We start from the raw sequence: 72,089 nt of genomic DNA, 5'->3' as shown, positions 1-72,089 counted from the left end.
CGACAAGTGATCAGAGCATGCAGAGTATGTGCAGAGTGCAAGCCAAACTTTCATCAGCCAGAGAAGACTCATCTCATAAAATCCACCCAGCCTTTCGAAAGATTGAATATAGATTTCAAAGGACCTCTACCAAGCACAAATCAGAATAGGTATTTCCTTAACATAGTAGATGAATATTCAAGGTTTCCCTTTGTATTCCCCTGTGCAAATATGGCTGCTTCAACTGTTATTAGTTGTCTTTCACAGTTGTTCTCTATTTTTGGTATGCCAGCTTATATCCATTCAGACAGGGGATCCTCGTTCATGAGTAACGAACTTCAGGAGTTTTTGGCTAGCAAAGGTATTGCCTGCAGCAGAACAACAAGCTACAACCCTCAAGGCAATGGTCAAGTGGAGCGGTTCAATGGTACTATATGGAAGGCAGTTACAATGACATTAAAGTCGCGCAATCTACCTGTTCAACACTGGCAAACTGTCCTACCTGATGCTCTTCACTCTATTAGATCACTGCTGTGCACAGCTACTAATGCAACCCCTCATGAAAGACTCCTCAACTATTCACGTCGTTCCTCTACGGGAGCCTCCGTGCCCACTTGGTTATGTCATCCTGGACCCGTTCTCCTGAAGAGTCACCGTAGGATGAACAAGACGGATCCTTTAGTGGAAGAGGTAGAGCTCCTGCAAGCTAATCCACATTACGCCCACATTCGCTACCAAAATGGTGAAGAGACTACAGTATCTACAAGACATTTAGCCCCAGTTGAAATCCCTATTAGTGTGGAATCTCAAGATACACCAATAGATGTGAAAGATGCTTCGTTTTCTCCTGGAAAGCCCCTTGAGACTACCCCTATGGAAATAGAGGATTCTGCTCCAGCAGTTAGTCAAACCCCTCTGGAAAATATCGAACCTGGTGAAGAGGCTCAAGGGCTACGAAGGTCGGGACGTGTATGTCGCCCACCTAACAGTTTGGGAGATTACTGTCTCTGATATTTTAGAAGGGGGAGATTGTAGTGATACTGGTCCTGTGGAGAGCAGCAGCAGGATAATACTGCACCACCTCTAGGGGCCCTTAACAACAACAACAGTTTGGTGTGTGTCATGGGCACCAACACATGGTGTGTGATTCTCTCCTACTTTATCCATTTATCAGCGATGCAGTTTACATGGTGAGTTTAAATATGTGGCCTGTAGTTATAACTTTTCTCTTGACATATGCAAGACATCACCATCCCTGTAGAAGCCATTATTAGATGTACTAGTCATTATATTTTGTTGTTGCAGAAGTACTATGAAGATTCTATGTTCAATAAAGCCTAGAGATAAGGCCTGTGTTTCTATCACAACACAACTTACCTCATAATTTGTAATATTTTACATTTAAGAATAAAACTAAGTATGCCCGAAATGCCTAGCCATGCTAAGCGTTCTAGTGGTACACTCTGTAATCTCAATTTTACTACATGTAAACCAAACAATAACCAAATTTCTGATATCTGAGTAATTGAAATTTCTCATCGTTGAACTTCATATTGTTTTCTGCAGCCCACTGAAAGATTTGGTTGATGTCCGCCTGGAGCCTTGCAGTGTCTGCAATGGAAGACACTGTCATGCAGATTCGGGTGTCATCTGCAAAGGAAGACACGGTGCTGTGGCTGACATCCTTGTCTATGTCGGATATGAGGATGAGGAACAAGATGGGAGCTAGTACTGTGCCTTGTGGAACAGAGCTTTTCACCGTAGCTGCCTCGGACTTTACTCTGTTGACGACTACTCTCTGTGTTCTGTTAGTGAGGAAATTATAGATCCATCGACCGACTTTTCCTGTTATTCCTTTAGCGCGCATTTTGTGCGCTATTACGCCATGGTCACACTTGTCGAAGGCTTTTGCAAAGTCTGTATATATTACATCTGCATTGTTTTTGTCTTCTAGTACATTTAGGACCTTGTCGTAGTGATCCAGTAGTTGAGACAGACAGGAGCGACCTGTTCTAAACCCATGTTGCCCTGGGTTGTGTAACTGATGGGTTTCTAGATGGGTGGTGATCTTGCTTCTTAGGACCCTTTCAAAGATTTTTATGATATGGGATGTTAGTGCTATTGGTCTGTAGTTCTTTGCTGTTGCTTTACTGCCCCCTTTGTGGAGTGGGGCTATGTCTGTTGTTTTTAGTAACTGAGGGACGACCCCCGTGTCCATGCTCCCTCTCCATAGGATGGAAAAGGCTCGTGATAGGGGCTTCTTGCAGTTCTTGATGAACACAGAGTTCCATGAGTCTGGCCCTGGGGCAGAGTGCATGGGCATGTCATTTATCGCCTGTTCGAAGTCATTTGGCGTCAGGATAACATCGGATAGGCTTGTGTTAATCAAATTTTGTGGCTCTCTCATAAAAAATTCATTTTGATCTTCGACTCTCAGTCTGGTTAGCGGCTTGCTAAAAACTGAGTCATATTGGGACTTGAGTAGCTCACTCATTTCCTTGCTGTCATCTGTGTAGGACCCATCTTGTTTAAGTAGGGGCCCAATACTGGACGTTGTTCTCGATTTTGATTTGGCATAGGAGAAGAAATACTTTGGGTTTCTTTCGATTTCATTTATGGCTTTTAGTTCTTCCCGCGATTCCTGACTCCTAAAGGATTCTTTTAGCTTAAGTTCGATGCTTGCTATTTCTCTGACCAGTGTCTCCCTGCGCATTTCAGATATATTGACCTCTTTTAGCCGCTCTGTTATTCTTTTCCGTCGCCTGTAAAGGGAGCGCCTGTCTCTTTCTATTTTACATCTACTCCTCCTTTTTTCTTAGAGGAATAAGCCTTGTGCATACATCGAGTGCCACCGAGTTAATCTGTTCTAGGCATAAGTTTGGGTCTGTGTTGCTTAGTATATCTTCCCAGCTTATATCGGTTAGGACTTGGTTTACTTGGTTCCACTTTATGTTTTTGTTATTGAAGTTGAATTTGGTGAATGCTCCCTCGTGACTAGTCTCATTTTGTCGGTCTGGGGCTCCACGCATACATGTCTGAACCTCAATTATGTTGTGATCTGAGTATATTGTTTTTGATATGGTGACATTTCTTATCAGATCATCATTGTTAGTGAAGATGAGGTCTAGTGTATTCTCCAGTCTAGTAGGCTCTATTATTTGCTGGTTTAAATTGATTTTTGTGCAGAGATTTAAAAGCTCGTGTGAGTGTGAGTTTTCATCAGAGCTGCCTCCTGGTGTTATTACTGCAACAATATTATTTGCTATATTCCTCCATTTTAGGTGCCTTAAGTTGAAATCCCCCAGGAGCAAGATGTTGGGTGCAGGAGCTGGAAGATTTTCCAGACAGTGGTCAATTTTTAACAGCTGTTCCTGGAATTGCTGGGATGTTGCATCCGGAGGCTTGTAGACTACCACAATGACTAGGTTTTGGTTCTCGACCTTTACTGCTAAAACTTCCACTACGTCATTTGAGGCATTAAGCAGTTCTGTGCAAACAAGTGACTCTGCAATGTACAGGCCAACCCCCCCCTTTTGCCTGTTCACTCTGTCACATCTGTATAAGTTGTAACCTGGGATCCATATTTCGTTGTCCAAGTGATCCTTTATGTGGGTCTCAGTGAAAGCCGCGAACATTGCCTTTGCCTCTGCAAGCAGTCCACGGATGAAAGGTATTTTGTTGTTTGTTGCTGGCTTTAGACCCTGTATATTTGCAAAGAAGAATGTTATCGGACTGGTGGTATTGTTGGTACTGGGGGGGGGATTTTTTTTCCGGCATTAGTATCTGTATCTGTTGGTTTGGAGTGGAGGCCATCGACTGTGGTTCCACTCCAGGAATGACTGGATTTGGTGTACGATTTCTGCCATTTCCTGCCAGTTTTTTTTCCTTTCTGGCACTAAAAAACCTCTCCCTCTTGAGTGGCTGTGGCTACCCAGGTTTTCCCATGGCCTGGATGTTTTGTATCTTTTTGTCCCCTTTAGATGGTATGCCTGGCAATTTAAGTTATAGCACAGTCTTTCCTGTACTGAAGAGGTACACATTTCAGGGTGAAAAAGCTTACAGGAAGGGAGTTTGCATTTTCCTGTTGTCATATGGGCATGACATTTTCTAGGGTGGTCATAGTTGCATGTCCCATCTGTTTTTCCAGATTTCCCATGCCAGCAGATACCAAGTGCATAGTATGTGCACAGGCTTGGTTTCCGTTTGCCTTGGGTTTCTGTGACTGTATTCCCTGTTGGTGCATGTTTCCCTGTCTTATTCCTATCCTCCCTAGCACCAACAATGGAGCTCCCACCAGTTGTTTTTGGTAATTTATCCTCACTATTGCTATTGGAGTCCTCTTGTTTGCTATTTCCTGCGGTATTTCTAGTTTGCAATATTGGTTTTATCTTATCTTTGACTACACTTGTTTCCCTACTATGGCTCCTGTCCTCTATGAGGTCATTTATATGTATTCCTTCTTGCGTATAATTCCCGACTACCTGGACAAAATCTCCAGCTTCACCAGGAGTTACAAAATAGCTTTGTACAAAGCACCTCACCGTAGATGCTACAAGTGTCAGCGTTGGGGTCACATTGCTTGGAAATGCTCATCTAAGTCACACTGGTGTGCAGTGTGTGCCAAGGCCCATCCTTCTCACCAGTGCTATGATATGATCAAGAAACACCAGACCGTTGCATTAGAATGTATCAATTGTAAGACTCCAGGAGTCACAGCTGCTCATGCTGACTGCAGAGCGAAAGCTGCCCACATCGCCAGCCGCAGAGCTCCCGCCTCACCCATCACCCCCCATGATGAGGCAATAGGCCTACCAGATACTTCATGTCTGAATACTGACCCTTGCCTGAACTCAGACAATATGGTTGAGCGAGTCACTCTGGGAGTACATCAACAGAGCACGATCACGTCTGCTATCAACACTAGTAATGCTGCTGGTGTTGACACCATCTGTCTGGCTGAGTCAGCTGTCAGTCAGCCACCTGACTCAGCTGATCGGGACTTCATACTTCCTGATGACGCTAGTCTTGCTGGGGTGGTACACAACATGCAGCTGCGCATAACAGTACTGGAGAAGCAACAATGGTGTTTGAAACAACAACTTGAGCACCACGAGGAAAAACTTACAGAGGTTGCAAATGAGTACATCAACCCACAGATAGTCAGCCATTATGAAAATGAGTGTGGTGATGATGAACAAACTGATGATTGCAGTGGTGTTAATAATCACAAAAACGATGAATCTGATAGTGGTGTTTACAATCACAGTGAAGATGATAAGGGCAGTGAAGACCATCATGATAGTCAACCTGATGAGTGTAATGTATTGATAGATACTGAGTGTGGAGATGACCCGGTTGTTGATAATGGTGTATGTATCACTGGTCATAATGATGAGGGAAGTGATACATGTGATGATAGTGATGAGTGTAATAAAAGCGGAGAGTTGAGTGCGAGGGATAGTGTCACCTTCCATACATTCACAGACAAAGAGCGCAGTGACCTCTGTGTACAAAGACTCCCAAGAGGTCTCACTAATGGAAGTGCACTTAGGAGACTCATGGATAAGGATAATACTGATGATATTGATATTGATTATGTCTGTTTGTTATTTAGTAAGTTTTTTCATTTTGCTGAGAAATTGAAAACTATCCCTGGACTTTTATAATGGAACCAAACTCGTATAAACTATCCATTTTAAGTTGGAATATTGCGTCACTTAGAAAAAGATTTTCTGACCTGCATCATAAAGTAACCACTGAATCCATTGATATTGTGTGTCTACAAGAGTGCAGAGTCCCTGAAAAATCCCAACCCCCTAAATTGCCATCGTTTGTTGCATATAACCTCAAATCTACTAATTCTTGTGTTCTATATATTAAAAAATCACTTCCCCATCAACTTCTTGCACATAAGAAAACAGAGGGGCTACAGTATCACGGTGTTAGGATTTATATTGGGAACTCTGCTCTCAACATATTTAACTTGTACGCTCCTGCTGATAAGTTTAATTACTTGGAGCTCCCAACTTGTGCTCGGTCTGAACCTACTCTCATTATTGGTGATTATAATGCAAGACACAAAAGCATTGGAAACTCTCAGTTTGGTAATCGTAATGGCAATCAACTGTTGTCACTCTTAAACAGTCATGATAATGTGCAAATTGTAGGTGACCTTGAACCCACACATATCTATGGAGGTGTCCTTGATCTGTGTCTTGGCTTCAACATTACTTCTGCCAGCTGTGAGTCTTCCATTGTAACAGATATAGCGTCTGATCATTTCCCAAGGCTAACCTCTCTAGATATTGGTAATACTATTCTCCCTGGTGGGATATTCAAACGGAAACGTCTTAATGTTTCCCCTGATCAACATGATGACTTTGTTGCACATGTGACTGACTGGTATAATTCCTATGAGTGTACCTCTGTCGAGACTTTTAACAATGACCTTGTGAGCAGTATTCAGAACTTCTTAGAGCCGCCTCTGAAACCTCCTACTACTCTAAATCCAAATGACTTCCATAATAATCATAAGTCTTATAAAAATCATACCTATTACAATGATTCTAAACTTCGAACATTGAAACGTACTGCTCGCAGACTAGGCCTAGCCTATAGAAACCATCGTACCCCTGAAATGCTGAGCCTCTTCCAAACTGCCCTTGCTGCTGCCAGAGAGCGTATGACAGAGCTGCGGCAAACAGACTGGGAACAATTTGTCAATGGTCTCAATGCTCACACCCCACTTAGCCGGGCATGGAGGGACATAATTAGAATTAAGGGTAACAGAACTGGGCAGATCGCGCACCCTCATCCCTTGCATAGGGCGAATGAGTTAGTCAGTGCTTGGGCTGCTACATCTAGCTATGACAGTCTTCCCAGTACCACACAGGAGAAATTAATGGACAAATATGATGCAAGGGAGAGACTTGTTTGCTTTATGCTCAGCAAGGCAGATGACTGCAACATTCCTTTCACTAATTATGAACTTGATGCAGCACTAACTAAGGGCAACTCCACGTCGCCTGGTGAGGATGGTATTACTTACAACATACTCAGATTGCTGTGTCGAGTACCAGGTAATCCTTTACTTGAATTATATAACATGAGTTATGTCACTGGGGAGCTCCCTAAATCATGGACCAATAGCCTCATTATTCCCATTCCAAAGCCCAATCAACAAAACTCATTTCGCCCAATATTCCTTACTAGCTGCTTGTGTAAAACATTTGAAAGGATGATTCTTAATCGTCTTATGCACAGAATTAAGGAATTCTTGTCACCCCGGTTGCATGGGCTTCTCCGCTGGATTAAAGGTTACCTGTCCAACAGAAAGTCGTCTGTGTTGTTCCAGGGACATAGAAGTGTAACTAAAGATTTTGAATTAGGAACCCCACAGGGAGGTGTGCTTAGTCCCACCCTTTTCAACATTTTGATTAATGCCTTACTTAATGCCATGCCTAGCCAGCCCCATCATTATATGGTTAGTTTTGCTGATGACATAATGATTCACACCACCGGATTCTCCAACACCCAAAACATTCTTAATCATGTTTTAACCTCGTGTCAGGACCTGGGGTTAATAATCTCAGGGGATAAAACAAAGATACTCAACAGGCGTCCTCCTCGGCAGAGAGGCACAGTTCGTCAGATCCAGTTGCATGATGGGTCTCTTCTAGAATATGTAAGCAGATACAGGTATCTAGGCTTTGAGGTTCCACTACTTGGACCTGTTGTAACGAGACTTTGTCGCCAATACAAAGAAAGGCTGAGAGCACTTAGAGTTGTGGCAGGTTTTCATCCCAGGTATGGTGCTAATGTTAAAATTGTGAAAATGATGTATCTTGCTTATATTAGATCATTGGTTGATTATGCAGCGCCACTACTTGCACTCGTGTCTGACTGGAAGCTTGGAGGGCTGGAAAAACTGCAAAACGAAGCAATGAGGATCATCCTAGGATGCCCTCGTACTGCTAAAATTTTAAATATGCGGAAAGAACTTAATATTCCAAGCATTAGAGATCGTGTTACTGAAAGAAATATCCTTATTGGGGTCAATATGCTTAGGCTAGCCCATTCAAACCCCTGCACAGAAGCCCTCCAAACTTTCCTCAGCACTGGTGAACATCCTTCCAGATGGATCGAAAAAACTGGAACCGACCTCCGCATGAACCAGCTACATGATCTATATCAAGTTGGACAACAGAGACATTTCCCTGCTCCATGGGATATTACCCCATTCCAAACTACCATTCCTCCATTTCCCCCCAAAACTCTTCTTAAATCACAACCAAAGCTTCGTCTTGAAGCCAAACATGATGCCTTAAGCTGTATTGATAACTTAGTCACACAGAACAATCTTTCACAAATTATTTACGTCGATGGTTCTGTTCACCAGTCCACTGGTGCAGCTGGTAGTGCCGCTGTTGTCACACAGAGTGATGGCTCTCATAAAGAAATTGGAGCACGCATCAATAACTGGGCCTCTACCCTTCAAACAGAACTGTTTGCCATACTTCTTGCACTCAAATGTGTCCATGTATCTAAGGTTGACACTTTAATTGTAACTGATTCTCTGTCATCCATAAATGCTCTCAACTCATTAAGTATAAATTGTGGCATGCTTGTGTCAGAAGCCAGACATAGATATGGTAAGATTGTGGACAGTGGAGTCAGAGTGCACATGCTGTGGATTCCATCTCACATTGGTCTTCAGATGCATGATAGAACTGATAAATTGGCTAAGCTGTATGCTTTCAAAGAGGGAGTAGATTACAATCTTGGCTTGTCAGGTAGTAGTTTGAGAACAATAATACGAAAAGAACTTCAGCTGAATTTTATGGACTTAAGGCTCAGGGAGATTGACACCAGTGAGTCCATCTATCATCATTCTATCATGCAGGAGGAGCCACATGTCTATGGTGCATCCAACAAAATAAGCAGACTCTTGGATGTCACTACCGCCCGGCTCCGGCTGGGTTACAAGTATCTGTGGCAGGTTAAATCACCACCACCAGATGTAGACCAAACGAAATGTAAACTTTGCCAGATGGACTATTGTCACACATTGCGTCATTATGTACTGGAGTGTGATAAAATTAATGAATTTAGAAACAACTCACTCAGAAGTGTTCAAGAAATGGCTAAGTATTTTATCCACAGTGGTATATTGCAGACCATTCTGGAGAAATACCCTGACTTTGCTAGCTGTAAATAAAGCATTACCACATGTGTGCATGTGTGTGTGTGTGTGTGTGTGTGTGGGTGTGTGTGTGTGTGTGTGTGTGTGTGTGTGTGTGTGTGTGTGTGTGTGTGTGTGTGTGTGTGCGTGCGTGTGTGTGGGTGTGTGTGAGGGTGTGTGTGCGGGTGTGTGTGAGGGTGTGTGTGTGTGTGTGTGTGTGTGCGTGTGTGGGTGTGTGTGTGCGTGTGTGGGTGTGTGTGTGCGTGTGTGGGTGTGTGTGTGTGTGTGTGGGTGTGTGTGTGTGGGTGTGTGTGAGGGCGTGTGTGTGGGTGTGTGTGAGGGTGTGTGTGTGTGGGTGTTGGTGTGTGGGTGTGTGTGTGTGGGTGTGCGTCCTTGTGTGTATGTATATATTTGTACGCTCGTGTGCACATGTTCGTGCGTGCGCCCTCGTGTGTGTATGTGCGCGCGCGCACTAGTGTGGGTGTATGATCCACTTAATATTTGTATTTATAACTCATTACAATTGTGACCAGGTGTGGACGTATCAGTGGTTCATTACTTTGTAATTTGTTCATGACTGTAACCATGTATAGGAGTGAAGCTGATTCATTACCTCTGTAACTTGCCATGATTAGTGACCAGATCTACCTGGAGTTCATTACCTTTGTAACTAGTTCAGCTATCATAACTTTGGGGTCCAGTCACTGGACCCATTATGTACCTTTGTAATCTTTTGACTACCGCCCACAGGATGGGTATGGGGTGCATAAAGATATTAAACTAAAGTGTGTGTGTGTGTGTGTGTGTGTGTGTGTGTGTGTGTGTGTGTGTGTGTGTGTGTGTGTGTGTGTGTGTGGTGTGTGTGACTCAACAATCAATATTTGCACCAATAACTCATTACAGTTGTGACCGGGTGTGGAAGTGTGAATTGCTCATTACTCTATAATTTGTTCATGATTGTAGCCAAAGTATAAACGTAAGTAACCATTCTACAGAATTCATTACCTTTGTAACTTGTGAGCTCATTACCTTTGTACCTAGTTCAGCTATCAAAACTTTGGGGGCCCAGTCCCTGGACCCATTACGTACCTCTGTAATCTGTAAATACCTTTGTAACTTGTCATGATTGTGACCAGACTTACCTGGAGTTCATTACCTTTGTAAATTGTGAGTTCATTACCTTTGTAAATTGAGTTCATTACCTTTGTAAATTGTGAGTTCATTACCTCTGTAACTTGCTCAGCTATCAAAACTTTGGAGTCCAGTCCCTGGACCAATTATGTACCTCTGTAATCTCTTGACTACCGCCCACAGGATGGGTATGGGGTGCATAATAAACATATTAAACTAAACCAGGACAGCATCTCCAGCTTCACCATTACTGTCTCCCAGGACAGCACCTCCAGCTTCACCATTACTGTCTCCCAGGACAGCACTATCAGTCCCCCATTTACTGACTACCAGGACATCATCTCCAGCCTTACAGTTTCTGACTACATGGCCAGTATCAAGGGCAGTACCATTCAGCCCAGACTTTTTATGTTCCCATCTGTTGTAGAAAGCTTCCAGGTTTTCTATGAAAGCAGCTTTGATGTTGACCTCTTTTAATACCCTTGTGATTTTAGTCCACAGATTTATCTCATTTGGGCATACCCAAAAACACTTCCCTGTTTTAATACTGCTTGTAGCTAGTTCTTGGATATCTGCACAAGGGGCGTGACACCAATTTCCACAAAAATGACAATTTATGCATGTGGAAGCCGGTTTGTTTGACTGACCACAGACTACACACAGCTTCATAATGATTTGAATGGTTGATTTACTGCAATTCTACTAGCAACCTCTTGAATATTCTATTAATAACCTGCCAGGTAGTGCACAACGAAACCGTTTGAAACCAGTCCAGGGTTCGGACCAGTCAAGGGTTCAGACCAGTCTATCTGATCTGATCAATGGGTCATTTATTTAAACCATACTGGTCAGTGACTTGAGCTAACACATGAAGGATCTACTGCAAATTATCTACCCGAATAATATGTGATTTGATTGATACAAAAGTATAACTTGCGTGTTGAAGAGCCGGTGACTGCTGGCAACGCCTACAGTGACGAACGGTCGACCTCAACCCTTGTTTATCAATCGCTGTATCTAGCTTTTCTATTTTTTTTTCCGTCTCCACCACAATAAATGCTATATTATCACTATAGTTGACTGGTGCAAATTTTGGAGGAAGGACACTTTTTCTGGAGTAATAATTGCTTCTCGTTGTGTATATTGCGACCGCTGGTAACTACAGGTTATATGAAATTCACAGTATATGTCTGGTATTTCAAGAAAAAAGAAACTAATGAAAGTCACTCCACTCCACTAAGTACCATTATAATACTGGTTAGTTGCTACTACAACACTGTATTCTGCTATTCACTGGTATCACTAGATTATATGAGAGTACACTAGCAGGCCAGGAAGATTATTAAAAACAGCTGACCTGTGGTAAGTTTCTGGCGACTTCTGGCACCTGCCTCTATAGGCTTATCACTTCATTTACAAATTCACCTGTTTTCAAATGACACTTTAGCCTTTATCATCAATATACTAGGGAGCCACTGTAGTATACACTATACACTATGTATACTCAATGTTTTCAGGGAGACTTTCTTTCCTCTGACACAAAGTTCAATTATTATTTTTTTTTTCCACACGGGACACAGGCCTATGATTCCCCTCTGGCAGTAAACTCTGCTAGGTAGTGCACACTAATTCTCCTTTTTTGACTCAGTATATAATGTTTTCCGCCCAAGATTGGTTCCAGGCGCTAGAGGGATGTATCGTATAGGATTGATGACACAAATTAAAGTTCTAGCACATAAGAGCCACCGTGAAAACACCAGAAAACCCGGAGCACAACGAGGCACGCTGACACTGTCACGCTACCCGCCTCTGGCTCTGGATCTTTCTGCAGCTTCCTACATCTTTCTTTTTCTGTTCTTCTTCTTGAATTTTCTTCTTTCTTTTCTGTGACCCACTCGCATAAGAACGTCCAACATCACGTTCACGAGATGCCATAATAAGGATGTATCACTGTCTGTAATCATGCAAATACAAATTTTTCATTATCAATTATTATTAATTTTTTAATTATTAATTTTTTTTTCTGTCAATTGGGGGGATATGGCCCTTGTAGCCCCCTTTCCTCTGGCTGCGCATCTAAAAATTCAAAACGTTACCAGAAAGGAGTCATATACAGAACTTTTACTATAGATTAGGTTAGTGATTTGGGCTACGAATATTTTACTAATTCATCCTCCTTGATCTCCAATTTACTTAAACAGAAATCATGCTGAGTCCAAGAACAATGCACAATGGTATTTATATTACCATTTTCATAACTAAACTAATCATTATGTTTTGCATGATATATGGCCTACCACCATAGATAAGGACATGATTATTATTATTATTATAATCAAGGGGGAAGCGCTAAACCCGGAGGATTATACAGTGCCTGGGGGGGGATGTGGAAGGCATTCAGGCTTAACTCGGGGAACTGGAGCACAGATCCAATTCCCTAAATCAAGAGCCCCTCACCAACATCAAGGAACCTTCCTTGAGGGGGATAAGGACATGAGAATTAAAGAATGCAGGGACAATTTTCAGTTTCACCCAACCAACGATTTTCTGATGTGGCTTATGTGTTTCTGGGGAAATATGTAGTAAATTAATTGATGTTCTACATCACTTCCGTCGCAACTTGAAAACTAAGCATTTGCGACGGAAGTGATGTAGAACATCAATCAATTGAGATCTGTTATTGAAATGATAGACTTAAAGACAGGACAAAGTGCTTTTAAAACCTACAAACGGAAGTCAGTTTGCGTTTTTAGGTTTTTCTTTATAGTATTTTTACCAAAAATGTGTCTTTACTGGTCCATGCGTCTTTACTGGTCAAGTAACCCTATCAGGTACCTCCCTTAACATTTAGAGGCGAAAACAAACATTTATCCATACACATCAATGTCTATCAACAACACTTCAGTTAATTTGTCACAGTACAAGTCTAGATAACGTGTAATTACTACAGAAAATTGGAGAGGAATCTCCCATACTCACCCATTAGCGGGAAAACACAGCTGTTCTGATGTAAACAAAGGCGTGTTGAGTGTTGCCATCTATGGTTAGGTTTATTTATTTTTATTTTATTTTATTTCATTATTTTTGTTTTGATTAATTTTTAAAAATCAATTTTACTCTCCAAACACTTGAACTTTTTAGGTAGGGACCCCTTTGCACTTGCGCCATGTGCGCAGTCTTGGATGAGCCCCTGAACCCCTTGGACCGTGGGGCCCCCAAATGTGCGGGGCCCTAGGCAAATGCCTCGTTTGCTTATGCGCTAATCCGGCCCTGGATGTTAGTGCTATCGGTCTGTAGTTCTTTGCAATTGCTTTACTGCCACCTTTGTGAAGTGGGGTTATGTCTGTTGTTTTAGTGTGTGTGGGATGACCCTTGTGTCCATGCTCCCTCTCCATAAAATGCTGAAGGCACGCGATAAGGGCTTCTTGCAATTCTTGATGAACACGGAGTTCCACGAGTCTGGGCCTGGGGCAGAGTGCATGGGCATGTCATTAATTGCCTCTTCAAAGTCTTGTGGAGTTAGAATAATATCTGAGATTTTTGGGATGACCAAATTTTGGGTTTCGTTCATAAAGAATTCATTTGGATTGTCGACCCTTAGTCTGGGCAGTGGCTCGCTGAACACTGAGTCATATTGAGACTTTAGTATCTCACTCATCTCTTGGCTATCATCTGTGTATGTCCCATCCTACCTATGCAGGGGCCCAGTACTGGATGTTGTTTTTCCCTTAGATTTGGCATAAGAGAAGAAGTATTTTTTTTTTAATTTCCTTTATGGCTTTTAGTTCTGTGATTCTTGTCTCCTATAAGATTCCTTCAGCTTAAGTTCGATATTTGCAATTTCATTGACTAGTGCCTCCCTTCGTATTTCAGATATATTGGCCCCACTCAGCAGCTCTGTGACTCTTCACCTTCATCTGTATAGGGAATGTGTCTCTCTAGTTTACATCTTCTCTTTCTTTTTTCTTAATGGAATGTGTCTTGAGCAGATCTCAAGAACCACAGAATTCATTTTTTAAGGCAAATGTTCGGATCCGTGTTGTGTAGGATATCTTCCCAGCTTGTTTCATTTAGGACAAGGTTTACTTGATCCCATTGTATGTTTTTTGTTGTTGAAATATGCTGCTATGTATAATAATCTATGTAACTGTATTTGTGTATACCTGAATAAACTTACCTTCGTGACTGCTCACATTTTGCTGGTCCGGAGCCCTGTGCATACATGTACCTCTATTATGTTGTGATCTGACTCTGAGTGTATTGGCTTTGATAGTTATATTACGTATCAGATCATTGTTAGTGAAGATAAGGTCCAGCGTATTTTCTAGTCTTGTAGGCTCTACTATTTGCTGACTTAAGGTGAATTTGGTGGAGAGATTTAATAGTTCGTGTGTGTGAATTTTCAGCTGAGCTGCCTCCCGGGGTGATCTCTCTGCTAAAACAGTGTTTACTATACTCCTCCATTTTAGGTGTCTCAAGTTGAAATCTCCTAATAGTAAGATGTTTGGGGCATGAGTTGGGAGATTTTGAAGTGGTCAATTTTCTTAAGCTGCTCCTGGAATTGCTGGGAAGTTCCGTCTGGAGGCTTATATACCTCCACAATGACAAGGTTTTAGTTTTCAGTCTTTACCGCCAAAACTTCAACTACATCATTTGAGGTGTTTAGTAGTTCTGTGCAAATGCATGACTGACATACAGGCCAACCCCATCTTGTTGCCTGTTAAGTCTGTCGCATTGAAATAGGTTATAACCTGGGATCCACATTTCGTTGTCATAATGATCCTTTATGTGGGTCTCCATGAATGCTGCAAACATTGCATTTGACTCCGTGAGTAGACCCTTGATGTAAGGAATTTTTTTTTTTTTGATGCCTTTAGACCCTGTATGTTTGCAAAGGCAAATGACGTTGTATTGGTGGAATTTATGGGGGTTTTATTTGCTGGCTCTAATATCGGTTGTTCTGGAGTAGAGGCCAATGTCCGTGCCTCTGCTCCAGAAGTGTTTTCAGGTGGTGTAGGTTTGTCATTTCTTATGAAGTCGATGTGTGAGGGCAACGAAAAGCGTGTAACCAAGGAGGAATTGGAATGCTGTGAAGGAAAAGATTGTTGTGAGGGTTGTGAAAAAGAAGGGGCAGAAAGAGGGGTGTCAGTGTCTATCGAGGGTTTCATCTCCGCAATAGTGGACCCTCGGGTAACGATGTCATCAGATAACAAAAAAATCGGATAGCGACACATTTTTGCATCAAAATATTGGCTCGGTTACCAAAAAAAAAACCTGTTAAGGACATTCGTCCTGAACGTGTCCGTGTGGCCTGAGCGGGCCAGGCCACTCCATGTACAGCTAGTGTGCCGTTGTTTACAAGCCAGTGAGGATGATATATTTTGTATTATTACGTTGTTTTTAGGGCTTGTAACTGCTCAATAAGCCACCATGGGCCCAAAGAAAGCTTCTAGTGCCAGCCATGTGGTAAAGAGGGCGAGAAATACTACTGAACTGAAGAAAGAGATCATCGCAAAATACGAAAGTGGAATGTGTGTCTCCGAGTTGGCCAGGTTATATAACAAACCCCATTCAACCATCGCTATCTTAGCCAACAAAAAGGCAATCAAGGAAGCTGTTGCAAAAGGTGCAAGTATGCTTATAAAAAAAAAAGAGATTGCAAATACTCGAAGATGTGGAGAGACTGTTGGTGTGGATCAACGAGAAACAATTATCAGGAGATAGTGTTTCTCAGTTAATGTGTGAAAAGGCAAGACAGTTGCATGATCTAATTAAGAAAATACCTGGAACAAGTGCTGATGTTAGTGAATTTAAGGCCAACCAAGGTTGGTTTGAGAGATTTAAGAATCGTAGTGGCATACACAGTGTGATAAGGCGTGGTGAGGCTGCCAGTTCTGACAAAAAAGTGGCTAAAAAATATGTGCAGGACTTCAAGGGGTACATAAGAGGCTGAACAATTAGAACCCCAACAAGTGTTCAGTTGTTACAAAACAGGCCTGTTTTGGAAGAAAATGCCAAACAGGACCCATATTACTCAGGGGGAAAAGGCACTCCCAGGACGCAAGCCTGGAGATTGCAAAGTGAAGCCTTTACTCGTGTATCACTCAAACTCCCAAAGTGTTCAAGAAAAACAGTATCGTCAAGACTAAATTGTGTTATGTGGAGAGCAAAGAGTAAGGCATGGGTCACTAGAGGCATTTTCCTCGATTGGTTCTATGACATGTTTGGCCTCAGTGTGAAAAAATACCTCCTGGAAAATAAATTGCCACTCCAGTGCCTCCTGTTAATGGACAATGCTCCTGCTCATCCTCAAGACTTGGAAGAGTGAATTGTGGGGAAAGTTTAGTTTTATCAGTCAAGTTATTGCCTCCTAGCACCACTCCTCTCCTCCAGCCCATGGACCCGCAGGTCATTTCAAACTTCAAAAAACTGTACACCAAAGCAATGTTTCATTATTATAATCAAGGGGGAAGCGCTAAACCCGGAGGATTATACAGCGCCTGGGGGGGGATGTGGAAGGCATTCAGGGAACTGGAGCACAGATCCAATTCCCTAAATCAAGAGCCCCTCACCAACATCAAGGAACCTTCCTTGAGGGGAGCAATGTTTCAAAAGTGCTTTGAAGTGACCTCAGACACTGAATTGACCCCAAGAGAGTTCTGGAAAGATCACTTCAGTAACTTCAGTTGCATAAACCTTATAGGTAAGGCTTGGGAAGGAGTGACTTCCAGGATTTTGAACTCTGCTTGGAGAAAATTGTGGCTAGAATGTGTACAAGAGGGATTTTGAAGGGTTTGGGGCTAACCCTGAGGAGCCTATGCCAGTTGTGGAATCTATTGTGGCATTAAGGAAGTCGATAAATTAGACATGTGCAACTCTTGGGTATCTTTATTGAGGAAACGTTTCGTCACAGTGGCTTCATCAGTCCATACAAAGGAGAATCTTGAAGAACAGGAGGAGAATGAGGTAATCAGTCCCTCAACCTTGAGTCGATGTGGTCAGTCCATCAATCTTGAGTTGCAAGTGTCTAATTTATCAACGTGTCGGTTCTGTGAACCATTCATCTACAATCCTGTCAGACACTGCAACTTCTTGGGATCTTAATACTTGGGAATTCTTTGCTTGCCTAACCCTTGGGCACGACCTACTTCCACATTGAACAAATGTGACACCATCTACAACTGCTGCACCTCTCCTGCCTACGGTTTATAAGCTCCTCCTCCGCTCATATGCCGTATTCTATTCAAGATTGATGGACTGACCATATCGACTCAAGGCTGAGGGACTGATTACCTCATTCTCCTCCTGTTCAAGATTCTCCTTTGTATGGACTGATGAAGCCACTGTGTGGCAAAACGTTTCCTCAAAGATACCCAAGAGTTGCACGTGTCTAATTTATCAACGTGTCGGTTCTATGAACCATTCATCTACAATTAAGGAAGTCCATGGGGTTAGTAGTGGCGAGGATGTGGAAGAGTTGGAGGACAACGATGATTATTATTATAAACAAGGGGGAAGCGCTAAACCCAGAGGATTATAGTGCCGGGGGGGGGAGGATGTGGAAGGCATTCAGGCTTAATTCGGGGAACTGGAGCACAGATCCAATTCCCTAAATCAAGAGCCCCTCACCAACATCAAGGAACCTTCCTTGAGGGGACAACGATGATTATTATTATTACAATCAAGGGGGAAGCGCTAAACCCGGAGGATTATACAGCGCCTGGGGGGGTATGTGGAAGGCATTCAGGCTTAATTTGGGGAACTGGAGCACAGATCCAATTCCCTAAATCAAGAGCCCCTCACCAACATCAAGGAACCTTCCTTGAGGGGACAACGATGAAGAGCTAACCACTACAGAGCTGCAAGAGGTTGAGGTGCAACAGCAACAGACCACAGCTCAGATTATAATCAAAAAGAAGCGCTAAGCCACAAGGGATATACAGCAACCACAGCTCAGAAATTTCCTTGAGGAGGAAGAGAAATGGAGGAAGTTGCCTTCGTCTAAGATGGACATTTGTACAATGTGGACAAAGGTGCAAGCATTTATGGATGAACATTACCCTGACAGCTGTTGTAGGCCGTATTGGCAACATGTACAATGACAATAGTGTCCCATTTTAGGGAAATCTTAGGCCAGAAACAGAGCTCTCGGGACAGATTTTTGTTGCAACAGGGGTCCAGTGACAAGCTGGTCCTAGTAGCATTAAAAAACAAAGAAGGGAGGTAACCCCAGAAAAGGACTCGTTACCTAGTCTTTATGGAAGGGGATTCCCCTTCCAAACAACTGTAAATTCCTCTGCCCTCCTCCCATCTCATCACTCATCAATAAGTCCTCAATAAAGGTGTCATTTCAGTATTGTTTATTATGCACGTCTCATTGTTTTCTGTGCAGGGAAGTGTATATTTCCATGGAAAAAAAAAGATTTTGTTTAATACTTTTGGATGTCTGGAATGGATTAATTGGATTTCCATAGTCCTGCAGTGGAAGAGAGGAGACTGGGGAAATGGGGGGGGGGGGGGGAACAGAAGAAGAGTCCACACGATGGGAGTGGTGAACCTCCACCTTTGTGCGAGTGTTAGAAAGGGGGGAGAGAACTAGGCACCAAAGCCAAAAAGGAAAACTGTTGGGGAATTGTAAGCACAGGAGGAATGCAAAGAGACTTGGGCTTATGAAACAGGTTCAACTTTGCAGGTTATAGGCACGAAGAAGATGCAGAGGCCTTGCAGACAAGAAGTAAAGGTAGGAATAGGCAAGGAGGTGGGAGTTTGAGGGTAAAACCACAAAAGAATTAGAGACGGGTGACCCGGAAGACATGACACCGAAGGAGCTGGTAGGTGGGGGACTGCCAAGGTTGGGGGTCTTCTAGCTACTCTAGAATAAGGAACACTAGGAAGATTCCCCTGAAGGCAGAGCCAAGATGGCCATAGGGGAGGGAAAGCCTTGCTTGTGCTAAGACAACTGATTTCTCATTCCTCAAGATATTATAATCAAAAAGCGCTAAGCCACAAGGGCTATACAGCGTCCATCAAGATAGACCTAACATCAATGGGAAAAAGGACGATGCTCATTGCAATCGAGACAAGTGAGGGGGGGGGGGGGGTGAAAGACTGCAAGATGTATCAGCACAATCTGCAGCACCGCAGACTGGGCAAGCTGCCGCAGAGCTCCAGTATTTAGCAGGGCGTCCAAAGCGCCTACAACTTACTCTTGTGGAGTAGGGACCACTAGGCGATGGCCCATGATGTAAACCGAGGACAGAAGGTTAGGTGGGTGATGTTACTGGAAAAGTGCCTCTGCCCGTGAGCGGGCTTGACATGTGTATCCACTTGGAGAATTGGGAGGTCCTGAAGGGCTAATTGCTCCAAAATATCACTGCAAGACAATGGTATGTGGTAAAATCACCGTACCACTGCAAGAATTGAGAGTAGTGCACTTGCAATAAGTATGTTATCAATTGAAGATGGGAAAGACGAGAGTGTTCTGCATTCTAATTGGAACGCTGCGCCCATCACTTCAAGGAATGTAAATGGATACATTTTGGCTGTCGTAAAAGAGCTTTACCAATACTATGGTTGGAAAGATAATCAGTGGGAGATTTCAGTTGTAGGGAAAAAATTTAGTCCACTGCATACTTGTAAACATGGTGCATAATGGAAGTGGGTGTCGCGTAGGTCGTTTTTGGGTAGAATGAGTAGACATCGAAGATGTGTAGGCATAGTACTGCGGGTGGCCTGACCTGAGGTAGGTGGGCGATCTGAAAACCATCGCACCATATTCGGGGAAGCCGGATGCATAGTTAAAGGTATGCAAGAGGCAGAGGCACTAGCAGAAATGGGCAGGTGACAGTGTTACCAGCAGAAGGTACAGGGGTATGGGAAAAGTCTGGAGAATGGTCCAGTAACAAAGCTGGGTCAGAACAGGATGCAGAAACAAAGGGGCTTGGGAGGAGGGGGGTCATCACGGAACGAAGACTCCACGATAGCGTTTTCTTATTTTAAAGAAAAAAAAAAAAAAAAAAAAAAAAAAAAGGGGACAGTCACTAGAGAGCATGAAAGGGCCATTACTAGTCCTCCCTTTCATCTGAGTGGACCTCAAGACTGCTAGCAGTGCTGAACCCATGCCATACCCTACACTTCATGCCAGTAAATCAGCGCTCCAGGATAGCAACCTCGCACCTACCGAGCCACTTCGGCGGACAAGAGGGCAGTCGGAAACCCGCCACAAAGAATACCTTCAGTTGCCACCTCCCAGAACCGACAGGCAGCCTCTGGAGATACACCTGTCATCTGCAGGACACCCCACCCCACCTCTTGGAAATCCAGGAAGGGAGCAGGAAGCCTCCAGATAATCCAAATTCCACGGCAAACCACACCTGAGGAACCCTACAGTGGGATGAACCTCGGCACACTCCCCCCCCCACCTAGAAACCGTAATGCCAGAGGGGAGGACCCCCAGAGGCTACAAATAGGACAGGGAAAAGGGAGGGTTGAGAAGGGGGGGAATGGGAGGATTGGGGGGTAATTAAATTTGGTCTAAGGAAAGAAACCAAAGGGTCTAACTCCTCCAACCAAGAGCCCCCTCCACCCTTTGAAGAGGATCAATCTGCAGACTAATTGCTCAAAGTGAAAGCCTCTGCCACATCAAGAGAACCACTCCTTCCCCCTTCTCCCAAAGAGCAACTAGCCTACCAAATTACCATTGCACCTTGTGTGTGTCATATTTAAAACATTTCCTCAGTGCTATTACTAAACCCTCATGCTTAATTGAGGTTGTTTTCCAAAGAGGATTTTTCTTAAGATTTTATTAGAACATGTATACAGTAAAATTGTCATCTAAAATAAAACTATCTGACCTTTTACAGGTCCCATTCAGATATGGTAAAGATTTTTTTTTTTAATTAGCCCAATAATTACTAATTAGGTTTACCAAATTTAATAATTGTGGCTTGTTTCCATTGAGGTAGTCTTCCTCATGCTGCAGCCCTTGAGTCGGTTAACAGGTCCAGTATATATGCAGGGGAAATGAACCCAAGGCACTTGCAAAGAACTGATTTTACTATATGATGATTAAACATTATGGGTAAATAGAGCTGAACATTAACAAATCTTACAATGATTTGGGATATGAGAGAATCAGTTTCCACTTGAGGATGCGGGAGGGTAGACTATTCCTTGGCACTAAATCTTTTAAAACCCTTATGAAATATATATAATTATTAACTAAGTTAAAATATGCAAGTCTTGCTGTAAAGGAAAGGTAAAGAATAAAAAAATTTATATAAACAAAGCAAATATTAAAATCATACAAATTAAGGACAGTTTCCTATTGCCAACAGCATTCAGGATTTTGGGGCAATAGAAAACATTTTTAAATAGCTTGCCTTATCAGATTTTGTAATACAAAGTATTTACAATAGCTCTGGCTCTGAATCAGATTAGTATCAAGAGAATTTCAAGAAGTAATTGGGATCTGACTCGAAACGTAAATTCGAGAGCCAAGCCTATTACAAATAAGGCACAAAAACCTTACAGCATTCATGAATAAAAAGTTTGGCTGGCATACGTAAATGCAAAAAGCCTTTATAAATTTACGCACCACCTTTACATCGTCATCTGATGTGCTGCCTACAGCAATTTTTGCCGTGACTGCTATAAATTCAGATAGGAGTTTTCCTAGCTTCACTTCAATATCATAGTAGTTATATGGTGGTAAATCCTGTCTGCCCATACCTTTCACTGCTCTTGGTTTATTGTAATCTAGTCTGCATTCTGAGCATGCCTTTGCTATGGGGTGAATTTCATTTTTGCACATCAAACACTTTAGATCCATTTCAAATCTTGGTAAATTCACAAATGTTGGCCAGTCATTCTCACATGCCTCGCATGTGCATGTGAAATGGAATGGCTTCATTATTGCATCCCTCCTGGAATCTCTGTCTGCACTAAGAAAACTATCTCCATAAGATACTGTTAATGATCCGCCAGGAGGGATAAAATGAGTTGCTCTCACAACCTTAGTTTTCCCATAAAAAAATTCAACACAGTTGGGATTGCAGGCATGATTTATGAGACTCAATGGATAAGCTGCATATCCACATGCTTCTATGGAGCTCTTCTGGTGGTCAAGCACATTTTCCTGGAAAAGTAAATTCAGTAACTGAAAAAAGAAGCCACACATTTATTTTGTACCATTTATGCTATAAGAGTAAGAATCACTCGGTAAGAATCACTTAAGATTTTTACTTAAATATTGACCTTTGTACACTGGGGAAGGAAAAACATCTGGACTTCTATCCAAGTGTATTAAACAAAACACTGAAATACTGTGCTGTAGGTACTGATTTAAATCTTACAATCAAAACAATGGGCTTTCTGCATGCACAACTAAATGTCATCCATGTATGTACAAACACTATCAGGCTGAAAAATCGATTATTAACCCTTTCACTGTCGAGACTCCTGATCAAAAACTTGCTCTGTTGAATTTAGAAAAAAATTTAAGAAATGATTCAATCTTTTCCTGAAGGTAATGACACCAAAATTACAAAATTTCACTGAAAACTTACAGAATGACGCTCTCACAAAGTTAGCGGTCTCTGCAATATTTACACAGCGGCGATTTCACCCACTTTGAGCCCTATTTTCGGCCAATTCCATTGTTCTGGTTGACCAAATTGTTCTATCGAATGCGTACAAGAAACCGTCCATTTACCGATTTCAACTATCCAATAAACTGATCAGAAATAGGCAATTTGGCCAATTTCACACACAATTCAAGTAAAGTCAATTTCAAAACAGGGTCTAGAATTAACGATTCAAGCATTCCTAGCACTAGAATAAATGTTCATTAGCCACGTCTCCAGGCCCCTCTTATATTCACACAAAAAACAGATTTACTGTTATGCAGACTACTGCATTATTGTAAAAATGGTATAAACATTAGCACATTTGTAAAAGCACAGACCTACCAGTTGACGTGTATTGGATGCGTGATTCAAACAAGACCAAGAATACTAGAATACAACCATAAATACCACACGAAAATACTGGATATTCGGTGTATTAAACCAAAATCACTAATTATGCACTGCTGGATTTTTTTATGATCTGCACACTGACCACTCAGACCCACTCTCATATGCAAGCCTATCAGCTTCCTTCTGCAAGATTGGAAGCTGCAAGAATTTTGGCATATTATGGCACCAACACTGGCCATAAACCCATAAGTTTGTGAGGCAGTAGGTAAAATGAAAGGGGGTAAGGCAGCCGGGATTGATGGGATAAAGATAGAAATGTTAAAAGCAGGTGGGGATATAGTTTTGGAGAGGTTGGTGCAATTATTTAATAAATGTATGGAAGAGGGTAAGGTACCTAGGGATTGACAGAGCATGCATAGTTCCTTTGTATAAAGGCAAAGGGGACAAAAGAGTGCAAAAATTATAGGGGGATATGTATACCTGGTAAAGTGTATGGTAGAGTTATTATTGAAAGAATTAAGAGTAAGACAGAGAATAGGATAGCAGATGAACAAGGAGACTAGGAAAGGGGGTGTGTGGACCAGGTGTTTACAGTGAAACAAGTGAACAGTATTTAGAGAAGGCTAAAGAGGTCTTTGTGGCATTTATGGATTTGGAAAAGGCATATGACAGGGTGGATAGGGGGACAATGTGGCAGATGTTGCAGGTGTATGGTGTAGGAGGTAGGTTACTGAAAGCAGTGAAGAGTTTTTATGAGGATAGTGAGGCTCAAGTTAGAGTATGTAGGAAAGAGGGAAATTATTTCCCAGTAAAAGTAGGCCTTAGACAAGGATGTGTAATGTCACCGTGGTTGTTTAATATATTTATAGATGGGGTTGTAAGAGAAGTAAATGCGAGGGTCTTGGCAAGATGCGTGGAGTTAAAATATAAAGAATCACACAAAGTGGGAGTTGTCACAGTTGCTCTTTGCTGATGACACTGTGCTCTTGGGAGATTCTGAAGAGAAGTTGCAGAGATTGGTGGATGAATTTGGTAGGGTGTGCAAAAGAAGAAAATTGAAAGTGAATACAGGAAAGAGTAAGGTTATGAGGATAACAAAAAGATTAGGTGATGAAAGATTGGATATCAGATTGGAGGGAGAGAGTATGGAGGAGGTGAATGTATTCAGATATTTGGGAGTGGACATGTCAGCGGATGGGTCTATGAAAGATGAGGTGAATCATAGAATTGATGAGGGGAAAAGGGTGAGTGGTGCACTTAGGAGTCTGTGGAGACAAAGAACTTTGTCCTTGGAGGCAAAGAGGGGAATGTATGAGAGTATAGTTTTACCAACGCTCTTATATGGGTGTGAAGCATGGGTGATTAATGTTGCAGCGAGGAGAAGGCTGGAGGCAGTGGAGATGTCATGTCCGAGGGCAATGTGTGGTGTGAATATAATGCAGAGAATTCGTAATTTGGAAGTTATGAGGTGTGGGATTACCAAAACTGTTGTCCAGAGGGCTGAGGAAGGGTTGTTGAGGTGGTTCGGACATGTAGAGAGAATGGAGCGAAATAGAGTGACTTCAAGAGTGTATCAGTCTATAGTGGAAGGAAGGCGGGGTAGGGGTCGGCCTAGGAAAGGTTGGAGAGAGGGGGTAAAGGAGGTTTTGTGTGCGAGGGGCTTGGACTTCCAGCAGGCATGCGTGAGCATGTTTGATAGGAGTGAATGGAGACAAATGGTTTTTAATACTTGACGTGCTGTTGGAGTGTAAGCAAAGTAACATTTATGAAGGGGTTCAGAGAAACCGGCAGGCCGGACTCGAGTCCTGGAGATGGGAAGTACAGTGTCTGCACTCTGAAGGAGGGGTGTTAATGTTGCAGTTTAAAAACTGTAGTGTAAAGCACCCTTCTGGCAAGACAGTGATGGAGTAAATGATGGTGAAAGTTTCTTTTTCGGGCCACCCTGCCTTGGTGGGAATCGGCCAGTGTGATAAAAAAAATTATTATAATCAAAAAGAAGTGCTAAGCCACAAGGGCTATACAGCGCTGCAGGGTAGGGAAGGAAGAGAGGGTATTGGGCGATAGAAGGGGGGGAGGGATGATCAGTAGGTTACAGAAAACAGCGGGGCAGGGGATAGTGCGGGGGTAGAGGGCAGCAAGAGATCGAGGTAGAAAGGGCTGAAGGTATCATCAGAGTTTGTGAAGAAAGTCAGTTGTCAAAAAGTCAACAAGTGTCCGGATGAAAGGTGGGTCCATCAGCGAGAAGGGAAGGGAAAGAGCAGCGGAGCGAAGACGACGTTGGAGGTATATTCTGTGTGCTCGTCGATAAAGTGGGCTGTCTAATAGAATGTGGCTAACCGATAATGGAACCTGACAATTCTCAGAGGAGCAGGGCGCCTCTCCACGAGATAACCATGAGTAAGATGAATATGGCCAATGCGAAGACAGGAGAGAGTCTCCCAACCTCGACATTGGCGACAAGACGACGGCCAGTAACCTACACTCGGTTTAATAGATTGAAGTTTGTTGCCGAGCATAGTAGACCAATGTTGCCAACGGGTGTGAAGGTGGGAAGATATTGCAGCAAAATAGTCCGTAAATGGAATACCTCTATATGAAACTGGTAGGTCATGTACTGCTGACTGCGCAGCAGTGTCTGCCTGTTCATTGCCCTGTACAGCAACATGACCAGGGACCCAACAAAAAACTATCTTATTTTTTTTTATTATCACACCGGCCGATTCCCACCAAGGCAGGGTGGCCCGAAAAAGAAAAACTTTCACCATCATTCACTCCATCACTGTCTTGCCAGAAGGGTGCTTTACACTACAGTTTTTAAACTGCAACATTAACACCCCTCCTTCAGAGTGCAGGCACTGTACTTCCCATCTCCAGGACTCAAGTCCGGCCTGCCGGTTTCCCTGAATCCCTTCATAAATGTTACTTTGCTCACACTCCAACAGCACGTCAAGTATTAAAAACCATTTGTCTCCATTCACTCCTATCAAACACGCTCACGCATGCCTGCTGGAAGTCCAAGCCCCTCGCACACAAAACCTCCTTTACCCCCTCCCTCCAACCCTTCCTAGGCCGACCCCTACCCCGCCTTCCTTCCACTACAGACTGATACACTCTTGAAGTCATTCTGTTTCGCTCCATTCTCTCTACATGTCCGAACCACCTCAACAACCCTTCCTCAGCCCTCTGGACAACAGTTTTGGTAATCCCGCACCTCCTCCTAACTTCCAAACTACGAATTCTCTGCATTATATTCACACCACACATTGCCCTCAGACATGACATCTCCACTGCCTCCAGCCTTCTCCTCGCTGCAACATTCATCACCCACGCTTCACACCCATATAAGAGCGTTGGTAAAACTATACTCTCATACATTCCCCTCTTTGCCTCCAAGGACAAAGTTCTTTGTCTCCACAGACTCCTAAGTGCACCACTCACTCTTTTTCCCTCATCAATTCTATGATTCACCTCATCTTTCATAGACCCATCCGCTGACACGTCCACTCCCAAATATCTGAATACGTTCACCTCCTCCATACTCTCTCCCTCCAATCTGATATTTAATCTTTCATCACCTAATCTTTTTGTTATCCTCATAACCTTACTCTTTCCTGTATTCACCTTTAATTTTCTTCTTTTGCACACCCTACCAAATTCATCCACCAATCTCTGCAACTTCTCTTCAGAATCTCCCAAGAGCACAGTGTCATCAGCAAAGAGCAGCTGTGACAACTCCCACTTTGTGTGTGATTCTTTATCTTTTAACTCCACGCCTCTTGCCAAGACCCTCGCATTTACTTCTCTTACAACCCCATCTATAAACATATTAAACAACCACGGTGACATCACACATCCTTGTCTAAGGCCTACTTTTACTGGGAAAAAATTTCCCTCTTTCCTACATACTCTAACTTGAGCCTCACTATCCTCGTAAAAACTCTTCACTGCATTCAGTAACCTACCTCCTACACCATACACTTGCAACATCTGCCACATTAAAAATAATCTATGCTTGGTAAAGATGCAGCGTAGCCAAAGTTGGATACGGAGGACTAAGGGGCGAGGTGCATCAAATTTCTGTATAGCCTGTAAAGCACTAAAGGAGTCTGAGACAACCACAAATGATGACATAGGCATAGATGCAATATGGATAAGTGCTGCAACAATGGCATACAATTCAGCAGTAAAGATACTAGCCGAAGATAATAAATTCCCTCGTACGACGCTGTCCGGAAACACTGCTGCGAATCCTACGCCATCAGAAGACTTAGAGCCATCTGTGTACACTGCAATGGCATGAGAAAGTGGAAGTGGTCGAGAAAAAGAGCGGGAAGCTACCGTAGACAGTTGGGCTTTCGAGCAAGGGAGTGAGAAAGAACAGACTCGAACATCTGGAACTTCCCAGGGAGGTAGGGAAAAGTGAGATGCTACATGAACAGAGGTGGTAATTGAAGAGAAGACAAGAGCGAATGTAGGCGAAGGGAGAAGGGGCGGTGAACAAATAAAGAATGTTTACTAATATCGGTGACTATTCTATAAATGGAAGGATTACGGAGATCATGAGAGCGTACATAGTAGCGAAGGCAATGGGCATCACGGCGATCGGATAAGGATGGAACGTTCGCTTCTGCATAGAGGCTCTCAACAGGGAAACAGCGAAAAGCACCAAGGCATAAACGTAATCCTTGGTGATGAATGGGGTTAAGGCTAGAGAGTAGCAGGAGAGGCCGCTGAATAGATCTGGTCACCATAATCGAGTTTCAATAAAATGAGGGTGGACTGTAGGCGAAGGAGAGTTCGACGATTGGCTCCCCATAAAAGATGAGCAAGGGTTTTAAGGTGGTTCAGCCGGCTGTGACAAGTTGCCTTCAGAGAGGTAATGTGAGGTTTCCAGGATAACCTACGGTCAAAGAGGAGGCCTAGAAATTTGACTATCACGTTCAAAGATACGGGAGCCATAGAGGTACAAAGGATGATCGGAGATGACAGAGCATCTAGTGAAAGTAATTTGGAGAGTTTTGGTACTGGAAAATTTAAACCCATGTGTGGTGGCCCAATTGGAAACACGGTCGACCGCATGTTGGAGAGAAACTCACAAGGTGACAGTCAGCGCCTGCACATGCAATAGCGAAGTCATCAACAGCGTGTGGACCAAATATTGGATGGAAGACTAGAGGCCAAATCATTTATAGCAAGGAGAAAAAGTGTTGTGCTCAGAACACATCCCTGGGGGACACCTTCAGCTTGGATAAAGTCCGGGGAGAGCACATTATTAACCCGAACACGGAAACGTCTGCCGGTTAAAAAGTTCTTAAGGAAGGATGGTAGATTGCTTCGAAGGCCTAAGGAGTGGGCTTGGGCCAAAATATTATACTTTCAAGTTGTGTCATATGCCTTCTCAAGGTCGAAAAATATGGCAATAACCGAGTGGTTATTCGCAAAGGCATTACGAACATACGTATCCAAGCGTAGTAAGGGGTCTGGTAGAACGGCCCTTATGAAAGCCATATTGACGAGTGGAGAGACTTGTGTCTCTAAATACCACACTAAACTATTTACCAGGCGTTCCATCACTTTGCAAACTGCACTGATAAGAACAATGGGATGATAGTGGGATTCTTCATGTCCCGTAGTACCCGGTTTGCGGAAAAGGAGAACAATGGCAGATTTCCACAGCTGTGGAAGAACTCCCCGTCACCAAATAAGATTGAAAAGGCGTAATAGGACTGCAAAGGCCGACTGATGTAAATGTTGTAGCATACGAATATGAATGTCGTCGGGCCCAACTGCCGATGATCGGCAAGCTGAGAGTGTTGCCTCCAGTTCCTGGAGTGTAAAAGGCACATTATACTGCACTTCTGAGAGAAAAGTCCAAGGGTGCTAACTCTCTGGCAGACTTTGTGGAAAGAAATGAGGGGCATAGATGGAGCCCCTGAGAAATACGGACCAGATGATTGCCAATTTCATTGGCAACATCTAGTGGGTTTGCTATATTAACACCGGCAACCCTCAAAATAGGAGCCGGGTCAGGAGAATATTTACCACTGGTTTCTTTTTTCCAGACTGCACTCAGAGGAAGCAGAGGTGATGGTGGAGACAATCTCGCCAGCACGTGCGTTTAGTGTCACGGATGACACGGCGAGCAATCACACGCTTCTGTTTAAAATCAAGGAGTCTCTCTGTGGTTTTATTGTACCGGTAACTGCCCCATGCAGCGCGTTTCAAACGTACTGCACGAGCACAAGCAGGAGACCACCAAGGCACGCATTTCTGAGAATGCCTGCCCGAAGTTTGGGGTATAGAATGAGAAGCTGCGGTGAAAACGGAGGACGAGAAGATGTGTAAAAGCTCATCGATGGAGGACGAAGAAGGAACCTCTTTAAAAACAGTTAGGTGTGAGTAAAGGTTCCAATTTGCCCAATTAAATTGCCAGCGTGGGGTGTGAAGAGGTGGCGAATATGAAGGGGAAGTAAAAATGATTGGGAAATGATCACTGTCATGTAAGTCCGGGAGAACAGACCAAGTGAAGTCTAATGCGGCGGAGGAAGAGCAGACTGAGAGATCGATGCAAGAGAGGGTACGAGTCCGAGGATCAAAATGGGTGCTAGTACCTGTATTTAAAACGGAGGGGGTGGGTGGCAAGAAAAGCCTCTAACTGAATTCCATGGGAATCACAGTGAGACCCCCCCCCCCCCAGAGGAAATGGTGGGCATTAAAATCACCAAGTAACAGAATCGGTGGCGGTAATGACGAAACAAGGAAGGCAATATCCGGAATAGATAATGCCCGAGAAGGAGAGAGATATAAAGAACAGAGCGTATACCACCTATGTAAGTGGATACGGGCTGCTGTGTAATGCAGCGAAGTATGAACAAATAGCTGATGGTACGGAATATCAGTGCGTAGAAGGGCACTTTCATTAAAGGTCCCATCAGGAAAAGGATCTGAAGAATACAATAAATTATAGCCTGAGATGGGAGAAATAACAGCAGTGTAATTTTGGTTCCTGTAAGCAAACACCAACAAGGGCAAACTGGGAGAGTAACATCTGAAGTTCACCCCGATTACCCCTGAGGCCGCGTATATTCCACTGTAAATAGGCCATGATTGGCAATGATAAAGATACTTGAAATCCGCAGGTAAGGGTTCCTACGGACTAGAGGGGTTAGAAAAGTCCACATGCGGAGGCAGTGGAAAACGTTCAAGCAGCGAAGGAACGGTGCGCTGTGAAGAAAGGAGTTGCGCAGATGGAGCAGAGGAGAGAGAAAGAGCGGAAGGTGGATCAGTGTCCATTGATGGTTTGGTCTCTGCAATATATTCAGAGATTGCTTCAAGTGTTTCTGAATTCAGAGAAGTCGTATGGGAGACAATATTGGAAATGGTAGGGGGGAGGATGAGTAAAGATTGGAACTGTATTGAACTGTACCAAGGTAGGGGGGGGGGGCGAAAGGGTGGAGGGAACTGGAGAAGCGTGGCAGGGGACAGAAGAGGCAGGAACCTGGGAGGTGGCAGAAGAGGAAGAAACTTGGGAGGGAACAGGGGAGGAAGGTACAGTACAAGGAGGGTGAACCTCTACACTTGTAACTGAGCCAGTGAAAGGGGGAGAACCAGGGACAGACAGGGAGGGTAAAATGAGGAGGTGGAAGATGGGTAGGAGGTGTTAACGGACCTTTTTTTGACTTTTGAGAAGTAGAGGGACGACTGGGAGGAGGTGTCGTACGAGGTCTCGTCGATACTGAGGCTTGTGAGAGAACTCGAAGAAGCGAGATCAGACTGAGGCGTTGAAGTAGGGACGTCTGAGCCGAGGACAGCAAAAGGATTAGATACAGGAGTGACTATGGGAGAGGTAACCACAGAGGTGGGTGTAGAAGATGGGATACCAGAAGTGGGGGGACGTTTTGAAACACGGGAATAAGAAACACGTGGGAGTCTCCCTTGGAGGCGGAGATGAGAAACTGCCATGGCATAAGGGAGACCTTCTGTCTCTGAGGTAACGGATTTCCCGCTCGTTTAAATAGACTTGACAACGGCGAGAGTATGAAGGGTGAGCCTCATGACAGTTAAGGCAAGAGGGAGATCGATTGCAAGACGTATTAGAATGGTCATCGGCACCACAGACTGGGCATTCGGCGATAGATCTGCAATATTTCGCTGGATGGCCAAATCGCCAGCAATTTCTACACTGTTGTGGTGTAGGGATCACCTTTCGAACTTGTAACCGATGTCCTGCTATATAAACTGAGGATGGGAGTTCTCGGCTGTCAAAAGTTAAACGAGCCACATTGCTAGGGTATCGTCTCCGCCCGCGGGCAGGAAGAACGTAAGTGTCTACCTTGAGGATTGGTAGATCTTGGAGTTCCAGCTGTTCAAGAATGTCAGTGCCACATGTCTGGAAATTTTGTTGAACTATGGTATGGGGCAGAATGACTGTACCACTACAAGAATTGAGGGAATGATGTTTTTCAAGAGTGACAGGAACAGTATCGATATAGGAAAGACGAGAGAGCTCATGAGCCTGGGTAGCATTCTGTACGGTAATGATGCGCGTACCGCTCTTAAGAGCATGAAAAGAAATATCTTTACCAACATGGCGTAGGAGTGCCTTGCCAATACTGTGGTCAGAAAGATAGGCAGTAGAGGAAGTCGGTCGTAAAGTGAAGAATTTAGTCCATTGTTCAGTCTGAAAATGAGCGTGGAAAGGTAGTGAAGGACGTGTCGATCGTTTCTGAGAAGAACGAGAAGGTGGAGAAGTATCATCAGCAGGTAATTGTTGTTGGCGTTTAGGCGTGGGACCAGAGTTGGTCCGATGTGGAATGGGTCGGCGATTTGAAAATTGCCGCACCGTAGAGGGAGAGGCCGGAAGCACAGTCAGAGGAGAGCAAAGGTCCGATAAATCAAAGGAGTCAGTCGAGGCCTCAGTACCTGAAGCGGGTGAGGAAACAGCACCGGCAATAGGTACAGAGGCATGAGGAGTGTCTGAAGAGTGGTCCAAAGACAAGGCGGGGTCAGAACGGGGTGCGGTATCAAGAAGGGGCCCTGGGGTAGTAGGTTCATGGACTAGGGCTGCCATGGTTAGGTTACTTTTCTTTTTGTTTTTAAGAAAAAAAAAAAAAATAAAAATAAAAAAGAATAAAAAAAGGGGGGACCGGGGAGGGATAATTCCTAGGAGGAATGAAAGGGCCAGAAATCTCCCTCCGCGCCCAAGAGGACCTCAGCACCGCAAGTAGCGCAGATGCAGCATGGAACCCGTGCCATACCCTACCCATCATGCTAGTAAACTAACAATCCGGGATAGCAACCTCACATCTGCCGAGCTATCTCGGTGGACAAAAGAGAGGGCGGCCGGATATCCGCCACAAAGCATACCTCCTTCGGCCACCACCCCCGGAATCCGAAAGGTGGCTTCCAGAGATACACCCGTCGCCCGAAAGACACCCAAAGCTACTCTGGGATACCGGAGAGGGATCGGGACATCCCCAGGCAATCCAGATTCCACGGCAAACTACGCCACCGCCAAGAACCTCAACGGAATGGGATAGACCCCGGTATCCTTTCCCCTACCTAGGAACTAGCGTGCCTGTGGGAGAAATCCCAAAGGCCAAAAAGAGGAAGGGCAAAAGGGAGGGGTGGGGAGGAGGAGGAGGAAAGGAAAAGGGGAGGATGGGATAGGGGAGGGGAGATTGGGGGGTAATTAGGTTCGGTCTGAGGAAGAAGACCGACAGGTCTAATTCCTCAGACCAAGAGCCTCTTCATCACGCCAAGGAGCCCCCCTTGAAGAGGTTGATGGGCATTAAAATCGCCAAGTAACAGGTGGTATACAGGAACAGTATCAATATGGGAAAAGAGAAAGATCATGAGCTTGGGTAGCATTCTGTACAGTGATGATGCGCGTACCGCTCTTAAGAGCACGAAAAGAAATATCTTTACCAACATGGAGTAGGAGTGCCTTGCCAATACTATGGTCGGAAAGATAGGCAATAGAGGAAGTCTGTTGTCAAGTGAAGAATTAAGTCCATTGTGCATTCTGAAACCAAGCTTGGAAAGGAAGTGCAGGACATGTTGATCTTTTCTGAGAAGGACGAGAAAGTGGAGAAGTATCATCAGCAGGTAATTGTCGTTGGCGTTTAGGAGTGGGACCCAAGTTGGTCCGATGTGGAACGGGCCGGCGATTCGAAAATTGCTGCACCGTAGAGGGAGAGGCCGGAAGCATAGTCAAAGGAGAGCAGAGGTCAGATACATCGAAGGAGTCAGTCGAGGCTCCAGTACCTGGAGCGGGTGAGGAAACAGCACCAGCAAGAGGTACAGAGGCATTAGGAGTGTCCGAAGAGTGGTCCAAAGACGAGGCGGGGTCAGAACTGGGTGCGGTATCAAGAAGGTGACCGGGGGTAGCAGGTTCATGGACTAGGGCTTCCACGGTTAGGCTACTTTTCTTAAGAAAAAAAAATAAAAAAGGGGACTGGGGAGGGATAGTTCCTGGGAGGAATGAGAGGGCCAGAAATCTCCCTCCGCGCCAAAGAGGACCTCAGCACCGCAAGTAGTGCAGATGCAGCATGGAACCTGTGCCTTACCCTACCCATCATGCCAGTAAATCAGCAATCCGGGATAGCAACCTCACAACTGCCGAGCTACCTCGGACAAAAGAGGGCGGCCGGATATCCGCCACAAAGCATACCTCCTTTGGCCACCACCCCCGGAATCCAAAAGGCAGCTTCCAGAGATACACCCGTCGCCCGAAAGATACCCAAAGTCACTCCCCGGGAGACCAGAGACGGATTGGGACATCCCCAGGCGATCCAGATTCCACGGCAAACTACACCACCGCCAAGAACCTCAATGGAATGGGATGGACCCCAGTACCCTTTCCCCTACCCAAGAACTAGCGTGCCTGTGGAAAAAAAAAAAAAGGGTAATAGAGGAAAAGAAAAAGGGGGGATGGGGTAAGGGAGGGGGGATTGGGGGGTAATTAGGTTCGGTCTGAGGAAGGAGACCAACAGGTAATTCCTCAGACCAAGAGCCTCTTCACCACGCCAAGGAGCCCCCCCTTGAAGAGGGGTTAGCCCCAAACCCTTCAAAATCTTTCTTAATTTCCATACTAATTCTCACCCTTTTTATCACAGGGTTGGCACTAGAAGCTTTCTTGGGGTACATGGCGACTTATTTTGCAGGTGCAATCACTAAAAACGCTGTGATAATATGAAATGTTTGGACGAGACTGCTGTGGCTGGTTTGTAAACACTGGCACCCACAGGACAAGCGAGGCGCGCTCAGCGTTGGTAGAGTTTTTTAGTGCTAGTCGAGGCAAAATTTTTGCGTTAAAATGTATTGCTAGTCTGATTTAACATACAATGCCATCGTTTGTCGAGGGTCCACTGTAGTATATTTTTAAATTTGTGTGAAATTGGCCAAATTACCAATTTGTGACCACTACTGTGTAGTTTAAATAATTGATGGGTAGTTTTTTGTGCTCAAATTGACAAAATGGAAGGCTTATTAGCAAAAGCTAATAATTTGGTTGACTGGAACAATGTAATTGACCTAAAGTGGGAAGAAAAAATCACATGCATAAATATTGTAGACACCAAAATCTGCAATAATGTAATTTCATCAAACTGTTATTACCTTCAGAAACAGGTTATATCATTTCAAAAGAATTTTTTTTTTTTTTTTAAATTCTTGGACCCTGTGGACAAGTTTCAGATCAGGGGGTCTGGACCCTCGAAGGATTAACCCCTTCAGTTGCAATTTTAAACCAAAGACTTGGGTCTCCCCCCCCATGCACTGTGTGCTGCAGGATTTCTTTGTACAATTAAGAAAGCAATGTAACAATTTTCCAATGCTAACTTAATGGCCCAGGTTTTGCTATCTCACAATTATTTTTTTTACATTGCTTTGGCAATGTAAAAGGGAACGAGGTTTTCATTAAGATGTGGACATGTACCAACCTATCAGCAGGTTAACCTTGCTATGCCTAATTTGTTAACTTCTCACTCTTCAAATGCTTCAAGTAACCATTACCAGAATGAAGGTTAGAATGTACTACAGTAATTTTTGCTTAGCAAAATAGTAAAGAAAAATATGATCAGCAAATCTAGAGGCATCTGGAAAACTAGTCCCCATCCCATCCCGCCCCCCACCCCCTACTCCTCAATTCTTCACTTTGCATAATACTGCTGCTACTGAATCTACATCCTTCACCCCCCACTACTATCACTACACCTGTCTTTCCCTGCTTCCTACAGTTTTGTCTTTAGGCTGCTCTACATAGTTTTTGGTATCCATTTGTCTCACCCCAGTATAGACTTTACAATGGTACAGGATAGGTCAAATAAGGTTCCTCCCCTTAGTGCAGGTTTTCAGTGAATTCAAGAACATTACCTACAGGCTATGCAAAGGTTTACTGTATACAAACAAATAATTAAATTTACCTCCCAATAATTAATTTCTGCACTGTTACTTTGTAAATTCATCAAGTGATGAATGAGTGTGCTGCCAGTCAAGATGATGTCTTCATGACTTGGAGTAAAGGGATTACCGTGGTCATCAAGGAAGTAATGCCCCTGCTGCAAAAGCTTAGTTAAAATGAAAGCTCTCATGCTGAACTTGAAGTATCCAGTTTCATCCCGCTTCTCTTTGTTGGTAACTAAATGGTACACTGATCTATAATCAGTGGAGTCATAAATTCCATCCTTGTTGAAACCAAGAGTCTCAGGAGGTTGATCTTTCACTTCTTGCTGTAGCAGTGGTATCATCTTTTTGATCTTGATATGAGAAGTTTTTATCATCACCCTACATGGCAAACACATGAATGCCTTGTTTCCCAGCTCATACAGAGTAGGCAAAACTCGGCACTCTTGCCAATGGTTTCCCAGAGTTCGGCATGACTCGCTACAAAAAACAACCTGCAAAACAAAAGTTTACTGAATCTACATTTAAATACTACAAGTTGCAATTTCAATTATGGAATGGTACACGTGCTGTATCCTCCCTCCCCTCTGTTTATAATGGAAAAAAACAAAAAAACACTGAAGGAAACTATACTCTTACCATACTACAAGTTGGGCAGGGTAGGGGTACCAGGCATCTCTCTACACAAACTGTACAATACATTTTTGACATCTCTTGGAATACTACACTGGAATACCCTTCATCAACACATACAATCTCACCTGCAAAAATTTGTTTGTGCAGTTAAATTTTTTTTTTTTTTTTTTTTTTTTTTGTAGATGGAGGAAAAAATAGGACTAGATAAGACTTTGGATTTTTAACACTGGAGGGTTAACCACCCAGGATAACCCAAGAGAGGCAGTGCATCAGAGGAATTTTTTTCCATTGGGGTCCTAAATCTTGTCCCCCAGGATGTGACCCAGTCGACTAACACCCAGGTACCTACTCGCTAGGTGAACAGGACAACAGGTGCAAGGAAGCTCTTTCAATGTTTTCACCCCTGCAGGGAATCGAACCCAGACCCCTCAGCATGTGAAGAGCTTTGCCAGCCAGGCCACAAGGCCTGAAGGGTGTATAAATTTGGAGTGGATGGAAGGAGGGGGAAAGTTCTTTGGAACAGTTGGAAGGGAAGGGGGGGTAACAGGGTTTGAGTGCTAGGGGCTTGGACATCCAACAAGCTTGTGTGAGCATGTTAGAAGCTATTAGTTTGAGACAAAGCAGCTTTTATAATTCGACATACTGTTGTAATGTAAGCAGGTAACATTAATGAAGGGATTTAGGGTAACTGGTTAGCTGAACCAGAGTCATGGAGGTGGGAAATGCACTGCTTGCAGGGATCGGGAGGTTGCAGTTTGAAGGGTTATCTGAATTTATACTAGTGCACTTCTGGCAGGGCAGAAACTGAATAAATGACAGTTTTTTTTCCTCTTAGGCCACCCTACTTTTGTGGAAGGCCAGCAAGTTGAAAATTAAAGTTTACAACTTACACAATTTCTGCAAATTATTAAAACTTCAAAAATATTTCATACTTGACAATAGTGCTATATCTGTTAGTTTAAATGAATTATAAAAAAAAGCACTAAACCTACAAGAGTCATACAGTGTCACCAGGCTGGGAAGGACGCAGTGGTAATGGGTAGCAAGCGGGAGAGGGATGAATATTAGGTCAGAGTGCAGCAGGGCAGTGGATAGTGCAGAGGTAGAGTAGCAAGAGATTGAGGTAGAAAGGGCCACGAGGAATACTAGAGGCATCAGAGTTAGCGCAGTAAATCAGTTGCTGTCAAAAAGTCAGAGTTTGGGTTAAAAGAGGGGTCCATCAGCAAGAAGGGAAGGTAAAGCAAGGGCAGTAGAGCGGTGATGACTGAGGTAAATTCTGCATGCTCGTTGATAGAGTGGGCAGTCCAACAAAAACAAACCGAAACCTGACAATTCTTAAGAGTGGAACAGGGTGCCTCTCCACGAGATACCTGTAAGAATAGTGTGGCTGATGTGAAGAAAGGAGAGAGTAGTCTCCCAACCTCGACACTGATGACAGACTGCCAGAAACCTATACTCTGTTTAATGGAACATAGTTTATTATAGAGCAGATCAGATCAACATTGTTGCGAACAAGTGCAAAGGTGGGTAGCAATCACAGCAAAATAGTCTGAATGGAACACCTATATGAAACTGGGAGGTCGTGTATTGCTGACCACACAGCAGTGTCTGCCTGTTCATTGCCCAGGGACCCAACAAAAAACTGTTTGCTACAGAAATGGTGTAACCAAAGTTGGATACGAAGAACCAGGGGATGACTTTCATCAAATTTTTGTATAGCCTGTAAAGCACTAAGGGAATCTGAAATGATCACAAATGGTGACAAGCATAGAGGCAATATGGATAAGTGCTACAAGAATGGCATATAATTGCAGCCATAAAAACGCTAGCCGGGGATAATAAATGCCCCTTTCACAACGCTGTCCAGAAACTGCTGCAAATCAGATGCAGTCAGAAAACTTGGAACCATTAGTGTACACTGCAATGGCACAAGAATGAGATTTGAATATGAATTAATTAAATAAAAATAAATAAAAATAAAAATAAATAAAAATAAAAATAAATAAAAATAAAAATAAATAAAAATAAAAATAAATAAAAATAAAAATAAATAAAAATAAATAAAAATAAATAAAAATAAAAATAAATAAAAATAAAAATAAATAAAAATAAATAAAAATAAATAAAAATAAATAAAAATAAATAAAAATAAATAAAAATAAATAAAAATAAATAAAAATAAATAAAAATAAATAAATAAATAAAAATAAATAAAAATAAATAAAAATAAACAAAAATAAATAAAAATAAATAAAAATAAATAAAAATAAATAAAAATAAATAAAAATAAATAAAAATAAATAAAAATAAATAAAAATAAATAAAAATAAATAAAAATAAATAAAAATAAATAAAAATAAATAAAAATAAATAAAAATAAATAAAAATAAATAAATAAATAAATAAAAATAAATAAATAAGTAAATAAAAATAAATAAAAATAAATAAAAATAAATAAAAATAAAATATAAAAATAAATAAATAAATAAAGATAAATATATATATATATATATATATATATATATATATATATATATATATATATATATATATATATATATATATATATATATATACATACAGTGGACCCCCGCATAGCGAACGCTTTGTTCGCCAAAATTTTGCCCCGCATAGTGGACAAAAACCCGCTCAGCGACCTTCGTCCGAGACGCGTCCAATGTGCGGCCTCAGCCAGCCTCACATGTGCCTCCCGTCCCATTGTTTACCAGCCAGCCTCCGCGGTAACATTCAAGCATACACTCGGAATATTTCGTATTATTACAGTGTTTTCGGTGCTGTTTCTGGAAAATAAGTGACCATGGGCCCCAAGAAAGCTTCTAGTGCCAACCCTGTGGTAAAAAGGGTGAGAATTAGTATGGAAATTAAGAAAGATTTTGAAGGGTTTGGGGCTAACCCTGAGAAGCCTATGCCAGTTGTGGAATCCATTGTGCCTACTTCAAAAATTAAGGAAATGTGTGCACAGTGGGTTGAACTGCAAACCTTTATGGATGAAAATCACCCTGACAGCTGTTGCAAGCCGTGCTGGTGACTATTTCAATGACAATGTTATGGCCCATTTTAGACAAATCGTAAAGGAACAGGAGGTACAGAGCTCTATGGACAGATTTGTTGTGCGACAGAGGTCCAGTGACTCTGAAGCTGGTCCTAGTGGCATTAAAAGAAGAAGGGAAGTAACCCCGGAAAAGGACTTGCTACCTCAAGTCCTAATGGAAGGGGATTCCCCTTCTAAACACTAACACTCTCTCTCCCCTCCTCCCATCCCATCAATCATCACCAGATCTTCAATAAAAGTAAGTGTCATGTAATTGTGCATGCCTTTTTCAGTTTGTGTGTACTAAAATTAACATTTTTTTGTGGTAAAAAAAAATTTTTTTCATACTTTTGGGTGTCTTGCACGGATTAATTTTATTTCCATTATTTCTTATGGGGAAAATTAATTCGCATAGCGAACATTTCGCATAACGACCAGCCCTCTTGCACGGATTAAGTTCGCTATGCGGGGGTCCACTGTATATATATATATATATATATATATATATATATATATATATATATATATATATATACAAATATATATACATATATATACATATATATATACACTATATATATATATATATATATATATATATATAATATATATAAAATATATATAATATATACAAATATGTATATATATAAATATATATATATATATATAATATATATAATATATATAATATATATATATATATATATATATATATATATATATATATATATATATATATATATATATATATATATATATATATAAAGCAACCGTAGGTAGTTGGGCTTTTGCGCATGGCAGTGGGAAAGAGCAGACATGAACCATCGGAACTTCCCAAAAAATCGGGATGCTACATGAAAAAGTGGTAACTGAAAAGACGAGCGAATGTAGGCGAAGAGAGAAGGGACGGAGTAAACAGGAGCAATGAACAAGAAGAAAGTCAACTAACATCAGTGACAATCCTATATGTGGAAGGATTGCAGAGGTCAGGAGATTGAACATAATAGCAAAGGCAATGAGCATCACTGCGATAGAACAAGGATGGAATATTTGCCTCTGCATAGAGGCTCTCGACTGGCAAAAAGCGAAAAGCACCGAGGCATAATCTTAATCCCTGGTGATGGATGGGATTAAGGCTCGAGTTGTAGAAGAGGCTGCTGAATATATCTGGTTGCCATAGTTTCTGTAAAATTAGGGCTGAATGTAGTTGGAGTTCTACGACCAGCCCTCCCATGAAAGATGAGCTAGGGTTTTAAGGAGGTTCAACTGGCTATGGCAAATTGCCTTCAGAGGTAATGAGAGGTTTCCAGGATAACCTACGGTCAAACAGAAGGCCGAGAAACCTAACCGTATCACATTCTGGGATATGCAAACCATATAGGTACAGTGGATGATCAGGCGACAGAGCGTCGAGTGAAAGTAATTTGGAGAGTTTTAGTAACAAAATTTAAACCCATGAGTGGTGGTTATGTCACTTAGAGATGGGGGGGAAAAAAAAAGGGGGGGGTGGGGGCAGGGACATGGAGGAATAACTCCTAGGAGGCAAAAAAGGGGTTATAAACCCCCCATCTCCACACCCAAGAGGAACCTAGCACAGCAAGTAGTGCAGAGGCAGCATGGAACCTGTGCTGTGCCATACCCTACCCTTCATGCCAGATGTGAGGTTGCAACCTGGGATAGCAACCCCACATCTGCTGAGCCACCTCAGTGGACAAAATAGGGCGGCCGGACACCCACCACCCCCTGGGATCCGACAGGCAGCCTCCAGAGATACACTAGTCTCCCAAAAGATACCCAAAGCCACCCCCCGGGAGACCAGAAAGGGATCGGGACACCTCTAGGTGATTCACATTCCATGGCAAACTACTACACCAAGGACCTCAGTAGAATGGAATGGATCCCGGTACCCTTTCTCCACCTAGGAATTAGTGCCTTTGGGAAGAATCCCAAAGGCTGAAAAAAAGGGAGGGATGGGGAGGAAAGGGAGAAAGGGGGAATGGAGAGGCTGGGATTGGGAAGGGAGGATTGGAGGTAATTAGGTTCAGTTTGAGGAAGGAGACCCAAAGTTCTAATTTCTCAGACCAAGACCCTCTTCACCACACCAAGGAGCCCCCTGGAAGAGGATGCATCGATTATAAAATATTTAAATCTAAAGTTTTTTATCTTCACACATTCCTTACCTGGAACAATGCCTCTATTTGCAGTCAGATGTCGTCCTTGCAAGGGCGTGTAAGCGAGTGTGACAGCACTGCTCACACATGGTATAGCAGAGTTGCACTCTGTTAATTTGGGAGGCATAGGATTTACATAAGCAAATGATGATTGAGAAGTATTTAAAGCCTTTTCTGAAGCACTCAGTTCCTTAATCTTTCCTTCCAAGAAAATTTTCTGACACTTTTCTTTTATTTCTAGTATCTTTACTTTCTGTGATGGCGGTAAACAATCAAGCTCCAAGGCACGATCGATGTCATTAAAACATTTTTCATACTGCTCCATATCAAACAGTAAAACAGACCGAGACATGTAGGCTTGTGCCAAATCTCCGTACACATTACCAAGCACTCTGGTATTGTCTTTATCAAAAGATGAATTTCCTGTCATAATAGCTGGATGTGGGGCAGATACTATAGCTAAATTATACAATTTTAATGCCTTATCTAAATTACCAAGCTTGTGGGCAATGTCTCCCTGTCTACAATACACACAAGATGCATCTTTTGACTTGCTTGAAGGAAGCAAAGCTGGTGTCAGAAACCTATGAGCTTCATCCAGACTCCAAATATAGGAAAACATTTCTTCTGCGGTACGATTTGGTTTCATATAAGCCAGTGCTGCCATGAACTTTCTATTTTTAACCAACTCATTTAAAAAAAGTTTTTCCAAATCTTCATAACTCTGTGCATAATCCATAATGGTGTTTTAAGACTGATGATCACCACTTCCCTGAAATAGGAAAATAAATGCACTACCTTTAAGAAATGTTAATTCTTTATAAATTAAATGGTTAATACATGGCAAGTCAAAGAGGTTAGTCAACAAACTTAAAACTTACCTTCGTAGTTTTCACTATATAACTCGCTATATATAGCCTTCACAGAGTGAAACGTCACTAATAAGGGTTAGTTGTGCGTGATTTTCTACTTGTTGGCCTACTGTTTATCTTTCAAACTTTCTCTAGAATTTACTTTAACCCTTTCAGGGTTGGCAGGCCCTCCCCTAAACTTGTTCTCAGGGTCGGAAATTTTTGGGGGGAGAAAAAAAATTATAATCTTTTTCCGACCATAATGACACCAAAAGTACGAAATTAGAATGGAAAACTCACGGAATTATGCTCTTGCAAGGTTAGCGGTCTCAACGATGTTTACACATTGGCAGCATTGCCCACTGAGCCCTATTTTCAGCCAATTCCAGTGTACCAGTCGGCAAAAATCAACTACTTTGCTAGAACTTCATTTTTTTCTATCAAATGAGTACAAGAAACCACCCATTTATCGATTCCAACTATCCAATAAAGTGGTCAGAAATTGGCAACTTTGCCAATTTCACAAATTTCAAAAGATGCCAATTTCCAAATAGGGCCCAGAATAAACAAGACAGACATTCCCGGCACTAAAATAACTGTTCATTAGTCACTTTCCCAGGCCTTTTACATTTTATTTGCTTTCCACTTTGAATTTTTATCAAAAAAAAAAAAAAAAAAAAAATTATTATGCAGACTACTGCATTAGTGTATAAGTGGTATAAATAATATCAGCGCACTTTTGAAAGAATATTAGACTAGCTAGTTGACGTGTATTGGACACGTGGCACGATTTGTTTACTTTTGAGCTTCTGCAAAAATCGAACATTTCTGCTACTTTGAGCTCAATTTCAAGGTACAGTGGACCCCCGACATTCGATGGCATCGATATTCGATGCATTTTAGTGCAAAAATTTTGCCTCGACATTTGATGGAAAACCCGACATTCCAGACGATTCATACGAGACGTGTCCACGTGTGGCCTGAACTGCCCAGTGTTTACAAGCCAGCCAGTGTGCACGCATCTGAGGATACATTCGGTACATTCCATATCACTGTTTTTGGTGCTTGTTTCTGCAAAATACGTAACCATGGGCCCCAAGAAAGCTTCTAGTGCCAACCCTTTGAGAAAAAAGGTGCTAATGACTATTGAAATGGAGAGAGATAATTGCAAAGTACGAAAGTGGAGTGCGCGCGTGTGAGTGCATGATGATTTGGTAAAGAAATTGCCTGCAACTAGTGATGTAAGTGAAGTTAAGGCCAGCAAAGGTTGGTTGGAAAGATTTAAGAATCGTAGTGGCATAGCATGGTGAGGCTGCCAGTTCAAGTCCTAATGGAAGGGGATTCCCCTTCTAAACACTAACACCATCCACACACTCCCCTCCTCCCATCCCACCAATCATCACCAGATCTTCATTAACCCCTTCAGGGTCCAAGGCCAAAATCTGAAGTGGTGCTCCAGTGTCCCAAGAAATTTTGAGAAGGGGAAAAAAAAAAAAAAAAAAAAAATTACAGAATTAAAGAGTATATTTTTGTGAAGGTAATAAGACAAAAAAAAAGTTTTTTCTGATCAGTACTTACCGAGATACAGCGGTGGGAAGTTGACCCAAAATGACCGGGTGGCGGCAACATCGGTGACTTCCGCAAAATCCCATTTTTTTATTTTATGTTTTTTATACTTTTTCCTAATTTTTTTTTTCTAACAACATTTGTGGCCTGTGAGACCAATATAATGTACATTGTATATGTGTACACTCATTGTATTCAACACAATAACTGCACTAATTTGTTCATTATATTGCTTACAAAACTTGTTTACAAGTTTATTGTAAACAATGAAAATATTAGTGCGGTTGTGTTGAATACAACGGTACCATATAGTACCATATGGTACAATGGTGCCATAGGGTGCAATGGTACCATATGGTACATGGTACAATGGCACATGATACAATGGTACCATATAGTACCATATGGTACAATGGTGCCATAGCATGCAATGGTACCATATGGTACAATGACACCTTATACAATGGTACCATATGGTACAATGGCACATGATACAATGGTGCCATAGGGTGCAATGGTACCATATGGTACATGGTACAATGGCACATGATACAATGGTACCATATAGTACCATATGGTACAATGGTGCCATAGCATGCAATGGTACCATAGGGTACAATGGCATCATATGATAGTGGCACCATATGGTACAATATGGCACAATGGCACATGATACAATGGTACCATATGGTAGAATGGCACCATTTGGTACAATGGTACCATATGATACAATGGTACCATATGATACAATGGTACCATATGGTGCAATGGTACCTTATGGTACCATATGATGCAATGGTACCATATGGTACACTGTACCATACAATACAATGATGCCATATGGTTCATTGTACCATATGGTACTGCTGTATTCAAAACACACTAATATTTTCATTATTATTTTGTTTACAGTTGTTTACAATAAAAATATGCAAAAATGTTGTATATTAGTAATGTTCTATCATATATTTACAAGTGTACAGGAACTTTACGTGTTCCTTGAGGTGGATGACGAAGCACTTTGTCTCAAACTGTGGAGTCACTAGCTAGCTTGGGGTCGCCACTCAGTCTTGGCTGGTGTCTCATGCCACCAACACCTCTTGGCCATACGGTACACGGCATCATATGTTACAGGGTACCATATGGTACATTGTACTATGTGGTAAAGGGTACCATGCAGTACAGGATAATATATGGTGCAGGGTACCATATGGTACAGGGTACCATACAGTACAGGACACCATATGGTACAGATACAGGGATAACTATAGAAATAAGTCACCCTGACTTTTTTGGGTTATCCTAGGATTTTATACGTATGCTATGTATAATTATGCAAATGTATTTCTGTACACCTGAATAAACTTACTCAAGTGCATGTGACATCATAAGTTTATTTAGTTATACACAAATAAAGTTACATAGATCATACTTAGCAGCACATGTTTGGAGAACCTAGGATAACCCAAAAAAGTCAGACATTTATTTCCATTAGGGTCCCTGTACCATATGGCACCATGGTACCACGTGGCACCATGGTACCACATGGCACCATGTATGGAAAATTTTCTAGGGTGTTTATCTGTATGTACCTCAACATTATATACATACAAGTAATCTCATTGGGAGACAACCATATTGTTTACCGTAGTCACCCCGTGTAGACATGTGAGAAAACTTAACCACCTCTGGTCACTACAGGTGGCCCCTTCGACCTCACAATCTTATCCATATCTATCCGAGACCAGTATGGATTGGGTAGCACCCACAAGTACGGTGCTACTAGTTAATTGTGGACTGTATAGATTATATTAGTTTAGCTGAATGAGGGGGGGGGGGTAGGATACACATGGATACATCCATCAAGGAAAAACATTTATACATAATCCCACCACTTACCAGCTGTTCTCCGGTGGTCACTTGATGTAGCTGGATCACTCATAACCTATCTAATTACAACATAACACAACTGGCCAGCATAAGTTTGTTATAACTAGAAGTGTTACTTAACTGTGGGTGATTGATACTCCTTATTTCTTCCATTCACCATCTCATTTTCGATGTCCTGCTACACCGACACGGTTCTCATTCCGGCAGGACGAGGTATCCGTCGGTTTGTCCCGGTTTAGAAATCGTGGATCAATGAGCTTCACTTTCCCCGCCTCGGGAACAACAAGGTCTAACGTGTTCACTCGGAGCAAGGCGACTTATTTCACATCCCGCATTCTCTTAACTCAATGTTATTATCACTGATTACATTACCATTCACAAGACAATTTAACGTCTCATAACTATTATACAAATTAGAGGTCACTCCATTAAGATCTGAGGCCGATGAGCGAGGATTAACACACGGGTATTTCCCCTGGACACAGTCCATAGTGACGCGTCAGTCACCCGGTCCTACTCTTATCACACTTTTTACCACTATTACCGTGGTCCCGTAAATCGCGTTCCCTCACTCTTCACTAGGGACAGTCACGACACTTCCTATTATGAATTGAGGCCCATATCGATCCTTGGGCCCCCGTGAACGCCAGTTTCCTCCTTCCCGGTTTCCTCAGCCTCCTCACCACCTTCAAAACAATCCGCGCCTCTCTCCCCCGCACATCCGCGCATGCGCAAAGGGAACTCTTGTGGTCTACTCTATTTTCAAATACATTTTTGACTCATATCGGCACATTAAACACCTATTAGGCACTATAGTTTCGGAAAATCCAAAAAATTTTCCACACCATGGTACCATGTGGCACCATGGTACCGTATGGCACCATGGTACCGTATGGCACCATGGTACCGTATGGCACCATGGTACCGTATGGCACCATGGTACCGTATGGCACAATGGTACCGTATGGCACAATGGTACCGTATGGCACAATGGTACCGTATGGCACAATGGTACCGTATGGCACAATGGTACCGTATGGCACAATGGTACCGTATGGCACAATGGTACCGTATGGCACAATGGTACCGTATGGCACAATGGTACCGTATGGCACAATGGTACCATATGGCACAATGGTACCATATGGCACAATGGTACCATATGGCACAATGGTACCGTATGGCACAATGGTACCGTATGGCACAATGGTACCGTATGGCACAATGGTACCGTATGGCACAATGGTACCATATGGCACAATGGTACCATATGGTTCAAAACCATAGAATTCGTCTTCAGCTCCACTTCCATCAGTCTTTGAACTAAGTTGTGAAGAGGAGTCAGAATTCCCCCGGAGAGCGAGTGGGGAGTGAGAGCTTCCTTGCCGCCAGGCACTATGAACAAAGCTACTTTGCCGGCGTTCCCACAATGCCATGTGGGCGTCCAGATTTTTTTCTATGGTGTGCACACTGACCACCCAGTTGTAGGCCTACCAGCCTTCTCGAGCTAAATTTGACGGTGCTAGAATTTTGGCGTAGATCTACGGTTTGGACCCTGAACGTAAAGCCGTAGATCTACGGGACGGACCCTGAAAGGGTTAAAGGCAAGTGTCAATTATTCTATTATTGTTATTATTCTATTATTGTTATTATTCTATTATTGTTATTATTCTATTATTGTTATTATTCTATTATTGTTATTATTCTATTATTGTTATTCTATTATTGTTATTCTATTATTGTTATTGTAATTATTCTGTTACATTAAACTTAATATTTCATGGTAAATTTTTTTTTTTCATACTTTTGGGTGTCTTGCACGGATTAATTTGATTTCCATTATTTCTTATGGGGAAAATTAATTCTACTTACGATATTTTCGACATTCGATAGCTCTCAGGAACGGATTAGTATCTAATGTCGAGGGTCCACTGTACTTCTCATTGTGAAACCAATCAATATCATCTCAATCTGTAATATGTCTTCCATTTTATAAAATGAGACCAGGAAAACTAGAATACAACCATAAATAGCATATGAAAATACACTGCAAAGTCACTGTTTTAAAGCGACAGCATGGTCGGTTTTTTTCTCATTATGCACTGTGCTGCAGGATTATTTTTTATACTGTGCACACTGACCACACTCATTCCTTCATATGTAGGCCTACCAGCTTTCTCTCGCTAGATTTGAAGACGCTAGAATTTATGCGTATTAGTACGGCCCCAACCCTGAAAGGGTTAATAAACCACAGTGCCCCATGGCCTGGTGGCAAAAGCTCTCACTTCACACGGTGAGGGTTCGTGTTCGATTCCCGGTGAAGAGGGAGGAAACATTGGACACTTTTTCCCTACACTGGTTGTGTGTTCACCCATCAGTGAAATGGGTACCTGGGTGTTAGACTTGTGTGGGTCACATCCTGGGACAAAACTGACCTATTTTGCCTGAAATGCTCTACAGAACAAGCGGCTTTCTATATAGTAGAATGTCACTGATGTCAGCTATGCCTTTATACCTTGTACTTGTAGTAAATAAAGATATACAGTGGACCCCCGCTTAACGATCACCTCCCAATGCAACCAATTATGTAAGTGTATTTATGTAAGTGCGTTTGTACATGTATGTTTGGGGGTCTGAAATGGACTAATCTTCACAATATTCCTTATGGGAACAAATTCGGTCAGTACTGGCACCTGAACATACTTCTGGAATGAAAAAATATCATTAACCGGGGGTCCACTGTATTATTAGTTTATTACCTAATTAATGGTCAACCTGAACAGATGGTATAGCAGTGAATTTTGCATTCCAGGCAAAAAGTTTTCCATTAGTTGCCCCACTTTCACTTTTGCATTTAAATTCTTCATATACAATAAGAACCATATTTCATATTACAGTGGACCCTCATTTTTCGTGATTAATGCGTTCCAGAGTCTGCTGAAAGTTGAAATTCACTAATGGCAAAACCACTTCCCCCATAAGAAATGTTACTACAATTAATCCATTTCAAACACCCAAAAGCATTAACAAAATTCTTAAAGATCAAATATTAGATTTAAATACAGAAAACAATGAAATATAGAGCACTAATAAAATGGATAAATGAGGATTTAACATCACACTTGCCTTTATTGAAGACTTGGTATATGGCAGACAGGTAGGTGAGGGAGGAGTTTATTATGCTTCAATATGATGCTAATATCAACGGTTTATCTATCACAATTCATCTAGTATGACAATATTAATAAACAAACTTGATATATACTCTAGAATTAATAAAATGTCAATGTACGTGGTGGTTTATAAGGGCCACAGAGAAGCCGTACATAATGGTAGTGGAGGCGGCAGCAGAGGCCACCACTAATCACACAATGTACGTAATTAATAAATAAGAAATATTTACACTTACCTTGGAGATGTTAGTTTAATTAGTTTGATGGAAGAGATGCTGGCCTAGGTTTAGGGTGGTGGAAGATAGCAGGGCAGCACATGTTCAGTGGCCCTATACACGAAGAACATTGGAGTTACTATCGTGTCTTTCTGTCGCTTAATCACTTTACTTGCTTGCCACACTTAATGCTACACTATTGCTGGCTGGTGCCATAGCCTTCATCGATACCCGCTTCTTTTGTACTGTACATATTAGAATCCCTGAAGGAGGCACATTCTCCCCTCTTCCTCATCCACTTAGGTACTTTGCTACGAGTTTTTTCTTGAATTCTATTGTTTCTTTCCTTCTTAACCAAAGGACAGGCACTGAGCTTTCTTTGGGCCCATGGTGGCTTATTTAAGAGTTGCAAGCACAAAAAACCAATGGATTACAATGAAATATATCTTTCGAACACGTGAAGTGATGGTCACTCCCCCACAAATCATGCCACACTGAAATGTACTCACCTATTTGTGGTTGCAGGGGTCGAGTCACAGCTCCTGGCCCCGCCTCTTCGCTGATTGCTACTAGGTCCCCTCTCTCCCTGCCCCATGAGCTCTCTCATACCTCGCCTTAAAACTATGTATGGTTCCTGCCTCCACCACATCACTTTCTAGGCTATTCCATGGCCTGACTACTCTACGACTGAAGAAATACTTCTTAACATCCCTTTGATTCATCTGAGACTTCAACTTCCAATTGTGACCTCTTGTGTCTGTGTCCCATCTCTGGAACATCCCGTCTTTGTCCACCTCGTCTATTCCGCGCAGTATTTTATATGTCGTTATCATGTCTCCCCTGACCCTCCTGGCCTCCAGTGTCGTCAGGCCGATTTCCCTCAACCTTTCTTCGTAGGACAATCCCCGTAGCTCTGGGACTAGTCTTGTTGCAAACCTTTGCACTTTCTCTAATTTCTTGACGTGCTTGACTAGGTGTGGATTCCAAACTGGTGCTGCATACTCCAGTATGGGCCTGACGTAGATGGTATACAGAGTCTTAAACGAATCCTTATTGAGGTATCGGCTGCACAGATGCGTTCCGCATAACTGACGAATCACGAGGCCAATCACGAATTGCAGGGCTATATTTTGCCGAAAGAAGTTGCCAAAAGTCGGATTTCACGAAAGACGTGGCCACCGAAATGCGGGGATTCACTGTATACGTTAAAAAAAAAAAAAAGGAGTTATACGTGAAAGAATAAGAATTAGCTTTTTTGGGAAAAACCAGGTTACTTTGACACCTCTGACCAGAATTTATACCTAAATTTATATATATTAGAGCAAATTTCCTCTATTTCAACAGTACACTACTGTATAAACATTTAAAATATACCAGAAATGTTTTAAATGGTGCAAAGGTAACATTAAAACAATATCAAAGATGGTTGACAAACCCACTACCATTAAAGTATGCTCCTCACTTCGCGACGAATTCATTCAACCCTTTCAAGGCCGACAGGCCCTCAGACTTTCTCAGGGTCGCCCAAATTTAAAAAAAAAAAAAAAAAAAAAAACTTTTCCCGATCATAATGACACCAAAAGTACGAAATTTGATGGAAAACTTACGGAATTATACTCTCGTGAAGTTAGCAGTCTTGAAGATGTTTATGTATCTGCTATTTTGCCCACTTTGAGCATTTCCAGCCAATTCCACTTTGCTAGTTGACAAAAATCATGAATATTTCGCTATAACTTTTTCTATCTAACGAGTGCAAGAAACCACCCATTTACTGATTTCAACTATCCAATACAGTGGTCAGAATTTAGCAATTTTGCCAATTTCACACAAATTTCAAAAGATGCCAATTTCCAAATAGGGTCCAGAATAAACAAGAAAGACATTCCTGGTATTAAAACATTTCCTCTGTTCATTAGTCACGTCCCAACGCCCCTCTTACATTCTTTTGCTTTCCACTTGAATTTTTATTCACAAAAAATTAAAGATTTACAGTTATGCAGACTACTGCATTAGTGTAAAAAATGGTATAAATAATATCGGCGCACTTGTGAAAGAATATTAGACTCGCCAGTTGACATGTATTGGACGCTTAGCATGATTTGTTTACTTTTGAACTTTGGTAAAAATCGAACATTTGTGCTATTTTGAGCTCAATTTCAAGGTACTTTTCATTGTAAAATCAGTCAAAATCATCTCCATTTCTGTAACATGTCTTCTATTCTATAGAACGAGACTAGGAAAACTAGAATACAACAATAAATACCATACGAAAATACAGTGCAAAGTTGCTGTTTTAATCCAAAAAGTTTTTTTTTTCTCATTATGCACTGTGCTGCAGGAATTTTTTTTTATACTGCACACACACTGACCAGACCCATTCTTTCATATGCAGGCCTACCAGCTTTCACTAGATTTGAGGGCGCTAGAATTTAGGCGTACTAGTACATATGTCAAAAACCTTGGTGTGTAAGCCGTACTAGTATGGCCAAAACCCTGAAAGGGTTAATGTGGTCTTAGGAACTGAACTCAGTCATTGAGAAAAAGCTGTACACAATTCGCCTAAAATATAGTACAGCAATTCTAAAGGGCAACCAGATGTTATGGGCACATTTAAGTACACAGGGTTTCACCTAGCATAACCTAAGAAAGTTAAGAATTGTGATTAACTACCTTAAATTCTGGTTACTCAAGTAGCTTGACATCAACAAAGATGTGTGGCATGGCCCTACTGGGCATCCGAGCTGCTGGATGAAGTAGAGGACTTGGGTTCCTGGGCCGAGGTCAACTCAGGACAAGAGCCTTGAAGTATTCTATCATACATCTGTTTTACCCAGCAATACATACTTTATTCAGCCAATAGTAGGGCATCACTGCTAGGTCCAGTATCCAATTTTGGCAGTTTCTAGATGTGTCAGGGCCCTAGTCAGTCTGCAAGTTTAGCAGAAACATGGTATGACTCATAACTAAGTTTTATCTTTCTCTGCAGGCTGCTTCTCTTAATCCTCTGAACCCTTTCCATCAGGGAATTCAGCTCTGCCAACATTTCCTCTGGACTTAATCTTCCTTTGATAGTTCTGCCTGCAAGTCTTCAGAGGCCTTGCCAGCTGAACAATTTCCTTGACACTAAACAGAAAGCCTGTTAAATTATTCACCACATTAAGCTATAATTCTCTCCAATCTGCATTTATTGTTGATTTCAGCATATCCCCTGCACCACTGATGTGGGGCTAGGCAGCTGCAATGTTAAATGTATGACAGAACTTTAGAAGTCCCACTCATCTTTCACTACTGTAAGCAGTTTCTGCACTACTGTCCAGTGGTTGTACAAGGAAGATGGGAATTATAAACAATAATGGAGGAACACTGCAGTAGACATACTGGCCCATACTAGGCAGATACTTACCAAATCCAACCACTCTCAACCATGCAAGAGAAGTGCACCAGGCTTCAAGGCAGCAAAGGATCACTTCACTTTGCTCCTTTGTGGTACTGTGCCAGGCAATTTCACGTGTAAGCCCATGGTTATTTACCGCTCTAAGAATCCTTGTACTTTGAAAGGTGTAGATGAACACCTTACCAGTAATTTGGAGGTCAAACCAGTCAGCATGGATGACAGGAAATATTTATTGACTGATTAAGTATCACTATTCCTGAAGTCAAGTTTTACCTCCACAGCAAGAACCTCGCATTCAAGGCTCTCTTCATTCTCGATAATTCCCGTACTTTTCCACAAGCTTTGCTGGATGTGACCCTGCATGCAAGTTGTATTTTTACCACCAAATACATCTTTAATACAAACACTGGCTGGATCAGGGAGTTAAGTCATTCAAGTGTTAAAAAAAAAAAAAAAAGCTGCATCAATGGACCGACTCCAACCTGGCAGTACCAAGTTTCTGGAATAAATTTAACATTGCAGATGCCATCAGCTATGCTAATAGTGCATGGAATGAAGTACCCCAATCAACATCAAATGCAGGCTGGGGAAAATTATGGCCTCCTGTAGTTAATTCTTTCACTTCCCCCCCCCCCCCTCACTCAAATCCTCAGGAAATTTTTCAGCTGGCAAGATTACCAGGTGATGGTTTTGAAGATATGAAGATGTGAAAAAGCTCTTAGATGAAGATAGAAGGCCAGGAAATGTTGGCAGAGCGCAACGCACAGATACAAGGGAGCTACATAACAGAAGATCAACCCTTTGACTGTCGCAGGGCCCTTTCTGAAACTCATTCTACGTTGATAAATTGGGGGGAAAAAAATTCTTGTGAAATGATAGAGAATCTTTTCCCAATGGTAATGACACCAAAAGTACGAAATTTGGTTGAAAACTCACGGAATTACGCTCCCGCGAGGTTAGCGGTCTCGACGACATATACACATCGGCGATTTTGCCGACTGAGCCCTGTTTTTGGCTAATTCCGTTGTTCCAATTGACCAAACTCTGCTATTTCTTTAAAACTATTTTTTCTATCAGTTGAGTACAAGAAACTGCCCATTTACCGATTTGAACTGCCCAATAAAGTGGTCAAAAATTGGCAATTTGGCCAATTTCACACAAATTAAAGATGCCAATTTCAAAATAGGGTCCAGAATAAACAATGTAGACATTCTTGTCACTAAAATAACATATCCTCTATTCATTAGTCACTTCTCTAGGCCTCTCCTATATTAATATTGCTTTCTATTTTTATTTTTTATTCATACAAAAAAATACAAAATTTACCGTTATGCAGACTACTGCATTATTGTAAAAATGGTATAAATAATATCAGTGCACTAGTGAAAATATTAGACTCCCCAGCTGAAGTGTATTGGACGTGTATTGTGATTTGCTTACTCCTGAACATTGGTAAAAATCGAACATTTCCGCTACTTTGAGCTCAATTTCAAGGTAGTTTTCATTGTGAAAGTAATAAAAATCTTTATTTCTGTAATATGTTTATCATTTTATCACCCGAGACCATGAAAATGAGAATACAACTATAAATACTACACGAAAATACACCTCAAAGTCTGTTTTAATAAAAAGTTTTTTTTTTCTCATTACTCACTGCAGGATTTTTTATGTGGTGCACACTGACCACAGACCCACTCTCTCACATCTGGGCCTACCAGCTTTCTCCCGCTTGATTTGAAGCGGCTAGAATTTACGCATATAAATACGTCTGACAGTGGCGCATAAGATGTATATGTACGACTTAAACAGTCAAAGGGTTAAGAACCGGAAGAAAAACTATTAACACTGCAGCAGTTATGCGAGCAGTTCCATATTATTGGTAAATATGCAGACTTTCACTGAAGAGGACCCTGACAAATCTAGAAGCAATGCTTTGAAACTGGGTCTAGACCAGCTTATGCCTTACTGTCAGCTGTATAATGTACTGCAGGGTAAGAGGCCAGAGATCCTTCACATAATTTATGCACACTCCAATACAACACTGACTTTAGTACCACCAGAACCTCTACCATCCACTTCTGCTGACAACCGACAACCAACAACCATCCACCTCAGCCCAGTAGGGCCAAACCGTGCATCTCCACTCTTCACAATCATCCACAAACCACCAGCACACACAATTTGAAGATATTTCTGTTGCATTTGTGGTCTTATTATACAGTAAAAACATATCAACAATCAACTACAATTTCATTCAATTATTTTTGTAAGAGCTATTGGTCTAAAAAAAATTGTTTGGCTTTTTAGTGGCTCCCAGGAACGTAACCCTACTTTTCTCAAGTTCTTCAGTTTATCTAACACTGACCTAACAGTTTTCAGGAATGTAACTATCACATAACTGTACTGTATCATGGATGCTACGTAATGTTGGAGTTCTGACAAGGGAATAAATTCTTGTCCAATACTGCATTAGCTACCTTTATGCTAGAATGCACCATGGAAGTTACAACCAACCATTAGTATCGTCATGTAACACCTGACCAATCAGTCACACGACATGCCTAGCAAACCATAGCTAATACTTTACCTTCCATTCCTAGAGTTACCAACACCTGAACAATTTCTTCACTAACACCTGTAAAATTGCTATTTGTAACAATTTGACAGTTTTGCATGCTACAGAAGATCACAACGGAAAAAATTCATCTGATTATGTTAGGTCAGGCTACACTACATGGCCCCCTTCAGGGCAGGTGAAACTGCAAATCTGGAAAATATACAGAGCTTTCATGGCATGTTTAAGTACAATAAGCACCTAAATTACTAGCCTCTTGATTGTACTCCCTGAAATGCAGGAGTTACACAATACTACTGAAAATACCAGAAGGACTAGTCTCAAATCTACATACGAAAATTACTCCTCACGAAAGCAAAAGACTTGGCAGAAGATGCAACTACCACCAATGAAAGCAGGGGTGCCATGAGTACACTAAAAACAATAAGCTTCAGGGGCCCCCAAGACTGGGGACCCAAATTCCACCCCCCCCCCAATCCCTCCAGGTATACATTAAGTCTGCTTGTACAGACTTTGACAACTTCTGCACAACGAATCTCCAGGACATTTATAACACTGACAAGTGAAATCACTAAACCTAGGTAAACTCAGTATTACATTTATTACTATAACTAGTTTCATGAGAGACTAAACATGGAGCCATACAATGCCCTTTAATGGGAAGGGATCTGAATTGATCCAAGGAAGGGAAGGTTAGCTCCAACCCCACAAAATCCAGCTCAACTGATAGGATTAGAAGTTGGAGCTACACAATACACTGAAATCAGTTCTAGAAGCAAACGGCTTCCTAAAACGTGAAGTCGGAGCTAAAAGTTTGACCTTGCTCAAGTTTCAGCTACGGCCAGAAGCCTTAACTCAAAGCACAACTTAAAATCCAAGTAGCTTAACGCAAAGCTTGAGCTCAGCATTAGACAACTAGGAAATATCTGCCTTAATTTACTTGCTGAATTATACAATAAGTGAAATATCATGACATGCACATTGCCTAAATTTTATGTTATTTTAATATGGAATGAAAGTCACCACTGTGCCCTCAAGATCAATGTTAAAAATGTCATTTTAATATTAACTACATAACCATGTACAAAGATTAATACAGAATACACCAAGTCTACAAGTTCCACCTTAAAATGTCATACACTTAAATAGCAAAAAATGCATTTAGTAATACACCTATACAAACATTACTTACCCTGTACTACTATAATTATTACTACCTCACTTGTAGGTGCTTGGGGATCTAAAACAGCAAATCACCTGAAAGCTAATGTTACCAAAGAAATCAGCAATTGGAACAATCATCCAATAAGGTTCCAACACTCCCACTACTCATCTTCCAAAACACTCCTACTACAGTGCATTTCTATTTATATAGGAACCTGAAAAACTTCAACCCAGCACTACAACTCTTTCTGGAGAGCAACAAAAGAATACAAGAAAAATCAATGTTTACTTTAGGACCAGGTGTATGTAAATCCAACATTTAGTGCTGTGCAATGAAAATATACAGTATATTTATGGCTATGGAAAAAGACGTTCATCTATATAACCTAACAATGCTACCAAACTTAACCTGACAATTTTATGACTGGTGTATTTTAGATTGGCTTCTTTCCTATTTGTCCAAAATGTAACTTTCAATGAAAAACCTATTTAATACCCTAAAAATGGATAGCAGGTTTATAAAAAGCATAATGGACCTCTTTCCTGAGAAAAATAATGAACTGACCCTGCCTAGGGACTGCTTAAACACCTGTCCGTCAGACTACCTCATGGGCACCTACCCGAATACACTATTCCTAACCCCAACCAACCCAACGGAAGTCTCACTCAACACCCTTAAAAAACAAGGCAGGAGAAAACATGTAAAAAAAAAAAAAAAAAAAAAAAGTTTCGTTATTTGTCTCGTGCCTTGTTTTTAAGGGTGCTGAGCGAGACTTCTGTTGGGTTGGTTGGGGTTAGGAATAGTGTATTCGGGTAGGTGCCCATGAGGTAGTCTGACGGACAGGTGTTTAAGCAGTCAATAGGTAGGGTCAGTTCATTATTTTTCTCAGCTTTTGATACAGTTGATCATGATTTGCAGCACATCAAATTAACAGTTATAAGAGGGCACTCCCTGAACTACCTAAAGTCATACATTAGTAACAGAAGCCAGTGTGTACACAAATGGAGCAAACTTCTACTCTACCAATCACAGTGTCCCCCACAAGGAAGTGTCCTTGGTCCACTTCTTTCATTTACATCCATGACCTAATGAATGCATCACAACTACTCGAACCCACATTACTTACATATGACAGCATACATCTTCACTCGCCCAAACCCAGTCATACTGGCCAACAATACCAAACTGCAGAAAATATCTACCTGGATGATTAATAAGCTTGCCCTCAATACTGACAAAACCTATTTCATTAAGTCTGGAAACAAAGCTGCAAATGTTGCACTTAACATAACACTATATGAAATACACCTTGACAGTAGCCTCAAATTCCAGACATACAACAAAATTCCAAGAAAATATCTAAGATGGTAGGCATACTCTCAAAGATAGGGTACTATGTTCCACAATCAACTCTCCTTGCACTATCATTCACTCCTCTACCCTTATCTTGCATATGGAATTTGTGCATGGGGATCAACATTAAATCACCTAAGACCATTAATAACCCAGCATAAGGCTGCAGTCAGAATGATAAATTCCCACTCCTGAGAGCATACTTCAATATTAACCCTTTGACTGTCGAAGGGCCAAATCCTGAAGTTGTTTCTGGTGTCGCAAAATATTCGAAAAAAAAAAAAATTATTTTTTCTTATGAAAATGTTAAGATTATTTTTCTGATTGTTTTAGTCCCAAAAAAAAATTTTCCCATCAGTACTTACCGAGATATAGAGTCCTGAAGTTTGCTGAAATTGATCTGCTGGCGGCAACAGCGGCGACTGCCGCTCACCCGGTAAACTTTTATTTACTTGTATTCGATGGTTTCTTGTTTTTTTCACTATTTTATTTTTTCACATAACTTTTGTGGCCTGTGAGACCAAATTATTGTGCAATGTTCAAATATACACTCGTTGAATGTAACACAATTATAGCAAAAACACTCGTATCATTATAATGTTGCTAAAACTTGTTTACACAAACAATGTAAACAAATGTTTATTACGATTGCTTTATAATATATATACATATGTACAATCACTGGACACTTTATTAGAAGTGCTGCAGCTTGTGGAATTCTTTGAAACATGGGTATAAGCACAATGGTGTCTTACACTCCTCACACATAAAACGTGTGTCTCTGCGTTTTTGTTGGCGTTTTGTGGTATGTCCACAGACAAAACACCTCTTCTGAGCATTTTTCTTGGCAGTAGTAGCAGGCAGTGGTATGGGTTAGTGATCACCAGGCCTCAGACGAGAGGACATGTGTTGATAATTTCGTGGGCGCTGGTCTATTGCAGGTGTTGTTTCTTGGTACTTGAATATTATTTGTCTGATGACTGACAAACAAAATTCACCATATTTGGGTTTGTTCTTGGTCTTCAACTTATACATATTATAAGCATTCAGCATGGAAATGTCAAGAAGATGGAAAAACAGTTTTATGTACCACTTATAACTCTTGCGAACACAGTCAGCAAACCCAATCTGCATGTCACATTTGTCCACTAAGCGCATATTGAGGTTGTAATCCATCACAGCTGCAGGTTTTACAATAGGTTCTTTGGTCTCTCTATTCTGCTTGCCAGTCTCTACCATTTCGTGTCGGTGAACTGATGTCAGCAGTGTGACATCACGTTTGTCATGCCACCGAAATGCCATGATGTCATTGGCAGCAAACACCTGCACTTCACCTCTACGACTGCCAGCTTCGAACCTAGGCATATGTTTACGACTTCTACGCACTGTGCCCCACACATCTGTCATGTTCACTCGCAAGAAATCACTGAGTATAGGGCTTGTGTACCAGTTGTCAGTATATAAAATATGCCCCTTACCAAGATATGGCTCCATCATTGTTCTAACCACATCACCAGAGATACCCAGTAACTTCCTGGTATCTTCCATTGTTTTACCGCCAGTGTACACAATTATATCCAAAACCAGACCAGTTTTGCAATCACACAGAACAAATAACTTTATACCAAAGCGTTTCCTCTTGCTTGGTATATACTGCTTGAATGAGAGTCTTCCTTTGAACAAAATCAAAGACTCGTCAATAACAAGCTTCCTGAAGGGATAAAAATACATACAGCACTTTTGTTTCAGGTACATAAACACACGTCTGATCTTATATAACCTGTCGCTTCTGTCAGGCCTGGTTTTGTCTGAAAAGTGTAACATACGTAACAGTAACACAAATCTATTCACTGGTATAATGTCACTGAAAGCAGGGGTTGAAATCAGGCGGTCTGTCGCCCAGTATGTGCTGACACTATGCTTATACACATGTGGCATAAGCATTATTGTGGCAAAGAACAGATACATCTCTGCCACAGTTGTGTCCTTCCACTGGTGTAGGCGTGATCTTGGTGAAAGCATAGTGTTTGCCATGGTGTACTCATAGTATGTATTGCTTTCCCTGACAATAATGTCCATCAGGGGTTCATCGAAGAACAACTGAAAGCATTCCAGTTCAGTGGGATTGTTCCCAAGTGTACATGATGGCCGTATTCCACTTTGTCCTTCATCAAAGTCATGGGGATTGGGAACAAACTCGTCATCTTGATGCCAATCCCAGATGCGGTCAGCTGGTGCGTTCTGGATATTGTAATGTCGTTGTGGTTGTGCAGGTTGTGGTTGTGGTTGTGAGTGTGGGGGGTCGGCCGAAGCAGGTTGTAGTTGTGCAGAGTCAGCAGCGCGGGCACTAGCGTGGCCCGCTGCTGGTGTCACATGACTCATGGCACCGTCACTATCACCACCACCGCCTGCTGCCTCACTCACATCATTTATACCCATCGTAACAATATCGTCATCTTCACTATCAGGACGTGGTGTAGGGCCACGGGATGTGCTCCGAGATGTACTCCTTCCTCTTGGAAGAGCATATGGCACACTACCAGACCGCATGCGACGTCGTACATACTGCCGTTTCACTGGGGAATATTCACCCTCACTGTCACAACTAGAAGTGCTTTCAATAACCTTGAAATCACTATCACTATCACTTGCACTGCTCACATCTGAGTCTTGTACACGGGCAAATAGTTTCCTCTTTCGTCCTGGTACAGGTGAATATGAACGAGCCGGCCTAGCACCAGAGGTGGATGGTTGTGGGTCATCTGGGTTTTCATCACTAATTATGTTATCCTGGGTAATTTTCTCGGTCACACCCGCTTCAAAACCATGGAATTCACTTTCACTGACACTATCATCACTGTTTGAGCTATCACTTGGGAACAAAAGACCTCCAATCCGCCGAGGAGTGAGGAACTTCTTACCGCGAGGCATGGTGAAAATGGACTACCAAGATGGCGTTCCCACAATGCACTGCTGAGTCCCAGATTTTTTTCACAGGGTGCACACCGACCACTGAGACCCATTCTCTCTCGTGTAGGCCTACCAGCCCTCTCCCGCTCGATTTGAAGCCGCTAGAATTTATGCGTATAGATACGTCAAACACGGTATCTCCCATGACGTACATATACGACCGCGACAGTCAAAGGGTTAAAGTCAAACTGCTCACTGTAAAGAACATCCATATTTATTCATACATACTCAAACTTCTCACCAACCTTAAGACACAACCATAATACACAACAGATCTTTGATGTACACAGTCCATATTGTAAAAACTATGCACATAAAGGGGCCAAAATTTGGAATTCATTACTAGTAAATACTAAAGTAACCCAGTTTGACCATCAATTTACGACTTCTCAAAAACCACTTACTCACCCTAAACTAAATACTCAATATTTAACTTACCAAAAATCTCCTAATTACCTAAATCTTAAAACTTTTAAACAAGATGCCCAAAGTTCATACATTGATTAATATACTACATTGTAGTGAAAATATCTACCCAAAACAATACTGCCTTACACCCAATTTTAGCATTCTCATACTGTAAACTAGTTTCAACAACTAAATGTTATATTCCCATAATATAATTTCAATATTTATTATTGAAACTATTGTAATTCGAGTAAAATTAATGTCTACTATAAATAAAAACAGATGTACAACAAACTATGATAAATTTATTTGGTATTAAGTAGTCTAAGCCATTACATTAAGTCTGCTCATAGTGCCTAGGCATGATAGTGGCTCTTTGCACTGCAACTCATTGTTATTTCATATTCTCAATGTAATCTTTCAAAGAAATAAAATTATTTGTTTATGCAAATAAAGGACCCTAACATTACACACTCCCTACCAGAAAGTGCAAAAGCTCCTATTGACAACCGGCTTCAAAAATAGCTATTAAGAATCAATCTAGCCTAAATTCTGAATAGACATATTGCATAACCCCTCACGACTGTTCCTTGACGCTGATCAGGGGCTCTTAATCTAGGGAATTAGATCCATGCTCCAGTTCCCCAAATTGGAGCCTGAATACCTTCCATCCCCCCCCCTACATGCACTATAATCCTACAGGTTTAGCACTCCCATAATAAGTTTTATTAACAGCATCCCTATCAGTACTTTTTTGGGTTATCCTAAGTTCTCTACACATGCTATGTACAATAATATATGTAACTGTATACCTGAATAAACTTTCTTACTAATCCATATAATACTATCCATATGGTTGTCACTGCTATCAGTATTTCAAAATATATAAAGCACTGTTCTACTTCAGTATTCAACATTACAAATGTTAAACAAAACCAAATTATTACATTGCTATCAAAATCATGGGGGAGCACTAAACTCGTAGGATTATACAGTGCATGTGGGGGGGGGGATGGGAGGTATTCAGACAATTCAGGGAATCTGAGCACACATCCAATTCTAGATCAAGAGCCCCTCACCAGCATCAAGGACCTTCCTTGAAGGGATTGCCAACTATAACACTGCAGAACCAACCTAATTAAATAACAGTCATTGTCCTCTTCGCTTTCGGGCTGAGTGGACGCACTGCGCAAACAGCTCTTGCTTTCTCTGGTGCGCAACTTCCTGTTTTCACCAAGATGGCTGCCAGCTACCGCAGGAGGAGCAACACCGTGTGTGTTGACCTTGTTAAAGGGGCAATTTACCCTACGAATGCCTCTGTATTATTACCAACGATTATACGGGACACGTTTGGCATTGAAGTTGAAGACTTACACGGAATAGCACTTAATGGATCATCACGAATCTTCATAAAGTTCTGCACAGTGGAGGCATATGAAAGGACGGTGACTCAGTACCAGGAGAAGAACATCACCGTATCATCTGGTCTGGAGGTACGCCTGCGGGATGCCTCAAAATACTACACCTGGGTGAGGATCCGCAACGTTCCTTTCGAGGCAGACGATGTAGATATCGAGAGACGTTTCAAAGATATGGTGAGGTGCATGATATAACTTTAGTTCGATGGACGGAGGGAATCTATGAAGGGTTGCCGGGTGGATCTTACACCGTCAAGATGTCTTTAAGAAGACCTATTCCATTGTATGTTGTCCTGGAGGATTTTAGGACACAGCTGTACGTGACCTACGCGGGACAACGAAAGACGTGTCGCCTGTGCGGCGCTTTTGACCACATGGCGGCCGGATGTGGTAAAGCAGCAGCGCCGCGGCCTTGGGAGCGGCAAGTAGCCACAGAGTCTCAGGCGGAACCTCTACCGAAGAATTTGAGTGCAGCAGGCAAAGGTAATTGGGCGGACGAAGTGGAGGGCGTGTTAGAGAATTGTGTGACACTACCAGTGGCTTCGGATACTCCCCCGCAAACGGGCCCGGGAGTTGAGCAGCAGCCTGTGGGGGTGGGAGAGACCGGTGATCCACAGGAGTTATCTACGCCCCTACAGGAGATGATTAAGTCTTTCCTGGACGTGCCTGCGGAGGAGAACCCAGCTACAGACAGGAGAATTCTGACGGTGGAGAAGGACTTGATTGAGCAGATTCCAGAGCCTCTGGGGTCAGAGCCTGGCATGTTGCAGTTGCTACAGGTGGAAGCTGAGGTGCACAAGGGCAATGGAAATACTGATATGGAAATTGAGGGCACATCTAGAAAGAGGGCTGGAGGCTCGTCGGATGAGGAGGTTATAACACCAGCTCAGCGTACAGGGAAGAAGACGTGGGCAGGAGTGATTAAGAAAGGGCAGGGTAGTGCACAGGGGGGGGAGGGGGTACAGGCGGGAAAGAGTGCACGAGAAAAGACAGAAGCAGCAAAAAGTGGAACAGACAGGACACAGAGACAGAGGAAAGCCACCCTTTCTGAATCTTTAAGTGTCTAACGATAAACGTGAATGGCCTTAGAGCTGACGGTAAACGAGTATGGTTGGAGGATGTTTTGCGGCGTTTTAACATTGATGTGTGTTTTATTCAAGAACACAATTTCAAGTATGGCAGAGAGTTGAGGCTGAACGGTTTTAGGATGTATGTTGGTAGTTCAGGGAAATTAAAGGGTGGGGTGGCAGTGGCAGAGTCCAGCCCATTCCACATGCTCAAGTGGGAAGAGGGAGGGGAGGGGAGGGTGGTGAGGGTGGAAGGGATATGGGGCGAGATTAGAGTATGTTTTCTGGGGATATATATGCCGGCAGATAGTAACATACGGGTAAAGGTGAATTTTGTAAGGGAGGTTTTGCTTTTCTACATGCGGGGTTTACCAATGGTTTCTATAATAGGTGGGGATTGGAATTGTGTAATCAGGAATAAGGATGTGGAGCCGAGAGGGGCAGGGTGTGTGCTTGGGGTATTGAGGGATTTGTTGAGGGATGCAGGGGTTTATGACAGTCAGGGGCGATGGGTGGAAAGTAGAGCACACGTTTATGCGGAGGGGTTATGCTGCCAGGTTGGATCGTATATATATAACTCGAGATATAACAGTAGAACGTGTAATGACGATAGATTTAGGTTTTTCGGACCATCGTGCCGTTTTGGCAGAGATGGCATGGGAAGGGATGGTTCGTAGGTATGTGGGTTATTGGAAAATGAATGTGAGGCTACTTCAGGGAGAGGGGGAGGGGTTGTTTTTTAGGGAATGGTGGAAGCAACTATGGGAGGCTCGCAACGAAGAGGAGGATGTCTTGGAATGGTGGGAGAAGCACGCTAAATTGCAGATTAGGGAGTATTACCAGCATAGAGGAAGGGATGAGGCGAGGTGGAGGTATGGTTTACAGAAATATTTAGAGGGGCAGCTAAATGATTGTTATGAAGGGGGAGGGGGGGCTAGACATGGAGAAATAGAGGTTTTAAGGGGAAGATTGAGGGATATACAAAATTCTCGTTTTGATGCGATACGTGTGAGGGAAGGTTTAGAGGAGGTTCTATGGGGCGACAAACCGTCAGGATGTGTTTTGAGGAGATTTAGAAATAGGCAACAGATGACCACGATTATGGGATTAGAGGTGTGTAAAGGGGTGGGGGGATATAGGGTGGGGCAGGTACTTAGTACCACCGATGGAATGAGCAATTATGCTGATTATTGGTTTAGGGAGAATTTTAAGCAGAGGGAGGGAGGAGAGAGGAGGGAGAGATTCTGGGAGAAGGAATTCGAGGTATTTTAGGGGAGGAGGAGAGTGCGGTAATAGAGGGTAGGATCAGTGAGGAGGAGGTGGAGGAGGCGATAATGGGCTTGAGTAGGGGAAAGCGCCGGGCATTGATGGAATTCCTAATGATTTCTATATTACACATTGGGATTGTATGAAGGAATGTCTGGTCCGGTTGTTTAACTGTATGAAGGAAAGGGGAGTGTTGGGGGAATCGCAGGGCACGGGGGTAGTAGTTTTGGTCTATAAGGGAGGGGGGGGAAGACCTTGGGTGCTTTTAGGGCAATCTCCCTCATGTGTGCAGATTATAAAGTTTTTGCAAAGGTTTTAGGTAACCGTATGAAAAAGGTGCTTGACCGAGTCCTACATAGAGGACAGTGTGGAATTCCAGGTCGAAGTATGCGTGAGGGGCATGGAAGAATTAAGGATTTTGTGGAGGGTAGACAACGGGGGGGGGGGGGGGGGGGATCTTGGGGATTGATTGGAAGCAGGCTTATGACAGTGTAGATAGACATATGTTGTGGTGTATTTTAAAAAAACAGGGTTTTGGTGATGAGATTGTGCGCTGGGCGACTACTTTGTATATGCCTGCAACGGTCAGGGTTCAGGTTAATGGGAAGTTAGGGTTGCCAGTGCAGATGGGGATGGGTTTGCGACAGGGTTGCCCCTTGTCTCAAATCCTCTTTGCATGCATGCAGGACCCTTTTTATAGGCTTATAGAGGAAGGAGTGTGAGAACAGGGAGAGGTGGGTCCTAGGAGATGTGGTATTGTGGGGTATGTGGATGACACCACAGTTTTGGTAGGAGGGGAAATAGGATTGGGGAATGTGGGACGTATAATAGAGATTTTTGGTGGGGCGACAGGGATGAGGGTTAATGGAGCAAAGTCAAAGTTATTAGAAGTAGGCACGTGGGTGGGGGGGGGGGGGTGTTTGGGGGAACAGTATGGGTGGAACGTAGTGGATAGAATTAAGATATGTGGGGTTGTGTATATGGCGGACGCTGGGGAGGCACAGAATAAATTCCAAGGAAGTAGTGAGTAGAGCGATGGGTAGGATGCGCGGGTGGAGGGCTGGGGATGTAACATTGCAGCAGAGGGTAGTGGTAGTAAATACACTTGTGTACAGTAAAGTGTGGGGCGTGGCAGAAATATATCCCCTGAGGTCGTGTGATATTCAGGAACTGGAGAGGGTGGTTTTGAGGTATGTGTGGGGTTATGGGAAGCCATGGCTACGGAAGGAGGTGGTGATGATGGGCGTGCGGCAGGGTGGGCTGGGTCTTATACCTTTGGACACACGAGTGAAGGCAGTGTATGTGAAGCAGCGATACTCGAGGGTGGGAGGGGAGAGGGGTAGAAGGGTGGGAGAGGTCATGAAGGATGTGCGAAAATGGTGGAAGGGAAAGGCACTACTGGAGTGTGAAGATATGGTGCGAAATTTGTTGGCAGTAAGGGAAGCAAAAAAAGTAAGGGTAAGTAGGCTTGGGAGGACAGGTTGGCAGGGTACAGTGATACAGGGAGTAGCTACATACCCAATGTATGATTGGAGGGGCATTTGGGAAGACTTTCGGAAGATCAGATTAAAGCCAAGGGTTCGTGAAGTGGTTTATAGATTCTTTATGGGAATTCTAGCTACAACGTCAGTGCTATATAGAATGAGTTATGTAGGTGCTGGCACTTGTTTGCATTGTGAGGAAGAGGAGACGGCTTTTCATGCCATATATTTTTGTGAAACCTTGGGTTTTGTAAGGGCATGGTTAGCGAGAGTTCTGGGTATAGTGGCGGGAGGGGGAAGAAACATTTCGACTTTGAGGGCTTTGCATTTTGATGTGGGAGGGGTTTCCAAGGACATTCGGAGGGCAGTGATGTATGTAGTGGCAGATTTTTTGTATGTGTCTTGGTGCATGCGGGAGGTGGGTGGTGAATATAGGGTGCGGGCGCTTGCGGCGAGTGTGTATCGTACAGTATGCAGAAATAGGATACTATATGGGAGGTTGTGGGTAAATAGTTTTCCCTTGGGTTATCGTAATCTGTCGGTAGGTGTAATGTTAGGGTTGGGTGTAGTTTAGAGCTGGATTGGGCTGGTTCTCCCTAAACTGGCATTCTTGTTCTTTTTTGAGATTAGTGGAGGATGGAAGGTGGAATAAAAGTGTGTGGTAGTGGAGCATATGGGTGTAAAGTCGTTAGGAATGGGGGGGCGTAGGGGGGGGTGAACTGGTGACATTTGGTTAAGAGACAGGGGTTTTTATGACTTTCGACGTCAGGTACGAACTTGAGCATGGAAGGGAACGTGAGTTTGTGTTTTTTTTAATACAGATAGTATGGGGTCAGGGGATGGCAGGGGGTGGCTTTCTGAAGTGTCTTTTGCCAGGTTGGTTTTGTTAATGATTGAGGTAGTACTGCCCGGTACATGTTTTATTAGGAGCCATAAGTTATGTTGTGTAACTTAGTGCATGACAGAGTAAGTCTGATATTGCTCTGGAACATTGTTAATAAATATATATATCTTGTTGGACATAATACATAAAAAATGGGAATATGTATTAGTGAGTGAGTTACAATTTCTAGTGTACTGGTACTATATTAGCTGGTATTCTTCACTGTCAAATAATTACTATCTATATATTGTTATAAGTTATTTATGTTAGTTCTTATTTTATACGTTTTAAGTGAACAATGTAAAGTGTTGTGACTAGTGCAAGTGGCATTTATCTTGCACTGGGGAAAGGGGGAAGTGTAAAGTAAATATGATTGGATCATAACGAAATGTCATTGGATATGTGTACACTGTATTTAGAAGACGGGAAGGATTGTGAGGATTGTCAATACATGTATATGTATTAATTCTTATGTAAATTTCATGGAACTCAGGGTGATAATAATGTACACCTATTAGTCGGATGATAAGTATTGATATTATTATGCTTATTGTAATATAATTTGATTGATGAAATGTATAATCTGGTTTTTAGCTTTGGAGTAAAGAGATAAAAAGCATAGGGGATATTTTGTAAGCACAAAGACGAATCAGCAATATGTAACTAGAAAATGTAACATTTTTATTTTTCAGTGGCGGAGACGATAAGGGGTTCTCATATTCCTTTGTTATTGTACCTTAATGTATTTTTAAATTCAATGACTGATGGAGGTTATGAGTGGTGACGGCAAACAGTTACTAGGCATGTGGGGGGGGGGGGGGTGAAGAGTCAGCGGTAGTGTATTAAATCCACCACCGTGCACGATATTGATTGTTATCATGGGGTATGAGGGTTAGGGTGTGGATTGGTTTCTTTGGTGGATGTGTGCCATCATGTTCAGACTTTTCTTGTATTATAGTCAGCCTTTTAGATGGCTGGATTGTGTTTATACATGTTGTCAATGATATCCTTAATGCTCTAATAAATGTATAAGAGATGTCAATGAGTATACTCAGGTGAAAGTGGTATGTTTTTCAAGGGGGGGGGGAGTGTCAGCATTACTAAGTAGGACTATCGTTATTATAAGACCATTTTTTCACGTGAAGCACGGTACATAAAAGTGTTTGACTGGAGTGCAGCAGCCAATTCTGATGTCATTATATAAGTGCTTCTTTGGTATTTGTGTAGTCACTGCAGATTATCGTTTTACTGCCTGTATCTTGTTACATATTGATTATGTACCCATATATTTTTGTACCTGAGTTTTAAATAAAATATAAAAAAAAAAATTAAATAACAGTTCAGCAGTTTGGATGCCCAGAAGACTTTGTATAACCAGAAGCTTCCTATAAAGTATACTAGGCAAGTTTATCCAGGAACAGTTACACAATCACTGGATGATAATGACGTTTTTCACAATGTGTGATTTGTTAGGACTACCGAGAGGGTTAGCCACTCAGAATGAAAGCAAGTCACAAGGAATGTCATTTCCATTGGGATCCTTTAATCTTATCCCCCCCCCCCTCCCAGAATATAACCAACACCAGTCGACTAACACCCAGGTACCTACTTGTAATAATTTCTACAATTACACGTATAAGATATATAGACCTAGCTGACAATGACATACTATATAGAAAGCCTTAGTACAAATAATTTTGGACAAATTTAGTCAATTTTGTCCCCAGGATGCAACATACCAGTCTACTAACACCCAGGTACCTATTTCTCTGCTAGGTGAACAGGGATAGGTCTCAAGGAAACACGTCCTAGCGGTTTCCACCCGTACTGGGGATCGACACCGGATCTGTGCGAGAGTAGAGTGCACTAGCAATCTGGCTAGGGAGGACCACTGATTTATTCTTGTACAGACAAATAGTTACAAATTATCACACAGCAGCATGGGGTAACTACCTAGGATAACCAAAAAGTTAGTGACATTCTATTGGAGTCACTTATTTCCATTGGTGAACATAATGGAAGAGGTACAAGGAAACATGCGTAACTGATTTGGATTATCTTAGGTAACTTGCACTTTACTCCGATAAAGTGTGTATTTGTGTACCTGTGCCATTTCCATCCATGTCAGGAATTAAACCACCGAGAGCCGGTAGACTGACCATGCCGCCCAGTTTTCTGTACATTACAGAATGAACATTCCTACAATAAAATTAAGTGTTAAGGGTTATACAGCACACAAAAAAAAAAAAAAAAAAAAAAGTACATACAGTGTACCCCTACGATCACAATTAGTTTAGTACATGCGCAACAAAATAGATGGGGCGGGGGGGGGGGTGAATGTTTGGCGATATTTATTCCCTGCACTTATTTATTATTTGGACATGATACAGTTTTACAAAATAGTGATTGGTTGTACATGCCAAAAGCCCCTTTACTACAAAGATAGGTTTAAGGCCTATCTTCGTAGAATTGGGATTACTGAAATGTACTAATTGAAAGACCAGATAATTACTTTCTATACACTAAGAAAGACTTGCAGCAGTCTTCAAAAATAAATTGCAATTTAGAAAGGATACACGAAAGCACGGATTTAACAGTTTTTAACGAGTGGAATTATTATTATAATCAAGGGGAAGCGCTAAACCCAGAGGATTATACAGCGCGTGGGGGGGGGGGATGTGGAAGGCATTCAGGCTTAATTCGGGGAACCGGAGCACAGATCCAATTTCCTAAATCAAGAGCCCCTCACCAACATCAAGGAACCTTCCTTGAGGGGTTAACGAGTGGAAGAAGCTTCGAAATAGCCTCATTAATGCGAGAACTAGCGTGATTAGGTTTTACATGGACATGCCTAGCATGGGCCTGCTCCAGCTATCAAAACTTTGGGGGGACAGTCCCTGGACCCATTATGTACCTCTCGTAATCTTTTGACTACCGCCCACAGGGTGGGTATGGGGTGTATAATAGAGATATCAAACTAGAAACTAGAACGGGCTAGTACTGCCCCTTCATTATGTTATTCATACAGAGCCTGTGAAATACTGGATAATCAAGCTCTGATTCAATGAGTAGCAAGAGCCCTTCTGACTCTTTTAGGTTATCCTAAGTAATTTACACATGTTACTATGTATGATTATTTGGGTAACTATTTGTGTGTACCTACACACAAACTTACAGTAGCATCTAAACACCACTTAAAAGACTATTACCATGATATATCGTCAAAAATAATATCACACAACCTACCTTCGTGGCAAATATTATTAATCTTGTTGATGTACACTGTCACCAAAGGTAATGTACACAAAGCTCCACCAAACCTAGCTGACTACGTTCCACAGACTTGGCCGTTACTGAGGTGGGACCATGTGGAGGTGGTGTGGGCCAGGCCTCAGCAGCTGCCTGCCTTGTTTCCACGTCCATCTGTAGAGTTGCCGACGTGGATTTTCAAAATACTACGATTTTTATTAGACTTTCGGTAAAGAACATACAAGAAAAGGTTTTATATGACATCAATTATAAATACATGAATATATCAAACTAATCAATTATGAACATCTTATCAACACAACAAATTATTACCCTTCCCTTCTGAACGTTTATTACTCTTTGGCTCTCTTCTTGTCTGTTATACTGCAAACTACTGGCTCTTTAAAGTACGTATAATGACTGAAAATAAATGTCTGAAATTTAAAATTTAAATTGTTTTATACTAAGACTGGCCTTGACATGACCAGGTAACTCATTCTATCACCGTGTAATTGGTGTTTGACGCTTGACTACGTATTTTGGGCATTACAAAGTTGTGTTTACTTCTTAGTACTATACTAGTTTTCGTTTTCAACCTTGGCAAAATTTGCAAGATATTCTTGACATTGGTTGCTTTAAGAAGTTTGTATACTGTATGTACATAATTGAGTTATAGGTGCATTATTCCATCTGCCACCAGTGCTTGTAATTCACCCTTGCCTTGTTTAGTAAGTAAGTAAGTAAGTAAGTAAGTAAGTTTATTCAGGTATACACAAATACAGTTACATAGAATTATCATATATAGCAGCATATGTGTAGAGAACCTAGGATAACCCAAAAAGTCAGACAGAGTGACTTATTTCCATTTGTGGGAATATTCAAAGATATGGATTACTCACTGGTTTTCTGATTTGAACAGTAACCATATTTTTTAACATCCCAGCCGTCTGCCACCGTGGTAGGGGAACTCAAAAAAGAAAATACATTGTCACTCTGGTGGTCTGGTGGTTAAAGCTCTCGTTTCACACGGCGAGAGCCTGGGTTCGATTCCCAGCCAGAGTAGAAACATTGGTGTGGGTCGCATCCTGGGACATTGACCTAATTTGCCCGAAATGTTCAGCATAACAAGGGGCTTTCTATACAATAGTATTTCATTGATGTCAGATAGGCTTATATACCATGTACATGTGCTTGTAGTAAATAAAGATGTTATTATTATTATTTATTCACTAAGCTGCCAGAGGTTCTGCCATTACGGTTCAGATGATACTCCAACCCCAACATCCCCACCCTTCGTCAGAGTGCAGGCACTGTACTTCCCACCTCCAGGACTCATGTCCGGCAAACCGGTTTCCTTGAATCCTTTCATAAATATTACTTTACTCACATTCCAACGGCTCGTCAGATCACAAAAACCATTTGCGACCACTCCAATCTAACAAGCTCACACAAGCCTCTAGCACTCAAAATCTCCTTTAATCCCACCCCTCTCCACCCGTTCCTAGGACGATCTCTACCCCTTCTTCTCTCCATCCCAGATATAGAAACCCTCCTAGTCATCATATTATCCTCCATTCTCTTTATATGTCCAAAACACCTCAACAATTCCTCCTCAGCCCTTTGGCCACCACCT

General features: G+C 42.1%; 1 protein-coding gene across 3 annotated transcripts; it reads right to left on the bottom strand.

The window, feature by feature from the left end:
• Positions 1–21,078: 21,078 nt before the first annotated feature.
• LOC128693792 (SET and MYND domain-containing protein 4-like) lies at positions 21,079–70,611 on the bottom strand. 3 transcript variants are annotated; one of them, XM_053783671.2, is made up of 6 exons: positions 70,454–70,605; positions 49,249–49,341; positions 41,542–42,304; positions 36,313–36,434; positions 35,694–36,167; positions 21,079–22,427 (listed from the first exon to the last, which is right to left on the bottom strand). In XM_053783671.2, the coding sequence occupies exons 3-6, from the start codon at positions 42,269–42,271 to the stop codon at positions 21,744–21,746; spliced, it is 2,010 nt and encodes a 669-aa protein (XP_053639646.1). In that variant the 5' UTR covers positions 42,272–42,304; positions 49,249–49,341; positions 70,454–70,605; the 3' UTR covers positions 21,079–21,743. The 3 variants fall into 3 exon arrangements, with proteins under 3 accessions (XP_053639646.1, XP_053639645.1, XP_053639644.1); XM_053783670.2 differs by lacking the exon at positions 49,249–49,341 and adding an exon at positions 47,712–47,810 and having other exon boundaries at positions 70,454–70,604; XM_053783669.2 differs by lacking the exon at positions 49,249–49,341 and having other exon boundaries at positions 70,454–70,611.
• Positions 70,612–72,089: the final 1,478 nt, after the last annotated feature.

This window comes from Cherax quadricarinatus, chromosome 34 (genome assembly GCF_038502225.1).
Source record: "Cherax quadricarinatus isolate ZL_2023a chromosome 34, ASM3850222v1, whole genome shotgun sequence".
NCBI lineage: Eukaryota > Metazoa > Arthropoda > Malacostraca > Decapoda > Parastacidae > Cherax > Cherax quadricarinatus.
The sequence above is the reverse complement of the archived record's forward strand: the minus strand, read 5'-3'. Positions and strand labels throughout refer to the sequence as shown.

Bases quoted from the DNA above. Each gene is read 5' to 3' on its own strand.
- LOC128693792 (XM_053783669.2), bottom strand. From the start codon at position 42,271: ATGGATTATGCACAGAGTTATGAAGATTTGGAAAAACTTTTTTTAAAT. The intron at 36,168-36,312 runs GTAAGAGTATAG...TTTGTTTTGCAG, and splicing joins CCTGCCCAACTTGTAGTATG to GTTGTTTTTTGTAGCGAGTC. The intron at 22,428-35,693 runs GTAAATTTAATT...TTACTTTTCCAG, and splicing joins CAGAAATTAATTATTGGGAG to GAAAATGTGCTTGACCACCA.